We start from the raw sequence: 72089 nt of genomic DNA on the forward strand, positions 1-72089 counted from the left end.
TTAAATCAATAAAAGATTTACTATTCACACATCAGGACTGTTTTCCTGGCAGGGTGGTGAAAGCTTTGAAAGAGCATTTTGATCTTCATGTCAGGATATAAAACATGGAGAAAATATAATTGCAAGGGAGTTATTTTACTGGTTTTAATGAGGTAACTGATTTTTTTTGTGGAAAAAATATTGGATATTAAACACAAATTATTATTAATAGCAGCTACAAGGGCAGAATCATCAGTAATAGTAAATAAAAAAGGTGCTAAAATCATTTCCTTTGGTACCTCTGTCTTAGTAAAAAAAATATGTCAGAAACTCTAATACATTCAAGTAGTTTTGGAGCTGTGAAGGTTAAAATTCATCAATTGAGAGGCCAAAAAGTAATATTATTTACAGTCGTGTACTGATCTGTGATGTAGTTGGAACTATGATCCACAGTTGCTTATCTGAGTAAGATAAACATCCAGAAATGCAAAAATAAATAAATAAATAAAAATCATTTATATTTATGTTTTTTGCCACAGGAAAGGTGAGAAAATAGGTGTTAGATCATTTACCTTCCCCCCACATCTCTGCTTACACTTCCACACTGCAGAGCCCTCTTTAAATATTTAAATGTAAACCCATCTCGGCAACAAAAGATAAATTCTCTTCACTCTACATCTCTACTCTTGCCTGGATAACAACCCACCTCTTTTACCTGTGGCCATGCTCTGCTCTGTTGTGAAAAAGTGAGAAACTCCCATCAGGATGTTTACAGAGATGACTTCCACCTCTGTGACTTCCCTCCTCCTCCTCCCCTTTCTGTCTGTTTTGGCCAAGAAGTGTCTCCTGTGAGCACACAGACAGCACTTTGATTATTCTCCTCTCATGGCTCCATCTCGCTCACCGAAATGCATTCAGTGGGACTCATATGTCTGATAAACTAACTTCCTCTGCTAGAGCTGACACCAGGGTTAATATGAGGTGGCACAGCCTGCCTGTTACTGTAGGCCTCTGTGGTGGGGGCTGGATCAGTGAGTGTTGGAGGTGAAGGAGGAGCTCACATTAAACTCAAAGTGACAGGCTCACTGCTGTACAGGCCACTTTAAAGTCTCTTCACTTACTCCTTATTTCCCTCACAAGACTCTGTTCTCTTTATGTCAGCTATTGGAATTTCATTAGCAAGTCTGAAATTCCAACAGGTTAGAATACTGATACATATCTCAAGGCATCCCATTCTCACTCCCAACTCGTCACATACCGAGGCTTGGTCAGGACCCCATGGTGTCACTTTTTAATGCACTGGGTACCCCTTTAACGTCATTTTTCGACGTGCAGGGTAGTCTGATAGACTTCTGTTGAACTCCGACAACGTCTGAAATAGACGCCATGAGACCGATGACGTCTATATAAGGTGATAAATTTCAGCCTGCTCGCCAGAATAAAATGTTGGCATTGTACATTTCTGCAAACCACAGATACGTTGAATATTGTAATGAAAAAACCACACTTTGTATTCTCTACACCATTTTAGACTTTGCACTTTGGAAAAACTCATATTGTATAACCTTGAACATGTAACCATTTAGTTTATGCTCATCTTTGGTTTTGTTCACAGTCTGGATCCAAATAGGGAGTAGTTTCGTCTCGGACATGCTACAGTGTTTGACAGCTTTGATGAGATCCGGCACTGAACCCCACACACATCCTGATACTGTTTCCTACACTCCTCGACTATAAAAAGTATGTACACTTTGTAACTGACATCAGACTGCAATTACACTCTGTTGTGACTGTATGCTGATCCCTTGCAAGGTTTTTCATTAAAGACAGAAAGACAACTTGGTCTTTGTCAGTTTTATTTTCAGATTTCCACCACGATATCTACATTTCAACACCTGTAATACATAGTATATTAAGTACATTTCAACAATTCATATCATATTAACATTTCTGAAGTGACCTACTTCACATGACATCTATATAAGCTGACTTACTTTCTTATTAGGAGGTGGAGAGGTTGGTGGATGGCTTGCAACGTTGTTGGCAGAAAGTTGGAAATCAGCACAGAGCACAATTCCAGACCACCTTGCCGTTTTTATTTTATTTTTTATTTTAACCCAAACCATGATCTTTCCCTAACCAAGTGGTTTTTGTGCCTAAACCTAACCAGACCTTAACCACCGCGTTGTCACAACCATAAAATATAATCATTTTTTAACAGTGACTGCCGTGATACTGCATGTTTAAAAATGACACTAAAGTTGTATCCAGTGCGTTAAAAAGTGACGCCGCGGGGTCCTGACCAAGCTTCGGTATATGACGAGTTGGGAGTGTGAACGTGTTGCTCAAGGACAGAGTTACTCTCCATCTGTAGTCCCTGAGCAGGTAGACAGTTAGTGGTGGAAGTGGAGAGTAAATATTGCAAGTACACTATCAAACAGTATAAAATTTATCGTTATTTCTGCTTCTCAAGGACTTTCAGCACTGTAGAATGCTCCCTTTTAATTTTTTTGTCTTTATTACACTACATTTTGAGAAAGAACAACGTTCAAACCTTAATTGACTATTTTTTGTAAAGGGAGCATTCTATTGTGTTGCAAGTCCTTGAGAAGCAGAAATCAGCCACAGTGCATTTCTTTTGGGCTTTGTTATCTATTAATGTAACATTCATTAAAGCTTAACTGATATCAGTTACCAAAGTAAAACTTTGAATGCAGATTTAAATACTTTTTCTGCCACTGGTGGACACAAATACTGCAGCTTTCTACAGAGTACAATAAACACAAATACAAAATAACTAAATTAATGAAATACTAACTGCAATGTATAATGTGTCATAGTCACTCAATATATCCAACCTAAGGCAATATAAACCTCTATCCCACTCACACTCCTTAACACTGTATAAACAAGCACACACCTACATTTACATACCCACACACTCACACACAATTTCATGTACATAGAAACAGAACAAAACATGAAAATGTGTGAAATGGGTGTTCTGGATTTGCATATGTATGTGGCATTTAAGTCTGTGTGAATAATATATATATTTAAAGTGGAAACATAGAACTTTTCAACTCACAATACTCTCCCCCTCCCTCACCCAACCAACCCCCCCCAACCCCTGACAACTGGATTGCTTTCCATTTTCCTCCAAGCCCAGCTCCATGAAGAAATGATCAACACCACTTTGGAATAAGAGAGAGGAAAGAAGCATGTTCACTGAAGAGGTAAATTGAAATTGTCACAATTTTATATTGAATTTGGGAACAGGCAAAAGCTATTGTAATGATGTGCACTGCATAGTAATAACAGTTTGAGTAACGTTATTGTTATTGCTTTGCACAAACAAGTAACTACAGCAGGGGTTTGCGTCGAGATAGAGGGGGAAGAAGAAAACGGGAGAAAAAGCCTGAGTTTGTTCATTCATTTAGTCTATAATGGACACATGAAAGAAGATTCTCTTGAATGTGTTGAGAAAAGCAAACTAGGTTGGTAGCATGTTTATGTTTTTACAAAATGAAAGAAACTGCACAGTGGAGATGGTAATAACATTTCCTGTCTGTTGATTTTCATATGAACAAGCAGATCAGCCCGACAGCCAGCCTGACTGGATGCTGATCCACTGTTCTCATTAGCTATGGTAGCTAACGGGAAGAAAGCGCTCTAGAAATCAAAAGACAAGTTTATTCAGGTAGTAGCCTTTACTCAATGCAACTAAAATATAGCGTACACACAGATATAAGTAGTGTGTCATCAGATTTGCTTGTGCAATATTCCACATTTATCACATAGCAATAAGACAATAGAAAGAGGTTGGCCACCTAACAAATTATTATCAGATACAGCTACTGATAGGAACAGGGGAAAACAAAAGCGCTATCCTCGTCCTATTTTGGTTGCACAATGGTTGACGCACTTTGTGCTTTGAATCGAGCCTTCATTTTCCCGGGAGATCATACTCTGTGTCAGATAGAATTGCATAGTGAAAGCGAGGCTTATAGGAAACCAATCTAGATGGCAATGGCATTATTATTCTATAACCAATTCACTGTGCAATCAACATTTACTTCATAATGATAAGTTAAAGCAAAAAAGTTGCCTTTTTCTAATTTAAGTGAGTGTGTGTTATATTTGCATTTTGATATGTAAATGGGTGCATGTGTGTATGGGTATATGTGTGTATGTATATGTGGTTGATATGTGTTTATATTCATGTACAGTATACATGTGTTACACAGGTGCATTGATGTGTCTTTTTGTACATTTATCTGCTTGCACAGATTCATAATGAATGCATACAATTTAACTGACAAATGCAATGTGCAGGAATGAAAGGTGACAGGAGGACAATTAAGGCAAACAATTAAAGGACAGAGTCATGTTTTCTGTTAAAACATTACTCACATGCTCATATGTACATTAAAAAGAGTTACTGATCACTGTAATAAAGAGATCCTTTCTGTTATTTGTCTAACTCAGACTGCTCAATCCTCATATTAGCTTCTAAATGTGATACCTATCCCTTAAATACATTAAAGGAGTGAGTATCTTTGAAAGCTTCAGCTGTTCAGCTAAACTGTGTACAAGTACATCAGGTAGAGAAACGTATTTTAATATACAGTACTGAACTCACTCTTGCTGAACTCACTGAACTATAAATTAAATATCCCTCTCTCTGGAAAAGCTTGAAATTCACCTTTAAATTCTTCAGCACCATCAAATGTCTTCAAGGTCCATTTGATAAAAATGAATCGTACTGCCAATGTCATATAATATTATTAATTTATTAATAGTTTCCCCTCCCTTTTTCATTATTAATTACATGTTATTGTTATTTAATGTTAATTGATGCTCATAGTGTGTTAAAATACAAGCCAAAGATGGTAAATGTACTGCATTTATATAGCGCCTTTCTAGTCTCCCGACCACTCAAAGTGCTTTACACTACATGCCACATTCACCCATTCACACACATTCACACACTGATGGCAGGGGCTGCCACGCAAGGTGCCAACCTGCTCATCAGGAGGAGTTTCTAATCATTCACACACACACTCACACACGGATGGCACGGCCTTTGGGAGCAATTTGGGGTTCAGTGTCTTGCCCAAGGACACTCACTTCGACATTCGGACCGGAGGAGCCAGGGATTGAACCACCAACTTTCTGATTAGTGGACGACCCATCCTGCACAGAAGACTGCACACACATTTCTTTTCAGTTTTTTGAACACTATGCAGGATACACGGTACATATATCTATAATAGTACATGTGATAAACCATTGCCGTATGTACTTGGCTGTTATTTATGTCCCTTTTATTCTTTTATTTTCTGCTTTAAAACAATGGCAGGTTATAGCTTATTGTGTACATTTTGTGATTGTGCTGTAATACCTTTTCAATATTTAGATGACAAATTGCCTGGTGTCAGCTGTAACAAATCATCAACAGGGGGGGGGGCTGTGGCTCAGGAGGTAGAGCAGGTCATCCATTCATTCATTCATCGGAAGATCAGCGGTTTAATCCCCAGCTCCTCTAGTCCACATGTCGAAGTGTCCTTGCGTCCCCAGATACTGCTCCCGATGGCTGCACCAGCTGAGTGTGTGTGTGAATGTGCATTAGATTAGATCCTGATGAGCAGGTTGGCACCTTGCATGACAGCCTCTGCCATCGGCGTATGAATGGGTTAATGTGGTATGTAGTGTAAAGCACTTTGAGTAGTCAGAAGACTAGAAAGGCGGTATACAGGTGCAGTCCATTTACCATTAAGGAAAGTAGAGAGTCAGCTCTCATGTTGAACTGCAGAAATTTTTCTTGTTTCACAGTGACTTAAAGGTCCCTGTGGAAAGACTAATGCCTCTTCTTTCTGCTTACCTTTTGGTGGGCATCATGTTCCACTAGCTTCTGTATATCATTATTATTATTATTATTACTATTACTACTACTACTACTACTAGTAGTAGTAGAAGCAGCAGTGGCAGCAGCAGTAGTAGTAGTAGTAGTAGAGGTGGTGGTGGTGGTGGTGGTAGCAGTACATTAAAATATGACCAAAGTGTATCAACAATGTCTAAATGTTATTTTCACCTTTCAAAATAGGACTTTTACTCAGAGGCTTATTTCCGCTGTAGTTCTTGATGTAACAGTAAAGATACAAGACTCTAGCTTACATCATACCATGAACAATGGGGCAGCGCAGGGTGCTATGAAGCTAGCTGCATGCAGAAAAGTTGAGCTTAGAAGCCTGCCAACAAACTATCCTCTTAAACAGGCTCACGTCAAAGAAAAACTGTTGGAATAACACCAAGATCTAAGTAAAAATCTTGGATATAAACTCCTGGCCTGGGAGGCAAGCCCAGGAATTGGCTGGAGTCAAAGATTTTATTTTTATTATGCAGTCAATGTTGTAAATCTTTAGTTTTGTACATTAAATCTTCGTCTGGGCTTGATTTGTATTAAATGTTTCATCATGACTTAATTGGTGCTGCGGTGGATGTCCAGGGTAGAACATGTACAGGCATTATATTATGAGTAAAGGCCAGCTCTGTAGATACAACACCATTGATAATGTATATGGAGTGATTAGACTAGTTATAGTGTAACATCCAAATATTTCTTATACATTTTGAATAAATAAACTTTGAATGTAAGACATTACATTTAATGGAATATGATGTATTTAAGTGTTCTACTCCTATGCTCAGCTCCACACAGCTGAAAGTTGTTGTGAAAACAGAAACTGTTTTTCATTGCATCAGCAGTGTCCGTGTCTGTCAGAGGCAGCAGGATCCTGACATTATTTCCCAGACAGAGAGATGAAACAAATCTGGAGTTAAGATAGGAAATTGACTAGGGGTCAAGCAGCTAATTGCACAAACGCATTTGTAATTGGAAAGGAGATTTAATATCATCACACATGATGTGACTTATGTGCTGTGTGCTTTGAATAACAATGAGTGTAATCAAATTTAGATAGAGCTGTACTGAGGGTCAATGGAGGACGTTTCTCTGTGTCTTCACAGATACTGAGCACATGCAGACAAAATGTTAGAACCTTTTTTGTTGTTTTTCTTTTCATGATCTCTGAAAGAAAAGGGCAGCAGAGAGTAAGGCAAGGCCGAGCAAGTTTATTTATACAGCACATTTCAGCAGCAAAGCAATTCAGGGTGTTTTACATAAAACCATAAAAGCATTGAGACAAAGTGCAAAAGAAACACATCATAAAAGGACACTTAAATACAATTAAAAACAGTCATTAAAGAGCTAAGAGAATAGAAAATAAAACATGCTAAAATAGAGTAAGACAGGCAAAATACAAGAACAAAAGTTACAAGTGCAGTGTAAAAAATGAATAATTATTTGATTTAATAAAAGGTAGCGGCAAACAAAAAAGTCTTCAACCTTGATTTAAAAACTGAAAGTTGCAGCTTTCTGTGAGTTTGTTCCAGATATGTGGAGCATAAAAACTGAACTGCTTCTCCATGTTTAGTTTTGATTCTGGGGACAGAAAACAGACCTGCTCCCAGACGACTTGAGAGGTCTGGATGGTTCATAATGTAGCAGCAGTATTTTGGCTCTAAACCATTCAGTGCTTTATAAACCCACACATAACCCTTTGACAAACAGGAAGCCAAGTGTAAAGAATTGGAATGATGTGATCCACGTTCTTGGAATTAGTGAGGACTTGAGCAGCAGCGTTCTGAATCAGCTGCAGCTGTCTGATCGTTTTTTTAGGGAGACCTGTAAAGACACTGTTACAGTAGTCGAGTCTACTGAAGATAAATGCATGTTTTTTTTAAATTCTTGATATATTCTTCAGGTGCTAGTAGGCTGACTTTGTAATTGTCTTAATGTGGCTGTGGAAATTAAGGTCTAAGTGCATGACTACACCAAGATTTCTGGCTTGGTTTGTGGTTTTTAACTTTACCATTTAAAGCTGAGCACTGACTGTTAATCGTTCTTCCTTGGCTCCAAAACAATTACTTCAGTTTTGTCTTTGTTTAATCGAAGAACATTCTGGCACATCCAATCATTGATTTGTTCAGTGCACTTACTCAGTGCTTGTATTGGACCATAGTCCCCTGGTGATATAGTTATGTAAATTTGTGTGTCATCTGCATAATTATGGTAACATATTTTGTTGTTTCTCATAATCTGAGCCAGTGGGAGCATGTAGATGTTGAACAGAAGAGGCCCCAGAATGGAACCTTAGGGAGCTGCACAGGTCATTTTTGTCTGCTCAGATGTGTAATTACCTATAGACACAAAATAGTCCCTGTCCTTTAAGTAGGATTCTAACCAGTTTAGTACTGTGCCAGAAAGTCCCACCCAGTTTTCCAGTCTGTCTGAAGACCTTAACAAGAGCAGTCTCAGTGCTGTGGTGTGGTCAAAATCCTGACTGGGAGACATCAAAACAGTTGTTTAGCACCAAAAAATTGTTCCACTGTTGAAGGGTTAGGGTTAGGGCTGAACAGCTTTTTCAATTATTTTACTTAAAAACAGGTTTGATATGGGCCTATAGTTGTTCATTAGTGAAGCGTCTAGATTGTTCTTTTTTAAGATTGGCTTGATGACGGCAGTTTTCAGGGCCTGTGTAAAAGAGATGTGTTGACAATATGAAGAGATGTGTTGACAATCTGTAGAAGATCTGAGGCCATACAATTTGAAACATTTTTGAAAAAGCCTGTAGGCAGACTATCAAGGCAACAGGAGGAGGATTTTAGATGTCATATAATGCCCAATTTTTTGGGGACAAACTGGCTGACGAGGAATGGATGCAAAATTTGATACATTTGCAGAACTGGTTGACTGCTTCCTGTTTCTTAGCAGATTCACCATTCTTTTTCTATTACCTATCAAGTCAGGAATTGAGCAAGCTACCAGCACACTGGGCCCTGGCTTTTCCTGGGAAGAGTCATAAGTGCCATCAGCCTTGTAACCTGGACCCAGCACATATCAGATAAAGCTTGCTGTATTTTATACACAGACAGCTGGACATGCTGTGCTTTTATCACAGCCGTTGTGGAGGGGGGGCAGGTGTTGTAGATATGACAATTGTGTAAAAACTGGTGGAGGTGGATGCCAAGGGGGGTATAGGGGAGAGAAAATGGGAGTGGGGCGGGGGGTTAGTTTGGTCCAAGCAGTGACCAGCTCTTTCATTTGGTCAGTGAATGCCAAGAGGGGGAGGAGGGGGAAAGGGTGACTGGAGAGGAGGGTAACCTGGATGGGGTTTGGGTGGGTGAAGGGGGTGAATTCTCACAGGAGGTTGTTGGTGAGGGGGGTGGAGACCCCTCCTCTTCTTGGCTCCAATAACTCTCATGTTTAAAGCTCTCTTCAGGTGGAGGCTGAGGTGGCTCTCCTTCAAGGTTTCTGCCACGCTTTGTTATGTCTTCCTTCTGTTTTGATTCCTCTTGTCTCTTGTCCTTGGCAGAGGGAACAGATGGGTGATTCAGGAAGTAAAATAAGTTAGAGATGGACAATTTTACTCCTGATTTGTTAAGGTAAAGTCCATCTGCCTAAAAAGATGTCTGCGGTCCAGAAAAAGTTGAAATAGTCAATAAAGTGCAGTGAATGGACGATACATGCAGTTGAGAGCCATGTGTTCAATGCCAACAATCTGCTGAATCTCTCAACTCCTCTTCTGACTGGCGGTAGAGGGCCACTGATAAACACCTCAGCATTTAGAGAGCTGACTGTATTCAACAGATCAATAAAGTCTTGTTTCAGCACTTCAGACTGTTGTTTCACAACATCATTGGTCCCTTTGTGCACTATGATGTTTTTCACAGTTGGATGTGCAGTCACAATGTGCAGGATTCTCTCAGTCATGTTAGAGACCATATCCTCAGGAAAACAGAGCTGTTTTGGTATTTTTACTGCACATGCTTCTTACATCTTTACAGCAAAGTCACCCACAATCAGAGTTTGAGACCCAGGCGTTAGCTTTCCCTGTAGCCTTTTACTTTCTGATTTACTCTCAGTTCCAGCTTCCCTGCTGTGTGAAGACGAGAGGTTATCCAGGTCATCAGACAGATATCCAGGGCCCTGCAGCAGTAGAGCAAATCTGGTCTCCAGTTGAAAACTTGGTTGGTGTGGAGGTTTGTTGCTAGCTTTCCCTTTCTTTTGCAGCTGTCCATGACTGTGTCCTACTAAGAACAAGGGTAGAAGAGGCGCTCTGCCTGGATGATAATGCAGGCCAGCCAGTCACATCACAAATCTCACGGTGCTGGGCTCCTCCTGTTACTCGTCCTCCCATTTCCCAGAGAAATAATTTACTCTTAGGCTTAACACCAAGAGTTCCTGGGAGGACTAACACTGGTAGATTTATTACCCGGTACACAGCCCTCCTATTTCTTGGTAGTCTTGTTGGTGCTAATTAGCTGTGTGTTAGCATGATATTGTCCACTGTTTTAAGTCCATGGTAAAGTAGTTGTGTTCCCATATAGTCCATTCACTTCTATGTTCACATCTAACCAGTGGATTTTGGTTTCCAGCACTGCAATCTTAAACTTCCATAGAAGTTTGTGGTAGTCATCTGTGGAGAAGGGAGGCACCTTGCTGCTAATTAGCTCTAGCTAAGTACCACATTTCCAGTCACTGCAGTACAGGCTTTTGCTGTTGGTAGACTACACTCACATAGTACTGAGATCATAAAAATGTAGAAAAATGGAATTAATCTACTATATCTACAAAAAAGTATAGTCCCAGTGATATATAGGTACCCTGGAGCTGCTGCTCATAGTTTCTCACTGAAGAAAAACAAGAATATCAGCAAAAAATACAAGCAGACAAATGCAAGCAGAGGTGAGAACAAGCAGCAAAGCGTCTGCACTGTAAGAAAGCAGGAAGCAAAGTCTAGAATAAATTCAGTCATTAGGACTGACCTTGTTGGTTTGTCATAACTGACCATTTAAGAAGGCAAACTAAACTTTCAGCTAGAGGATCAGACTCTGTATCACCAGTACAAATATCTCTTTCATTTAAAGTAAAGATGATCAAATTACGAACAAGGGAAAAAAACAGCTTTCTGTACAGTATTCCAGCATCATGGCTCTGTCCATGGTGCTGATTCTGCCCTGAGAACTTAGCTTTTAACTTGGTGCTTTTGTGTGTGTGACTCTCTGCTCATGATATACTCTAGGTCCTGCTTCATAGCTTCCGACGTGTTGAGCCTTCTGTGATGAGTATTGCGCAATCATGAGACAGATGAGGTAAATGCTGACTTTCTATGTTTGCTTGTATGATGCATTTGTGATGCAGGTGTTCAATTTATTTAATCTGTTTTCTTGTAGACACTGACTGCCACTGCTGCTTTGTTTCTGCTTTGGTCTCACTTTGTTTTGTTTTGTTGCTTTGTTTTTGCTTTATTTCTGTTTTGTTTTTGTCTGTCTTATTTAGCCTTTAGTTCCACTAGGTTGTTTCAGTTAAGCCATTTAATGTTAGTGGTGAGTGTGGCTGTGCAGATGGTGGGGGGTTCTTGTGATTAAGTTTCCTCACCTGTGCTGGTCGTAATTTTTGCACGTCCTTCAAAACCTGCACTTTTTTTCCCTTTTTGCTTTAGTGTATGTGTGTGTGTGTGTGTGTGTGTGTGCGTGTGTGTGTGTGTGTGTGTATGTGTAGGGTATGTGGGCATATTTTGTTAATTTTCTCCCCTCACTGTTCACAGCTATGGCCAGTCATCCTTTAGCGCTCCTTTTCTGATTGTAATTGTTGGAAGTATTTTTATGTTTTGAGCTGTATAAAAAATAGATTTAATACTTTCCTATTCTTTATACCTTGTTTAATTATATTTACATAATACATTTTGTAATCTTGGGGGAATTCCTTGTCTCTGTCCATCATTTATTGCCACATGTATCATTATAATCATTATAAGGATCTGAGGGCTTTTAGCTGGCTTGAAGTGAGTATTAAAGGGTCAGTGTAACCTGAATTCAAAAACAAATCCAGGCCTTGCCACAGCCCGGCCACACAAAGGAGCCCAAACCCAACCTTTACTCATACCTGCAAACCAAAACTACATGGACAGCCTGTGGTGTGGTTGTTAAGTGATATATATTGTTTTTATTCAGCAGAAGTGCTATGATTACAGTTAATGCTGACAATAACAACAATGTGGTTACTTGCTCTCAGTTGGGCAGAGTGGTGGTGGCAGCCTACTGTAAGTGCTATAAATTGTTTAAAATGCTGCTGTTAGGAAAATGAATTCTCAAGATATTGATAGTAAAGCATGTGTATTTATATGCTTATGAATTAGAATGAAAGCCTCAGTCACCATGGAAACCCATTTGCAATATTTCAATACCACAGTTCAGCCTTGGTCTCAAAGTAATGATTTGACTCAGTGGTTTGTGATTGTGGTCAAGAGTAATGTTGGTGTCACACAGACCTTAAGAGAAATCCCACAGAGAAATAACACTGCAGAAGTGATGCAGAATCATATTTTCACACTTGCATGGCACACTTCTCTGCGTGTTAAGAACATATGAACAACTGTTACTGTAAATGTGTCACTGGCTTTCTCCTTTAAACATCCACTTTACCCTCACACATTTTATTCAGCTGGAATCCAGATTGTATTGTATTGAGACAGACCTTATTTCAATACAGCAAATCAAATCTAGCATAAATCAGTGACATCAGCTTTCCATCATAGACAGAGTGGATGTCACACTGAGCCTGATAGCATCCTGCTACACAACACAAGAGCCACAGACTCTGACCAACAACCCACATTAGCTTTCCTGCTAAAGTCTCCTTCAAACTTACAAACATGAAAACACATCTCATCCTGGGTGAGCGTGTAAGGGCTATTGTTAAGATGAATGGTCAGCTGTTCAGCAATACATTTCTCTAAGATTTTGAAGATGATGGATAAAATGCTGATAGGCCTGTAATTGCTCACATCGGTCGGGTCTCCTGATTTATGAACTGGCACAACGATGGCTGACTTCCAGTCCTTTGGAAACTTCTCTTCTTTAATAGAAGCATTAATTTTTACTAATCAGGAGCTACAGTGTGTGATTCCACAGATGCTGCAGCTCAAGACTTTGCATTACAACAGTCATTGGTTCTTTTGTCCATTCATCCATAACAGTTTTGTTGTTTTTGTTGAACACTGCATCAGTGGAGCTGAGGTGGATTGGGTGAAAGGCATCGGGTTCCTGGGAACGAATGAGAACCTGTAATGAACATTGCACATGTTCACCCTTGATATAACTCAGTGTCACTCAGGAAAGGAAAGTCAGTTTTACATTATGATGAGAACAGTTACTGTAAACCAGACAATTGGAAAAAAGCTCATAAATGAAAGCGCAAAGACCTAATGGTGAAAACCTACCATGAGCTACTGTTGATGGATTGAGTTGAGAAACTGTGTGTGGTGTTATAAAACAAAATTATGTACAGGAACAAGGGGGTGTGAACACGTGATTGGTTGCTGCTGACGGATGTCCATGAAAAGTGGACAGTGGTGTTGGGAGACCTTTTATTAGAAGGATAATTACTAGGATAATTAGCAGGGTAATTAGCCTATGCATGGTCCATTATTCTTCCATAACTGCACTGCTCACTGCACTGCATTATTCTTCACACACAATCATGAGATTTTTCCTCACATTATTCATAACTTGTTTGCTTCCTCTTTGTTAATGCTCATTGCCATAACAAGTGAATAATGTTTTTTAATCATCCCTTTTCCACACTTAAATATTCACCTGTTCACCCAGGTTTCCAAAAAGACAGATTTTCTGTGTCATCTCTAATATGGCAGCTAACTTCTGTAAAGTGCAGCATCATATGCTGTTTCTAGACTTATGTGAAGACAGCCCTCATATTCACCTTATCCACATTATGATAATATATTCTGTTCTCTGATGATGACACCCTGGCAGCCCAGAGTTAAAGTGAACTGGCTAATGGTGTGTAACCTTTGCCATTTCAGTAATGGGCATAGACTGGGTCAAAACTAAAGGAAAATGGTGTGTCGAGCATTTCAACACACCAGCCAACCTGTCCTCCTGATCCAGAGCCTGTCTGCTCATCTAAAACCAACTCACCCAGAGGTGGCACAGCAGGAAAGCTCATGGAGTGTCCAAAATAAAAAGATGTTTGAGACAGAAGAGAGGTCAAGGTGTCATCAAAATCTTGATCATCTGCTGACCATTAATATTCAAAGAAAATGCCATGGCAATCTGGCCTGTATTTTATATGATACTATGTTGTTAAAGTAAAGTGTTGGACAGATGGACAAACCAACATCAGCATCCTTAAGGGTCCTCTGTGCATATTTCCTCTGCAACCATTAATGTGTACACACTGCTGTGCTCTCTTCCTTACAGGAGCTGCAGTGTGACACCATGGTTTCTGCTGTGCACAAATCTATTTCCAAGGTCGAGAATGAACCTTCAAGCTCAACAAACAGTTTGCTACAGTGTGCAGTATGCAAGAAGCTTTTCATATTCTTATCTTAGACATCATTTAACTTTTTTCTGTGACGCTTGCAGCATGAGAGTCTAACTCAGTAAACATGTAAATTGCTCATCTCATCTGATCAATCTTCTGTTCTTTTTATTATTTACACCTGTGCTTTTCCTACTGTAACATGTCAAAATATCTTCTGTGAAAAAGGTCTATTAGCATAATTGAGGCCCCTAAATAACAATAAAGGACTATTTTTTGAGTAACATTTATTCACAAAAATGTCACCAAAGAGGAAAAAGAGGAACTTAAAAGAATTTAACAGAGAATGTAAACTAGCTGGCCATGACACCCATCACACTGATATGGTCAACAGACCATTAATTTAGCTTTTTTTTCTTTCCATTTTTATTTTAGTTCTTTAAACTTTAAACTACAACCAGCCTGAATAATTTTGTTGGTGCCTAGGACAAAATGCAACAAATTCTCTTAAAAATGTTTTCAGTTTTACTGATTGTCACTTAAGAATATAATTTTTTAAATAGCCGATAAGTTAAACTGGTTGTTACCTAAAGTTTATGTGAAGTTTCTACAGCAAAATGGATTAATGTAATACAAATGATTCCATGTATCCATTCCATTTGATAGTCACAGTAGAGATGCAGACAGGAAATGTATGGCGAGAGAGAGAGAGAGAGAGAGACATGCAGCAAAGATCCCAGGCTACAATCAAACTGGAGATGTTGTCATGTTTCATGCAACACAAACCCACAGGCTTTGAGAAAGCCCCAAATGGTATTTGTGATGTGGATTTATCTCATTATTCAGACTCATAGATAATATGGGTTTAGATTAAATTCAACAAACACATGTTCAGAGTTGCATCAGTGTGTTGTGAACTGTTTGTATTCCAGGCTGCTTTTCATTTTGGCAAAGCAGTTTGAGCAGAGCTTTGTAGCGCGTTACTCTGCACACAGTGAGTCAGCTAAACAGCTGAATGCAAATGTAAGGCCTGTGCTCATTTCTCTTGTGTGTTTCATGCAGCTGAAACTTCAGGGACACACAGTATAAATTAAAGTACATCTGTTTGGCTGTCAAGGCCTTGGGGGGACTCATGCTAAGCCTCTGCACAACTGTGAATTCTGTAATGATATTTGAATACAGCCTCCGGAGCACCTTTAGCATGAGTCAGCAGAAAAGTTCCCTCCTGCCTCCCTACTCCAGGATGCTTAAGTTGCTGACTTTATTTAACTGAGGTGTCCATGGCAACTGCATTCTCCTTTTTTATACTTTCCATCCTTCTAATGAATATTCAGCATGTTTATGCCAGAAGCACAGTGAGGACATTTTCATTTTCTATATAGGAATATTGCTCATTTAAAGCTGTCTGTGTTTGAGAGAGGGGCCTATGGGGCGCTTTAGGGGAATGGGAGAGCCTGAAAAATGTATTAAGTGAAAACAACATCTACCTGTGTGTATGCGTGGACAGCAGTAATGAAATTAAAATCTAGTGATGAAACCTTTTATGAGATATGTAAAGTAAAAGAAAGGTCCCAAGGTTTTACAGAGACTGTGGGTGAAATGATTTGGTTTCCTAAAATCTGTTTGTCTTTTCATGCAAATGAGATTTATTTCAAAGTATTGCTGAAAAAGCACATTTGTTCATCCTGTCCCTGCCACAGTAAGTCAATTTCAAGAACCCTGTCTCTACAAATTGAGTTTATATACAAGTAATTTGAATGGGGAAATCCCTTGTGGAAGTATTATAATTGCTGTCTGGGGGGAGTTTGGGATGGATGCATTTCAGCTGCAAATTATAGTTGTCCACCTCATGTGCATCTGACGGAACAGATTACGCTTCAGTTTTAATCAACACAGCTGTATATGCCAGCTGAGTGACTGTTGTTTATGCGCATATTTGACTCTTAAATTGTACTTTCTCTCAACTCTGGCAATGCTTCTCTGTACTGCATGTTGGCAATGGTGCACAAGGACTGTTATGCTTGCATGGCATTTAAGTATAACATTTACATGTTTCTTCTTACAAAACCACCTACTCTGTCAGTAGGTGGTTTTGTGAGCATGATCAACCAATCAGCTTTCTTGACGCTCAGATCTGCATAGCATATTGTTGAGATTTGGGAGATGTGTCAACTCCTCTGCGAGCCTTAGCAACATATATGTTCAGAAAACCATGTTTCTTAATTTTGTAATAGTGCTGCCAAAATACTGCCAGTGTACAGCAGAACAGTGGTGGATCAGATACAGTGTGATTGCAGCTGCTGCTTATGTATGATATAGTCATGTAGACATGTGTTACGACCCAGCCTAGGGGAAACCCTGGCACAACATGAAAAGAGTGAGACTCCCCTCTTCCCAGCTCCCAAGAACCACCAGAAACAAGGAATTTGCAGCCCTTCAAATGTTTTATTCAGAATTTTTTAGGCTTCAGGGGTGGGCTAACAGCAAAATAACAAACAGAAGTGAACTAAAGTTAAGCAACCTAAACTTCCCTACTCAAACAAAACAAGAACAAAAAGACAAGCCACTAACCTAACTCCTAATTTGACAAAAACAGAGGAAAATAGGATTAAACAAAATTGCTGCCCACCCCTATAAAACCTGGGCTGGTATTTTGCATAGGCAAAACTACATACAACACTGAAACATGTTGGCTGGCAGGTTGGTTGGAAGTGGAGAGAGATGAGCTGGCAGGAGCTAGAGGAAGCTGTCCTTAAAACTGCACACTGGCTTGGAGGCTGGAACCAATCAGCTCCCTGGAACAACCCACACACCCACACAGTCACAATCATTCAATTAACCCCAGCCTATCACATGCAGACACCACAGCAGGGACCCTAGAGGGAGAGAGAGATCCACAATACAAACACAAAATTAAAGCACATACAAGTTACACAGCAGAAACATGTTCAAACAACCACTGGGTTGTAACAACATGTAAAGTAGTTAAGTCCCAAAACACAAAGACTCAGTCTGCTGAGTCTCAGCTGATTAAACCTCAGTTCAGTCCCCTCCTGTTCTCTGTGATCACCTATACTGTGTTTTAATGCAGCTGAATTCATGATATAGTGTTCTCTTTTACATATTACAGATTAATGACAACATGTACCATACTGTAATACTGTACTGACATTGAGTCAGAGTCCTGCTCCGGTTTGGGTACCCACAAAAACTGTGTAATGGGTTAAAAATAATATTTATATTAATTAAAGGGTACGGGCTCAGGTAAAAATTAACAAAATGCAGGTGAAGTTGAGGGGAGATGGAAAAAAATAAAATAACTAAATTAAGCAGCATTTTTAAAAAACATCTAAACCAGCTGAATCTTATCAAGCCCAATTAGTCACCATAAATTGTTTACAGAGACTGTGAAAATAACATTGTCAGTGGTTTTGCTGCTTGTAAAAAGTGCCAAAAAGTATTAGCTAAGAAAACACAGCTGCAGGACCACAGGTGCTGCATCAAGATACACACAATGCTGTCAAAAAAAACTCTACACTATATAAGTGATGTGGCTGCTGAAGAATAGTCGCTCCATTTTGGAAACATATTCACTGGAGGAACCAGAAACAACACAAAAGGATCTGGTGAACATTTGAAGTGACGATGTGCCCATCTCTGCAATGATGCAAGAACTATAGTAAGAGTGGAATTACAGTAGAAAGTGATCTCAATAGTAAAGTGTATTAACACAATGATTTGTGTAAGTTGAGCCAGGTTAATCCTTTTTTTTTTCTCTTGAAACCCTGTGTGCTGGCCCTCTGCCAATACAGTGTCCTCATTGAAATGAACAGATTGTGTTTTTTTATTCAGGCCTAATGGTCATTTGTATTTGAATTTGAATTGCTCAACTTGAAAAAATGCATTAAAAAACTGAATTTGAACCACATAATTTGATTTTGTATTGTTTGATTTGAATAACTGCATTGAAAAACTGAATCTGAATAGCATAATTAGGGGTCTAAGCAGGGAAGCTCACTGCTGGAGCCCTACTGTATTTGTTCTCATTATTCTTTCTTCTTTCTTCTTTTTCTTCGCTAAAAGTATTCGTGTAGAAAAAACCATGAGACCAAAAGTCACCAAAATTGTTGCAAATTCCACTCAGCCATCTAAAATGGCACTCATTGACCTCAAAGTGGCACTGTAACAATCGAGTTTACTTTTTCACAATTATTTTGAAAACGCCCTGGCCTGTGGTCAAAATTCTTTCGACATTTTAATCTCTCAATTCAGCCTCCTCTTTGCTCCAGTGGTCTGCCCTAAAAAATGTCAAATTTTGCAACTTTTTCTCAATTTTCTGAAAAGCCTGTTATCAAGAAATTGTCAGAGACCATTGAGCCAGTCGTCCAAAACTTAGCCAGGCTCATCTACTAACTTCACTGATCTTAAGATATTAAGAAAATTTCAATACTTCAATCCCTTTTTAAATTATACATTTTTAGATTTGTGTAAGTTCAATTTTACATTAACGTTCATAAATCAAAATTGGCTTAAGTTATTGTAACCAAACTTGGTGCACATGTTCAAATGCCAAGTCCGAGCGCTACGCAGTCCTGGGATACTCTGCCACTAGGGGGCACCACAAATGTGAAAAATTTATATCTCGTATGAATGAAATTTGGTTCGCACGATCTAGGGTGATGACTTGGTTGATGTATGGTAATGATTAAAATGGGCATGGCTTATTACATCTCTAAATTTCTAGACATTTCACATTCCAAACTTCAAAAAATCTAAATAAATCAGTGTCATACAGAGCTCAATTTTTTTCAGCATATCCACTGAATTGTGACAAAGTCTGTCACTCTATATTTTTCAAAATATGCAAAATCAATTAACATCTACATCTCCACAAGTCTTCATTCATATGCTACCAAAATTGACACTGACATTCACTGGATACTAGATATCAAATGTTTCAAATGGTGTTCAGATCAGTCGAATGGTGAGTTGATAGTGATATTCAATATCTTGCTGTAATGTGTACTCTATACACAACATTTTCTATTTCATCTAATTTTTTAACAATTTTCATCAAAATATTTGACAAAAAAATAGGTTGATTGTAGGTGTGATTTGTTTCAGAATTGTATCAACAGTTAAATTGATGTGAATTTTTTAAGTTTTGTGATGTCTCTCTCTCTGCCTTCAGCTTGTGAGGTTGGTTTGGCTTCCTGGCTCAGGAGCCTGTGGGCAGGGTTGGAGAGGGTGTCAGGAAACTACCTGCACCTGGGTAGTTATGGCTTTCTTGATAACCTCTTTCTCTTCTCTTCTTCCCAGGTCTCCACTAGGGATGTGCAGAGAGCCCAGTATTTGTAATTCTATCTATATTTAGTGAGGTAGCAAAATTGTTTATATTTGTATTTGTATTCAAATTCAATTGGATATAGGTGTAAAAATCCAGTTTTTATCACGCTTTTAATTTTATGATATTAAAGTGTTAAAGTGTTTATGAATAAACTATCTTGCGAAAGAGGTCCCCACACCGGGTCTTAAACTCCAGTCTCCCAAATCATAGACAACTGTGCTCACTATTGAACTAAAACTAAGCGCATCGCAAATGCGCAGACAGACTACAGAGACAGCACAGTGTGTAACATGTAGAGAGAGAACTTCAATGGCGATTCTTGCTTTGCAATTTTCATGTATTTCCTATTTTTTACAACCTATATTTGTGGAAAGGAGAAGGGGAACAACAGATTATGGAGAGTCCCTTTAAAGCGCTTGTGTCAGTAGCTCAGCTTTATCTCTGGGGAACAACCCCAACTCAAGGAGTGATGTCCAAGTAAGGAAATGTGTGTCATATAGCAGGTTGATGTGACTCTCCTCGTTGAGACCTGCTGATAGATGTAAGAGCGGAGCAGAGGAGAGAGACTGAGATAGTGATGTAACTGACCTGCGCGCTGGTATTTGACATGTTTTTTTTTCTTCCCATAAACAAATATTTTTTTCATATTTGTATGAAATAAATGTTTGTAAAAAACCCACTATTTGTGCTTTGCCGAATAACGTATTTGGATTCGGGCACACCCCTAGTCTCCACTAGCTAGATGGGTTGGGGTTTTGTGTTTTGTTTGCACGCATCGCACACACTTCATTCATCCAAGTTATTCACTCTCATTCACTTCGATGCAGTAATTTACTAATTGTTCGCAGAAATAAGTTAATGTGTAGTGTCAACTGCTGTCAGAGGTAGCTATGTTGTCCTGATCGTCTAGTGGTCTAAATATATGCCTTGTAACTGTAAAGTCACCTGGTCAAAGCAGGCCTGGCACCAAGGAGTGTGTATCCTCTGGTTTCTGCCCATCTGTTGTGAACTCTTGTGGTTTTAAAGTTGTACAATCCATTTATGTCAAATGTGATGTTGTCATGTGATATTCAATATCTAGCTGTAATTTGTCCTGTAAGCACATTTTCTATTTCATCCAATTTTTGAACAAATGTCACCAAAATATTTGATAATATACCTGAAACCAGCAGAATGTGTGATTTTTTTTCAGAATTTTAAGACCAACATTTTTATTGTTATAACGTTTAATAACATTGTAAGTTTAAACAGACAAAAACACCCTGGTTTTGCACATGTGACATCATTGCCTCAAGTTGTGAGAAGATGTGTGGAAACCATATCTCCCCAGTGGTGCAGTCAGTAAGTCACCTTCTCTAGGGATACATAAGTCCAGGGTTTGAATCCCCAGGTGGGCAAGTTGTGCTTTATAATAATGTATCAATTCATGCATGTGGTATGTTTTCAAGTGCTTATTGAGGTCATATTAAGTTGAGGGTTGCCTTTTGGGACCCTGTGAAAATTTATTTTTACTATTATTTTTCTCTGCTGAAAGTGTTTGTGCAGCAAATCGTAAGATCTAGAAACACCAAAAATTGGCAGGTGGGTTACAAATTCCACCCGCTACTGAGGCACAAATAACAACACTCACTGATGCCAAAGTGACGCTGTAATAATCAAGTTTACATTTTCGCAATTATCTCCAAAACAGCTTGGCTTAGAGTCAAAATTCTTTCATCATTTAATCTCTCAAGTACTCTGCATCTGGTCTTCTGCTCTAAAAATGTAAAATTTTGTGATTTTTCGCAATCTGCTTGACCCCAGTTATTGCCACTCGCAGCTATATTTTGAAGTTGAATTTATTAGTTTGGAACTGAATACCAATAAACTTTAAACTGAATGAAATTTAATTCAATTACTCTGAAACTGCATTTGATCCTCACTGAAAATTCAACTCTATAAACACTTCCACATTCAGCTCTCACAATCCAAAGTCAGTTTTCAGTTCCAAACTAATAAATTCAATTTCAAATTATGCTATTAAGATTCAGTTTTCAATGCAATTATTCAAGTTAAACAATACAAATTCAAATTATGTGATTCAAATTCATTGGGCGTATAAGCATGACTAAAAAAACCTGGAGCCTTAGATTCAATAATAACATAAGGAAACTTAGCTGCAGTTTTAACAGACCTATAGACTTAGTTGTAACTTAAAAAACAATATCATTCCTCTTCTGCTCTGTGTTATAAAACACGGTCTGACAGCATTACACTGAGAGTTACTAGTGCTGTACTCTATACTATACTTCTATACTGCATCTTTTGCACCCGGATTACATCACACTGATGGAGTTGTTATTGTTTCTGTGATGCTGTCTTTTTTTTGTTTGTTTGTTTGCTGTCCAACACTATTTCACCAAGATGCTTAATTCTATCAGATCACATGACTCTGGTTAGACAACTCTCAGTGCAGCATGAAATTAATGGTGCCGATCATAACAAACAAATAGCAATTACTTTTTAATTGAAACAGGGACTGCACAGCCTCGGGGCTGCTGTGGATCAAAATGAATTGTCCATCCCTGTCTCTAAAGAAATTGGGTATTAACTAAGGTCCATTCCTGTTATGTGACTCATTCCCACAGTCTCAGGGGAGAAGTGGACTGAGTTTGTGTGCTGTGTTTAGGCATCCGATAAGAGAGGATCTTCTAAATAAATGAAAGGAGTACTGGAAATTGTTCTTATATTTAAGCCCTGATTCCAGTCTAGTCGCAAGAAGCTAACACATGCTCCTGATCATTTTACCTGTTCAGGTATGTAAATTCTCTTTCTTTGTATGTATTGTTGATTAGCATTTATTGTTGAGGCAAAAGGTAAATCAATCCATGGACAGGAAAATTCCCACGACAGACAGACTGGACAACTGGAGAAAAACGACTTTTACTGTTGCTTTGTTGTCATGTTGGCTGGTGGTCTGACATGTTTTGCCATGACAGGTGCAATGGCATCAAATGACATTACAATTTCTGGAATTTAAGTTTCAAAATAAATCATTAGCAGATGTCGGAGAGTTAGAGACCTACAGGTAACCTGCATAAATAGTGCTGTAATATTTTTCTTAATAGTTTTTGACCCACTAGCAGCAGCCCTAAGGATGACAATGTCAGTGTTATCAGTCTGTCCATCAAAGACTTTGGTGCAGAGCAAAAAGTCTTGACAACTGCAGTTTATCACAAAGACCCTGAAGTGAAAATCACAAAATGTCAGAAAAAGTTAATAAAAGGAAAAATAGCCTAAACACATCAAAACACTATGTGGCAGACTTATATCCTACTTTGGTGCCAGCTTCTCGTGGTGAACCACACAGCCTGGCTGAGAGGAGGGTTCCACAAAGCAGTCCTGGGCCTCTCCTCTTCTCCCTCTACACAAACACTCTTACAGCATCTTGACAAAGGATGCATTTCAGAAGCGCATTTTTATGCTTCAAGTCTATTTTTCTTCCATTTTACGTGCGTAACTACAGTGATTGTATGTTGTGCTCTGAGTGCTGCCAAAGCATGGGTGACACATCCTGTGTAGACACAGACAGAGGACTAAAGCTACTTCTCATGCTATGCCTCCTGTGTAGACATAGTGTTAGTGCTGTCATGCACTCACATGGCTTCTAACACTGCTATGCTGATGACACCAAGCTATTCTTCTCAATTCCCCCATCTGACAAAGTGGAGGCATATATCACTACTTACCTGCTTACTTACCTCAGAGTGGATGTCCTTGGATGATGAACTGTCATTCTTAGCAAACATGGCAGCAGATGCTCCTGAAGATTCTTTCAGTTCAACATCAGGAGGATTTGCCTCTTGTGAACCCCAGTGTCTGCCAGCAGACTTGTTCAACTAGTCCACAATACGGCTGCCTATGTGGTGTACAACCTCTCCGAGTTTTCCCACACCACTCCTCTTCTCTGTTTAGTACACTGGCTCCCTGTTGTAGCTTGCATCAATTTCAAGACTATGACACTAGCCAACAGGGCAGTGAAGGAAACTACTACTCCCAAGCTATGGTCTAACCCTACACTCCTCTTCTGTCTTTGGACAATTTGCTATGTCCTTACCCTGAGGGCTGAAAACCCACCACATCAGACTACACTTTGGTACCCCATTCTACCAAGTACTTGAACCTCGAAAATGTCATGTCATGTCATGGTAGTATCAGGAATAGCACTGTGTCAAACAGCAATGCATGCTTTATACCGCTACCTCTGTGTGCTTCTACTACAGACAATTGTGCTGCTTTTGCTGCAGTAACCTGTTTCATAGGATTTACAGTAATTAACTAATTCTTTAACTCATTTTTACAACAGAGTGCTCCTCATTTTAACATCTCCAAATCTCATATAGCATGCAAAATGGAAACAACTGTATCAAATGAGGTAATACATCATGCTTAAAAGTTTACCATGCCCAGTGCTTTAGGAATTATGTTAACTTTGGATGATTCTATAATGTATGATTTACATGCAACACCAACATTCGGTTACACTGCAGAAATTTACAGTGTCTCTACAGTACAGCTGTTTCAAACGCTTGTTTCACTGTTACATCTCGCTGCAGTTTCGCTGCTGATGGCTTCCCGACACATTTTAAAAAAAGACAACAGAAAGAGAGAGCGCACCCAAGCAAGCTAAAAGAGAGAGAGAGAGAAGCAGTGGTCGATGGAGGAGATGGTGGATGAGGAGAGTGAACAGTGGCAGTGAAAAAGCCGGTGAATGAGAGGAAGAAAATGTTATTTTCTGATTGTTTCATGGCGGTTACAAATAAACTTACCAACACCCCTCACCTCTGCACAAACCTGCAGAGGTACACCGCAACGCCTGATAATGGCATTACAGCCTCTAATTACATACCATATGTGTGTCATGGGAGTAAGGTTTAAAAAAAATAGAATTACCGTAATTATACATTTTTTTCCATGTTTTCATGTATGAAAAGACCCAAATTGAACACTTTAAGCAGGCTACATGACTACTATAAGCAAATTATTTAAACAGCATTTGTATAGGAATGATTCTGTCTGGAGCTTTTTGATCCATATAAGCAGTTGATCACTGTAATAGTGATCACTGTAAGTGGTTTACACTGTATTTTAAATTTTGCTGTCAAACAGTAAAGTGTTTCCATCAAATCAGAGTATGCAGTGGGCATTTCCTCATATTTACTGTAAAGATTAGTTGTGACAGTGTGATATACAGTATCTTATTCCATCAATGCATATTTCCAGTGGTCCTGGAGGAAATGGTTGCAATGAAAATGATGCAACTAAAACCTCTATAGGGAAATAAAATACACAAAAGAATTCTTCCCTCTTTTCCACTTCCAAAGGGAGGTTAGAGGTTCAGGTCGACTTCAGAACTAAGCCCTAGGGATTCAGTTTGTTTCTTCAGGGCAGTTCAGTAAGACAGTTACTTGCCAACACAGAGACTTTAACCCCTGGTTGAAGGACGGTCTTTCTAACCAATTAGACCACCCTGCCTCCCAGCCCACTGAGACTGCTCTTAGATCTCATACTCTGCTCCCCTCTGTGGTTTGTTTTAATGGCTGCAATCCGAGTCACTTCATGATCCACAGAGAGATCCTGAGCTGTCTGACATGTACTTAATAGAGAACTTCATCATCCTTCAAAGCTTTTGCCTTTCCTCCAATATGATAGAATGATAGAACTGACAACAGGGATGAAAGCCTCTTCCTCTAATGATATAGAAATTTGATATGTTTTCTACTGATTCACAGGTTTCCTGCAAATGAATGATGCTGTAATTACTGTAATTAGGAGATTACACATCTCAGAGTGGTGATGAAATACCTGCTGGAAAAGCTATTTTTGTCTGCAGTCTGCCTTTGACAGTGATAGAGGAAATGGAAAATATACTTTATTTTGCTTACCATAACATTTGCAGTTTTCCTGTATGAATGTTTTGAGTTGACCTTTTCGTGAAGTACTTTTCATAGCTTTTTGCATATATGCTGCCCTACAAGGTTATATGCACTAACTACTTAAACAAGCCTGTACCTCATCAGTTGAGGCAACACTGACTGCAGTTCTGTCATCACCAGATGAACCAGTACTGACTGCTGGTCTGTCATTGGAATAACTGGTGGAAGCTTTTTCAGCTAAACCAGTGGCATTCATAGCTCTGACATCAGAGCAAATACTGCCTTAAGGTTGAGTAAGAGGAGCAAGGTGCCACAGATTTTTATTTCCTTGCAGGGCTTCTCTGCTTGGTTGGAGGTAAAAGCTGAAAAGACCAACCCGTTCTCTTTCCCAGGTCGTCATATACCAATACATGCATAGTCTACTAGTTACACAACCTCTTATTTCTATCATTCTTTGTTTTGGATTTTATGTCAGCATGACATATAGCCCATTCAATCAGAATCTGTTTTATTTTTTAGTTGGAGTGCTTCATTGGATGATATTGCTCAATATTAATTGAGGAAGACTCTATGTTTTAAGAGAGATTTAATATTTAATATCCTCAGCCACATATTCTTGGAAATATAATATCAACTTCACGTTTTACAATCATAGGCTATAAAACGCCTTTTCTTAACAGAGATAGAGATGCTTGGATTGGGGTTACAGCCAACTGGTGGGCTAAGGCACACCTTAATACATTGGAAGAAGAAACTGAATGAGTGGTCTTCTTTTCCAAATTTAAAGGTTTATTACTGATTTTCTCTAATCCTATCACTAAAAATATTATTGTACTCATCAGGTTAACTACTGAGATCTAAGAACACAGGGACATTGATAAAATCCAGTCCAGTGGGTCCAGAAATACAAACAATCAGATGATCAAACAGATTGGAAACAAATCCCCAGGTTAGCCAAATGTAAGGAGTAAGTTTACCTCAGATTAATACTAGGTTGCACCATGTGTTCCCTGACCATTTCTAAAAGGGTGTTCATACCTGTTCTGAATTGTCATACTTGGAAAGCAGGGCTAAAAGCCATCCAAGAAAAGGGAGCAGACTAAATGAATTGTTCAAATGTCGATAGCGGCACATTTATGGATAGTCCCTCTTTGAAGGCATTCAGGGTGTTGCACTCGGATGTAGAAGTGACTGAAGTGGTGTGTGTAAAATGAAAAAAGAGAGCTTGAGATATGAGTTCAAATGCTGCCTACTTTTATACTTCCAGACACCTTGCAGATCACTGCATAAAGTAGGCATGATTGTCACATTGTCTGTTGTCAAATGCAGCTCCCCCCATTCCACTTTCAGATGGAGTTTTAGAAGCATACATAGGCCTTTATTTCAAAAAGAAATGAACACTTTAAACACCCATCACAGCTAACAGAACACTAACATTATCAGTAACATTTCAGCTGTTCTCACTTTCAGTTTGACCTCCGAATAAAGTAGATTAGATCGTCTGGATAAACTGTTGGTTTGTTTCCAACCTGTCTGGTCGTCTCACTGCTCATGTTTCTTTCCCCATTGGACCTCGTTGTAGGATGCCACCATGTTTCTCAGCAAAATAGTGGAGAGTCTCTGACCTCTCATGAGTTATGTGTATGTGTTGCATTGAGAACATAATTTACATACTCTGTTCCGACTGGACAGTTGTTTTCTGATGTAGCCGCTGTTCTAATAAACCAACAATGTTGGCAATTGGTGAAGTTCTGGTTGCTCATTAAAGACATGTTGTTGAGAATTACGGTGCTGGAGATCACAGTGATAGGCTTTTCCTTCATTTAGTTTAAAGCTATTTCATGCATTGTAGTGGAGTGGAGTAGTAAACAACTCTGTTTCCCTTTCTACAGGAATCAAAATGAGCATGATTTGCTCTTGCCTGGTTGTTGCATCGGAGGACATTTACATAAAGTTGAGCCATTCTCAACCTTCCCCTATAGTGTAGCTGGGTGCCTTTTGAGTCTCTCTATCACATCGAGTGCAGCTGGACTGCTAAGCCATGTCTCATTCATAATGAATAGCAGCCTATTACTGTCCCAGCTTTTCAGTCTGTATGTGTGAATGGCCCATAAGCCATGGCCCCCATAGTGACTGTCAAACATATGCAGTTTTCAACATTGATGGTAGCAGATTTAACACTTAAAATTGAAATTGAAATTGAAATTAATTATTGAAACAATGGGTCCTTGTTTTCACACAGAAGTAGACAAAAGCAGCTTCTTATTTCTAGTCTAGTGTAGGAAGATGGCGGTGCGCACAGACACAGCGGCTTTGGTCTACCTGAAGTGGTGTTATGTTATGTTATGTTTGTTATGTTTGTACTAAATTTTGTTGTACAGCTGTGCAATGACAATAAAGGCATTCTATTCTATCCAGGCAGTGGCCACTGATTTTGCTGGCTGTGACAATTGTTGCAAGCAGATTTTTTCAGCTGTAGCTAGCTTACTAATTAAGTTAATGTTAACTTCATGGGTTAGATCAAAACTGTCTCTTGCTGACCAATTTTAATATGAGGTAACATGTAATGAGTTTGGCTTTGAGTTTGGGTTGCTAGATTGTAAAGTGTGTAGTGTGCCATTTATGTTGCAAAAAGTAAGTGGATGGATGCATAACGCATTCCAGCCCATTATACTGGTGACCACAGGTAGCATCCGGACACAATTTAACAGTTCACAATGTTTCCTTAAGCTTAAGTAAAAATGTTGCTGCTGTATGAAATGGAATTAATGAAAGAAACATTGTCATTGAATTTAATTGAGGGTTTTGAAGAATCATCCCCTATCAATGTTCTATTGCTGCTTGTGTAGAAAGTATGTAATGAGGACTGGTAGGCTTTTCCTTGTGCAACAAGGTTCAGCTTGTCCTTTGCCACAAGCTCCTGCTGCTGCCTCAGACTCCAAATGACCTCTAACTCCTCTCAGTTCATTTGAGATAACATAAGCTATGAAACTGATTAATCAGGTTCATTTGTCACCAAACAGACATTAAAGGGCATCACAAGATCAGACGTAAATTCAGTCATCAACTGCATGGAACCCTGACAGACTGCACGCTGGGTTGAGTCAATTCTCCAGTCAAGCAGTGTCATTGCCTGTTTCAATGTGTCAAAGACATTTATTAATAATGTGTCTGAGTGTGAGCTAGAATGTTTTATACATTTAGTTCTCGGTGGGTTGGTGGCATAATGTCAAGAGACATATCTCTCTCCTAGAAATACATTTTGCCTTCATGAATTTCAGTTGAAGTGTTTGCATTCTGCTATTAAATAACCTGCATTTGATACCTCAAAGACATGGATGTTAAAAGCTCAACTTCAAATGGGTCACCAGGGAGACAGCTTAATTAGCTTAACATACTAAATCCTGAGATGAAACCCAAGGCAAAGTGATACCTGCGGAAGTAATAATAAGGCAGGATTATGGAAATATTTTCACAGCTGGGTGCTGAGAGCCTGATATGGAAATGAGAGACAGACTGTGAAATATAAAATTGAAGGAAAACAATGAAAGTTGCCCAAGTCTAAGCAAGAGGCCCGTTGGGTTAGCAACCGAGAGCATTGCCATTGAATGATTCGGTCATGCATAACAACTATAAGGAGCGAAGCAAACCATTTGCAAGCATTCTAATTCCCTCTCTGCTAGAAGCCATGCTGGAAGACAAAGACAAGAGTGGAGAGTGGAACTGGAGAGAAGGCAAAAAAAAGTTTTTACTTCATCACCATTAATTTCCATAGGTTAAACTTCATTATTGCTTGAGTTCGATTGCATTAATGCTTTTGACTTCTGGTGTCATGGCAGCAGCATAGACAATCTCAGCATCCACCCTCCAACCCATCCACCCAATTTCACAAAGAGCTTAATGAGGAGAATACAGCCTTGGCAAAAGTCATGGAGGAGGTAATGGCAAGATACTTCAAGGAGGCTGATGAGAAATCTGAAGCTTGTATCAACAAACTTGAGAGACAAATTGAAAATATGCACTCTATTTTGTCATGGCACACTGAAGAGATAAGATCTATTAATTTCAAAACAGTAAACCTCCAGGAGAGTGTCTCTAAAGTAGAAAAGTCCACCGCTTTGTGCCAAACTCATTGAAATGGAGAACAGGGCATGCAGGGATAACCTACTGATATTCAGTCTCAAAGATGGAGCTGAAAGCTCAAATGCCCTTGCTTACTTGACGGAGAATATTCCAAAATGGTTCCTGATCCTTGTGTCCACTCTGCCAGAATTGATGAGATGCCACTGTTTGGACATCTACAAAAGCCTGGTCCTGGCAAGGTACAATGCTCACACCCACTAATCATAAATTGGCTTTGCTATACTGATAAAGATCGCTTAGTAAAAGAACCACAGAAGGTAGCTGACATCCAGCTTAAGTTCACTGCGAGTCAGAAACCCTGCTACAAAGTGATGCACAAGGCTTTCCTTCTTTACTCCATTACGATCAAGCTCTCCTGGGGGAGCAACACCTACACCTTTCAGGAGCCAAGTGAGGCCTAGCAGGTCATTGCTTCCCTTGACAAGGAATAAAGGTGTCAGTGAATAAAATGATAAGACTTGACTAAGACTGAACTAATTTTTTCTCTCTCCATGAATCCTCCAAACAGATTAACAGGAACTATAAACCACAATTTGAACTCCTTTTTTTTCTCTTTCTTTAAATCGAACATGAATAATATGCTGTTGTTTAAACAGTATATGTTGGCAATGGAAGCTCTCCTTCTTAGTTTACTCAATCTTTTACTGGCTGCTGTCTTTGTTTGTTTTGTTTTGTTTTCCAAGGTTTAGTGATTTTAGGACACAAGACGTTATGGTCCTCCATTATTATATTTGTTTTTTGGGTGGGGCACACTGGCCCAGAGGCCTGTACTATGAAGCAGGATTTGGGGTTAGTGAGGTAACTTCAGGTTTACTTCTGGGTTTTCAGTCCTACGACAGTGGTTCACTTCTTACTGGGGTACATCACCATGGTAACTTATGCTGAACAGCTAACCTACTCCAGAGCAGGTTAACTTCAGAGGATCAGATCACAACCTGTCAATACTCCAACCACTGACCAATCAGATCACTGGAGTCATCCTATAAGATCCCGACATGGACAAAAGTCCTGAGTTACAATAAAGTGAAAGAGCAATATATATTATCATAGGTCAGTAGAAACATGTTATTGTTCCAGGCTTTCTATTTCCACTCTGGTTTTAAAACAGAGCCTCTAAAAAATTAAGAGATCGTGTACAACACTAAAAACATAATGATGATTTTAGCTGCATTTTAATTGTGCAAAGTTTATTTTATACCCGGAGTAATAACTGACAGTGTGGATGATTTTAACCTCTGATTCCATCACTGCAGCTCAGAATAACATGAGACAACTATGTGATGATAGTTGGAAATAAAAACGAAAGCTTGTCTTTTATTAAAAGAAATAATCAACACTGTTAATTGGCTCCCATGATTATAAATGCAACATGTGGGTCAGTTAGACCTCATTAGTTATGAACTATTCCACTCTTTGCTTCGGTAGCAGAAACAGTCTGACATTACTTTTAATTTTTTTATGTGACATATTCAGAATGGTTTCTTCATCATCCAACTGAACAGCAAAAAAATACTCACTCTATCCTCAAGTCATATATAATAATTCCTACATGTATTTTAAGCCATAGCCTACTTTTAATATGTGGAAATTATTTCTAGTGATTCTACATTTTCTTATTCTGTTGTATGATTACAGGCTCGTTTACATTTCACTTTGTTGAATATGACCTTTTGCTGTTCGTAAAACAGACGTTTTCTGCAGGTACTTGGTATCACAGTTTCATCTCATATCATGAAGTACTTCATTCATGGTTCTGATGATGTCGCTCGTAATTAACTACCTCTTTCACATGAACACACTCGTAGCTGGACAGGAAAATCACGGGTTGACTGAGCTAGTTGATAACCAGCTTCGTAGTATTGGTTATCTGGATGGCCAGTGTTAGGTTCAGTGAAGCCAGGTAACAAAAAGATATCCTGGGTATGCTGAACTTGTTTCGTAGTACAGGCCTCAGGTATCACTTATATCTCAATCTTACCAAGTTGTTTTTCCTGTGCATTTCCTTTTGGCCCCAGCTTGGCCCTCTTCTGTTGAATATGCCTATTTTTTCCATCAGTAGAGGTTCCTTTTCCACTAGCTCAAATATTGCTATTATTTCTCTTTTGCTAAAGTAGGACAAGCCTCCAATTGACTGCTCCTCTTACGGGGCTTTAAGTCACCTGAACTGTGAAGTTAAACTCTACACTAAGTTCTTGGCAACCCGGTTCAAGTGCTATATGCCTCATCTGGTCCACCATGACCAAATTGGGTTTATAAAATCCAGACTAGCCTCTGATAATGTCCGTCACTTGCTTCATGTTAGAAGATTTAGATTCAGGGTTAGAAAACCACATTGGCATTCTTTCATTAGATGTCGAGGAGGCATTTGACCAGCTGGAATGGCACTATCTATGATCTGTACTCCAACACATGGGTTTCAGTGAAGGCTTTATTTCTATGATAAAGCTATTGTATGCTAACCCTTATTGTATGCTAACCCTTCCGCGGCAGTGATAACAGGCAACATTTGCTCATCTACGTTCTCAGTTTCCAGATTTTCTCATGAGGGCTGCCCCTTATCTCCACTTTTATTTTCTCTTTCTTTGGAGCCTGTTGCTCAAGCAATAGGACAGTCGGAGGTCCTTAAGCCAATCATCACGACACACTGCATCACATTTCCTTGTATGCGGACAATATTTTGGTTTTTACCAAAAAATCCCTCTAAATCATTCTCACATCTCTTTAAAATCTTTGAGGTTTTTGGTAATATCTCTGGATATAGCATTAATTGGGCAAAATCAGCATTCATGCCATGAATTAATTGGGCAGACACCTTTTTTTAGTATTCTTGTTGTTCGCAATTTCAAATACTTAGGGGTCTCTATATATCCTTCCATTTGACACATTAACCACTAACAACTATAATAAATTCCTAAACAATATTGATGGTGATTTAAAGAGATGGGGTATGCTCCCTACTGCCTTTCACTCATTAAGATGAATAAATTGCCTCATATCAATTTTATCAGCTCAATGATACCTCTAGCCCAACTGTGTGGTTACTGGAAGAAGTTGCATTCTGTTTTCTTTTCACTTTTTGTGGAACAAAAATAAAAGAACTCCAGAATCAAAGCTTCCTTTCAAGGACATAAATTATCAGGAGGCGTTAATTTTGGATGGTACTCATGGTGTTTTGCTCTGTGTCCATTTACTACCTGGTTGAACCCAGAGACTCATGAATCATTAACATATCCACATAATCTACCAAATTTGCTATATTCCAACATACCCCATAAGATAGTGAAACAGGACTTTGGGCCAATTGTATCATACCTTTTCACTGTGTGGCATAAAGTCCAGCAATTTACCAAAATTTGCAACAAATTCTTTTGTCAATCTCCAATTTTTCTTAACTATTCTCTTTTGATAGATGGGAAGCCAATTGAAGTCAATGAATTCCAAGATTTATAAAAGTCCTATAACCTCCTGGGCACTTCTTTCCTTTTTTATCTACAGTTGCGTGCAGCAATGCATGCTCACCCTCTTCATCTGATACTTGGCACCAAAGGTAAAAACAGTGGTATTGTCTGACCTCTATAAATGTATAATTCAGGCCTAATATAAACCTTTGCCACTTAACATACTCTGGAAGAGAGATATTAATACTTCCTCAGATATGAGTTGGCACACTGTATGGTCAAATATATCCCTGTCATCCAGAAATCCAAACCATCAAATGATACATTATAAATTTATTGTTTTTTTTATTTTATACAGGTCTTATCTCACACCTCAAAGATTACAACAAATGAAACACAGAGCTAATCTATATTGCAACTTTTTTCCAGACAATACCATTGGCACTTTTCTTCATATGGTTTGGCAGTGTCCAGAGGTTAATAGATTTTAGGAAAGTGTCTCAAGTATTACAGTGTTTCCCCTATAATTGTACAGGCCTGGTGGGCCACCAGGCCAATGAGAGGCCCCACCGGGCCAAAAAAATCTTTTCTTTAATGCCAAAAATAATGGCAAATATCCATTCATTCAGAAATCAATAATCATTTACGTTTGGGAGCCTCTGTGCAGCACTGTTCTGAAATGTGAGTCAACCTCTGTGTCGTTGCCTGGGAACCTCTTGACATGATGTGAGGGCCTTGTCTCTTTAGAGTTTTTTCGGTGCGTACCACCAGGCCTTAAAAAAAAAGTCTAGGGGAAACACTGCATTATGTCTAATATTATTGAGAGAGCCATCCCTCACTCACTGTGTCTGCTATTACTTAATGACTCCTCCTCTTTGGAGCTAACTACAGATGATAGGCTCCTCTTGTTTGCTGATCTCACAGCTGCTAAAAGAATGGTAGCTTGTTGCTGGAAACCACCACATGCACTGTTGGTGAGCGAATGGCTCTCTTCTTACCAGGATATTGCACAGCTGGAGCCTTTTACAACATGATTACATTGTGCCAAACACAAAATATTATTTGCTGGTCAAAGCTAACTTAAAAAAGTGTTTTATTATAAATATTTGTGGTCAACTGTCTTTTCAGTTATTTTTTCATGTATTTGTTTGCTTGTTTACTTTTGGTTATTGCTGTATATTATACATATACTATACTATATGTACATGTAATATACATATGTATGCTGACTTATTTTTCCCTGAATATGCCACAAGTGCAATATATATAGTTATCTCGGCCAACTCACATGGAATTGAGGGCTGCATAAACACAGTTGAGCTGACATTTGGCATCTAGGCTCTGATGTCATCTAGGGCTGTAACAGTATGAGATTTTCACTACATGATTATCTATAAGAAATTATCTACAAAAAACAAAAAACGCTATCAGTCAAATCATCTTTAACTTTGTTTATTGTTTGTTTTGTCTCTTTTCTGGCAAATGAATTACACTGAAAATACGAGTGTAGGGAGGTGGAGAGAGTGTCTGTTAGCATAACTGTACAAAAGCATACAAAAAGAATGATTACACTTAATGGATAGTGAAAAGGCAACCAGATGAAGTGATAAACAAAAGATCCATTAAGTGTGTGTGTGTGTGTGTGTGTGTGTGTGTGTGTGTGTGTGTGTGTGTGTGTGTGTGTATGTATGTTACGGAAGACGGAGACTGGAAAGAAATGGAAATTGGAAATTATTTAAGAGGCTCTGGATTATTTACACAATATTATCATATGTGTATTCTTAACATGACATCAATATTTCATTTTTAAAATATCACGGTTATTATAACACTGGTATATTGCGACACCCCTGATGTCTTCACCATGCTCCAACAGAATGATTATTTTTTGCCACTTTTAGCTGTGGGGGGGGGGGTTCTGGTTGGAGGCAAGGGGGGCAGTGTCCCTGTAGCGACAAGTCTGGACGCCCTTTGTGGCTCCCCAAAATCTCATTAGAGATTTCTCTGAATAACCAAGGAAAGCCACTGTACATAGTAGCTATCACTGTCATTTTAAAGATGTGAATAACAGACTTATTTTGCCATATCTTCCCATTTTTCATTATGTTTACTCAAATGAGTGAAACAGAGCGCTTCTGGGTTGTAACGGCTGGTTAGTTTAAGCCAGCATGTGTGGTCAAACATGGTGTTGCAGCCTTAACGGAGTCTACTGCAGGGAAGACAAGTGAAGTATGTCAAATGTTCAGAAGCAGTCACTTTCATGTCACTGTGAAACAGTAAACAGTAAATAGGCTTGTGAATTCTCCTGCTGTTCCTGCTGTTGCTGCTGTTTGTTGTTGCTAGTCATGTATCTGTTGTTATTGTTGTTGTTGCTGCTGTTGTTGTTCTGCTTCTCTGTGTCCCCACCCCCCAACCCCTCTCAACCCAACCGGTCAAAGCAGATGGCCGCCCACCTAGAGCCGGGTTCTGCTTCAGGTTTCTTCCCGTTAAAGGGGAGTTTTTCCTTTCCACTGTCGCCAAGTGCTTGCTCATGGGGGAATTGTTGGGTCTCTCCCTCTGTAAATTAAAGAGTATGGTCTAGACTTGTTCTATGTGAAAAGTGCCCTGAGACTGACTTTTGTTGTGATTTAGTGCTATATAAATAAAATGGAATTGAATTGAATTGTGAAGCCAGTCACACTCTGGCCTCACAAGAAACAATATAGTTATAAGTTTACATGATTTAAACGAAACAAGTGGGACAGTTAGCTTGTTTTGCTAATGGTCTCAGCTCCAATGTCTCAGATCTACTGGTGACTTTTGGCCAAATGTGTCGTGGTTGCTCGTAGTGATGGCAACTGTTGAAAAAATCAAAAGAACACGCTGCTGTCCTTGTGAGTGTGATCAAATTTCTTATTTGTTATGATTCAATGTTACACTGGCAATGCAAACTGTGAACAGCTCCCACAGCATTTCTATCAAAGTGGGTTAGTGGTCTACTGACAGTAATGGTGTTGAATCCTTCAAAAAACTCTAGTTGCATTGCTCATCTATATTTTACCCCTCACTCAAGCTAACTTTGAGAAAAGGTGAATGCTTCTTGCTGGTAACACCATTTCATTTGCAAAGTGAGTAAGATAAAAAGATAAAAGATAAGAATAGACTTGGATGTCAAGTAATGTGAGTTAGATACACCTCTTTTCCTCTCTTTTGTCTATATATCTCTGTCATTCCAGCTGGTTTTCTTTCCTGATGGTTAAATGTTTCTCTGTGGCTGTCTGTGTGTATTTACCTGCTTAACAAGAACACAGCAAGGCTTTTGTATTATTCAGGTAGTGTGTTGTACACAGACTTGGTCACAGGGACAGAGCCTGCAGGGCTTTGAATCATTTGGAATTCTTCCAGTTTCTTATGCAGTGGTTGTTCAGTCACCTGTTGACTGTGTGTGATTTGCGAATGAGTCTGTGCAGGAGGTCTGCTGCTATTTGCTTGTTTGTTTTAAAGCTGTGCTGTATAATGAGTAATGAGCTTAAAGTAACTAGAATACTTAGGCTATATTTTGTATGTCATGCAAATAGAAGAGTGTAAGTCATGTCTTTGATGCATTGATACTTTCTGATATGAACATAAACTTTAGATCTGTGAATGTTTTTACTGATCAGTGTTTTTAGTATTCAGTACTGATCTGTACCTGCATCAGAGGATACGCTTTGTAGTACTGTCTATATTTTCATACTGTAGGAAATGTGAAAGTCAAGTATCTATGATGTATGTTTATTAAATTGCACCAAAATATAATGATACCACACATTTGAAGTTGTTGACTTTGTTGGTAAAATTACACATTATCCTACTTTATACTTTATAATTTCTTTAGATGACCTGTCTGATTTCCTCTGGTTCTTCTGAACCTCTCCAGTGTTAGAATGAATGCTTAGTTTCAGAGTTAATTTAACTGGCCCCAGATTGATGTAAATGGGATAGAACCACCACATTTTTTCCCCCTGAATTGTATCCAATCTTCACCTCGGACATGGTTAAGCAACATAAGGATGCATTTTTTAATACTTTATCAGGGACTTTATATATATTTTGGATAGCCCACGCTTGCCACACCCCTCTGATAAAGTCTCTCAATTTAATTTTAAACCAGAAATCAAGTTTGCATGATGGAACAGCCTACCACTCAATTATGTATACTTATCAAAGAGAACAAACACAATGTGCTGCTAATATAATAACATTCTACATCAATTACAGGAAAGATATCAATATAAGTTTTGTTTTACTTCTGTAATTGGTGTGGAATATTATAATATTAGCAGCACATTGTGTTTATTTTAGTCCTTTCAGGGACAGAAATGGAATCTCCTATTTTTGCCTGTCAGCAACCTCAGTGAGATCAGGACTAGATTTAGTTCCCTGGAGACTGTGGCTGGATTAACCGAAAATTTGCTGTTGTTCTTATCAAGAACAGTGTACACAGCACACTATAGATGGCAGTTTTATTATATTTTGAGACCCAGTAACCAGACGGTACTCCTGTACTGGACTACTACCTGGCCCCATGTTTTCTGCATGTCAGTTAGTTTGTGGTACTTTGATGAACTTTATTTGGAGAAATGCATGATGTGAGCACAATACAATCTAAAGTGATAATAGTCCCAGAATAAGACTTTGACACAGAGCCCCTCTACAAGACAGGGCCACAGGATAACATAATAATGCAGGATCCATGGAATTCCCAAAAATTCTAATTCCCAAAAAACAACTCACACACAGTGACCTTGGGGCTTTTGGGGCCTCTGGAGGCCTGGGGCCCTGAAAAACCCACTCTGAGCAGTTGGTAATTTAGTCTTGTAACCCATCGTTCACATGGACTGCATGGCTTCACTCATGACTTCAATAAAAGAGAAACTGAAAACAACAGACTAAAAAAAAAACAAAAAACAGCAGACATTATTTCCATATTCTGAAAATTTACAATTACATTAAATCATTTGTATGGTAGAGGATGAATAATTGTTACATTCATGCTGTACTGTTAGGAACACACACATCATTTATTGCAGACCATCTGGCTGACACAAAGACTAACACAGGAAGTGGACCATGTCTCAGCGATGCTTTCTCATGGTCCAAATTGATCAGTGGGTAGACAAGTCCTCATTGACCCGCTGAGTGTATTTTTACATGGGCCATGGAAATACTGCTTGCCTTAAGACTTAAAATTAGTATAAAGGAAAAAAGATCATAACTCAAGGTCAAATAACTAGCTTTTTCCTGAGTCTGCAGTTCCATGGTCTTCCTATGCAGATAGAGTTTGCTCAGTTGTCTTGAAGTCAGCTTAGGTGTCACCATGTGACCTCAGCATGGGACTTGAGTCATGTGATAACAGGTGGTCGTATATGGAGGGAGATGGTCACCCCTGTATATCTTTAAAGATGGTCTCTGGTCTCAGATGTGAATGTCTCTCTTGATGAGTCATCCTCTAACTCCTGGTCGACCTTTGACCTCTTCTCGGTGGATGCTGTGAGTAGTTTTGGTCTGGTGCTCATTCAGTCTCTTTCCCAGTCTCCTTTCCTTGTCTCCTTGGTGTATGACATAATGATGATGATGATGATGTCATACACCAAGGAGACAAGGCACCACCAGTCTTCCTGTCAGTGGGGTTCCTATCTTTAAAATATACTAGCAGAGTGCAGTCCGACAAACCAAAAGTTGTTGACATCACAGGGCAAAGGAGAGCAGCAAATATAGTACAGTGCATCCTATCAGTATGCATGGCAGCACTTATAAACACAAAGACAAATAAAACAAAATGCAGCGATCTGTGGAGAAGATTTAGCATTGATTCACATAACTGAATTGACCTCAAGGTCACCTATGAGACAATTAGAGGGCTCTGACTTCATTAGGATTCCAACTTTACAGTTTCAGAACACAGCTAGAAGTTCGAAGCCCTCAGTGGTTGGGCGACGTGCTAATGAGATAAAGTTTGACAGTTTTCCCTGTTGACTACACCAATTACACAGCTCATAGAGGGTTTTGTGGACATCCAGCAGCACATCACTATACACAGGTGTTTAACATTCACTGCTTATTCTCCTTGTTTCCATTATTTCCTCCACTGCTCCGAGCAGTATGAAACCATGTGGATTCTGGAGATGGACAAAAACATACATGCCCAGCAAGAGTCTTACCTCAGTTGTGCATCAGCATCTGTGTGATTGGCTATTGAACAGCTGTAACAGAGCCAGTGGACATAAAGCTGTAGCCAGTTCACTCCATTCACAGCCAGTGGCCATTACTGTGAGCTGGGCTTTACTTGAACCACCGCCAAATGGCATTAAAGAGTGCTGCTTTTGGACCGGGGCCTGCTCTGTATAATCACAAGGTCTTCAGTCTTTTTAAAACCATGTTTCTAGATATGTTAAATAGGGTGGCTCAAGTGAAAACAGAATTAAACAGAGATCTTAAACATGGATAAACAATGACATTCTAAAGGCCATCAGACCACAAAATGCTATTATGTAGAGTTCAAGCAGAGCAAAGACCAATCAAGTTTTCAAAAGTTTAAGAGTTTGAGAAATGAGGTAAACAGAATCATCACTAAGGCTAAGAAAGATTCTTTCAGTGAAAAAATCTTAGAATGTAGAAAAGAGGCAAGGAACCTTTGAAAGTGCCTTAAGTAATTGGAGTACAGTAAAAGTTTAAAATCTAAAGCAAGCATTATCAGTCTGGATATAGATGGAAATATCACATCAGACAAAAAGAAAGTGGTTGAGCACTTTGATTGAAACTCTGATAGCTTTCAGGTATATATGGTGAAAAACACATAATAGATGTTTATACACAGGAGTGAATCAAGCCTTCATCTCTTGTTTTCTCCAAGGTTTCTGATATTGTTGTGTTTAGACTGTTTAGTGAATCGAATCCTACTAAAGGCACTGGTTTAGATGACTCACTGGAGATGCTGCAGGAGTGTTGACACCTTCTATCTATTAATATGTTTATTCGGTCAAGTAAAGTTCCAGATGAGCTAAAAATGGCATAAAAAGGAAGCAAATGTTACCCAAGCAACTACAGACCAGTATTCATTCTAAGTGCTCTTTCAAAGATAATCGAATGAATTATACAGGAACAGATAAATGAGTATATTTCAAACAGTAACCATTAATATGAGCTGAAATCCATTCTACTGAAACATGCTTGCTGTATATAACAGACCTTATTAGAAGAGAAGTGGATTGAGGGAAATTTTGTGGTATGGTCATGCTGGATTTGCAGAAAGCATTTGATACAGTAGATCATAGCATTTTATTAATGAAATTAAGAGCCATGGGTTTCAGTGGGATGGCTCTAAATTGGGTCCTATCAAATCACACTCAAATGGTTGATGTTGATGGGACACCTTTCAGAGTCAAGAATCATGGGATGTGTGGTGCCACAGGGTAGTATCCTGGGCCCTCTATTTTTTTAAATTATATATAAATGACTTAAAAGCAGCTGCCCCATGCAATCTTTTTTTTTATATGCTGATGATTCCATTTTATTGTAAACATAAAAAGATAAAATAGTGGTTTAGATCACTCTCAGTGAGGAATTTCAAAATGTAAGTAGATGGCTATCAGATAATAGATTTTTTTTAGAAAATTGGAGAGTTCCATATAACTGCTAAAGGCAATGTAAATTATCTTGGCTACATTTTAGACAGGTTTTTATCAGGTGAAAATAAGGCTTTAAAAGTTCTCGCCAAGATAAATCAAAGAATTACGTTTTTAGCTAGAAAAGGTACCTTTCTGGACAGCTCGATTCTTCACACACTATCTGGAGCTCTAGTTCAAAGTCATTTTGGTTATGCTGCCATCTCCTGGTACTCCAGATTGTCACAACAGCTCAAAAACAAACTTCAAAAGGCTCAAAATAAATTGATGAGGGTTGTATTAAAAGTCCATCATCCATGTACACATCTTGATCCTGCACATTTGAAAAAGGTTAATTGGTTGACGGTGGAGAAAAGAACCATTTGTTTTAAGATGCTGCTCACCTACAAAATTTATTAAAAATTTAGTAACAAAACACTTAATTATTTTTCACTACTAAGAAACAATCATAGCTACTTTGAAGAGGCAGCTTGACAGACTTCATACCTTTTCGATTCAATAGGCTAATGGGCAAAAACACATTTCTCAACAGTGCAGTGGTACAGTGGAATAATCTGCCCACTAATCTGAATTGAGTGTTACACAGAATTTGTTTAAATAAATGGTAAAGTACCATGTAGCATATTCAATTTTAATTCTGAACTCCGAATTAACTTTTTATGACCAAGAAAACATGAGCACCGCAATGGAAATAAGCCTTCGGGCTTTATTGTGTTTCCATCCTCAGTGATTTTTAGTGTATGTGTTTTTTTAATCATCAAATAAATTCATTCCTTTGTTCATTCACATTAGAAGACAGCTGCAGCTCTCAGAAATGTACTCCCTTGAAATAAACAGACTTGTGGAGTTATCCACTGAAGCTAAGATTATACCTTTACTGTATCACTGTAGACACTGTAGTCTGCAGTCTCAAAAGATAGATCAGATCCGTTTAAGTATACTGAATGTGTTTTCATGTGTTTAACAATATTTGCATTTGGACATGTACAGGAATAGTTACTCTCAGGTGCATATAGTATTTGGGTCATTCTTCATTCTTCATCAGGTAGGAGTGAAAAGGAAACAGACCAATTTGTTAAAAGTTTTCATCATATCACACTCCATATTTGATACTATTTATGGTTGGTATTTTCCAGCAATGACAATTTAATGTAATTATGTTTCTCTAATTACAATTACATATAATTGTTTTCATTGTCATTGTTAGAATCCACCATTCCAACACTTTCAGTCTCATAGCTTTGATGCAACATTGTGCAAAACAATGCACAACATGATACAGCTAAACCAGGAAAACTACCAGTGTTGACAGTAAGTTAAAGGGGCCATATTATACCCCTTTTCCACAAGTTAACACAGTTCCCTGGGGTCTTAATAAAATGTATCTGACATGCGTTGGTCAAAATATCACAGAGATCAAGCACCACAACAGCCTTCTCATCCTGTCTAAACGGCCCTGTTCAGAACAGACCCAAATACATACTCACAAGCACTGAATAAGTGAGTTCTTCATAAAATGGCCCCATTAATCCATGCAGCCCATGTGAGGCATCACACAGATCAAATGAAATAGGGCCTATATTATGACATTCACTGTATTTTATATTATTGTTAGCTGTGCTGAGTCATATTTTCCTTTGTTACACATGCTATATGTCAGTGACAAATCCGTCAGCCATGAGTTGTAGCAGAGCTAGCAACTCTTCAATAAGAGGCTCTTGTGCTGTGTGGGGGAGTGGCAGTACATAACGTTAGTAGTAGCCCTGCTGTTACCATACTGTAAATGTTCATCAGGTCTGAATATCTAGCTGGGTATAGCACAGTTATCTGCAGGTCCATGTGTTGTATTTTCTACCATGGAGTAGAAAGTAACCTCTTGTTCATGTTTGATAGCATCTCTCTGCCAGTGTCTATGAAAGCGACATGGGTAAAATAGCTTAGAAAACGAGGTATCCAGTTCAGAGCAGCAGTTCTGACAAAGGATGATTACAAGAGCCACTCAAACTGATAATGAATAGAAAATGCCAATTATTAAAGCTATAGACTATAACTCTTTTTATTAACTCTCCTGTCTTATCTCTCCTGTCTTGTTTTAGGACCATAGTTGTATACACAAGCATTTCAAAATTAGCAGCTTTTTTTTACGTAAATGCATCTACATCCACATATGTGATTAACTGTTGACAAAATTAGTAGTGTTGTTTTATTCTATATGGGACAAGCAATAAACAGACCACCAGTGTATGGAAATCTACCTGATAACTATAAGATTGTTTTCACAACTACAGTATATAAGTCATAATCTAGCCTGAGTGCTGGTGGAAAGGGACCTACTCAAGATAGAGGGGCCCACAGGTTTGTGTTATGGAGCGCTATGTGACCAGAAAATCCCTGCTGCTGACCACACAAACATCTGTACCAACAGCAGTCTTAAACACATACCTGACAAGCTCCCATAGACACAAGGAGGTAACAGAGGGCAGCTTAATATTTTCAATACAAATTCCTCAAAAATCATGAGAGAAAATATACATTTTGATTAAAAACATCAAGAACTTAGAGACATAAAAGATTAAGTTGTTGCTCTCTGTCTTACAGCACACCTCAGTTTCTTTGCTGTGATACCTGCCAATTTTCTCATTACAAAAATAACAAAGTGAGTGAATATTGTACATTCAAATCAAGTTCAGTCCAACCTTGTCATTCACTGTGTGATGATAAATCCCTGCTAAAAACTCAATTCAATGGCCCAGTGAACATGAATGATTTTCACTTCTTTATATCAGGCACAGATAAGCAGACAGCCGAGCTGTGCAGTCAGCATGTGATGTTACTGGAGAATGAGCATTAGGTACATCTGAGTACTACTGAGCTAAAGGCTCTGCAGCATTATTCCATAATGAACGGTTCAGCGCACATTTACCATCCTTTGTTTGTCAGACAGCAGTAGAGATACACTCCCTCCACTTCTGCATCACTTACTGTTGAAATACGGGACAGTTTGAGTATAAATTCTTATTAACCCTACATTTATGCAGCACTAAAATATTGCAAATGCAAAAGTTAACCCATAAAACTTATACTACGTTCCAACTGTCTTTATAAAGTAACATAAATTATTGTGCCACTTTTGCCAACTTGTTGTAAAACGAAGTCTTTGTTCACAAGCAAAGAGAATAGGATTCATGTGTATGCATACTTGCCATCATTTAAGTTTAAAAAATACGGGAAGTTGTTTTGGTGGAGGGTGGAAGGGAGTGGTTGCCATGTATCTTAAAATTTGGCAAATTCTTGTAGACTTAGCTGTTGGCTGAGACAAAGGAGACCTTCCTCTCTACCAGCAGTACCTGCAGGCAGTGAATCACATCAGCATCATGGGGAGGATGGAGGACAGGAGGAAGGACTGCATGCGTGGAGAACAGCTGTGCACATATACCTTGACTCCGGTTGTGTTGACAGATGGGTTGAAATTGTATGTTGTGTGTGGATTGTGTGTGTAGATTGTATTTCACAGACGATCTGTCAACTTGGGTAACGTCAGAAAAACATACAAATGTTATATGATCCATGTGTATGATGACTATTCATAAAAAAGGTTGAGGGCCATGCAAAATACAGGAGTTTTCCAGGGGAAACAACAAAACGGGAGCACAGCGTGAAAGGGTGTACAAATATGGGAGAAACCTGAAAAAAACTGGAGTGTTTGCAGGTTTGTGTATATATGAGAACAGCCTTCAAGTGTCAAACTCTGCACATACATCATTCTGTACAGTGGAGCCCAAACACAGGAACAAGAAGAAAAACATGTTTTTGAGTGGAGGGGGACTTTAAAGATGCCAATTGGCACTGACAGTATCAGCATACAGTGTGGCAGGAAGCAACATTGATGAACTGGCAGGCAATGAATGACAGGACCAGTATATATAGTACTAGGACAGATGGGGTATTGAGCAGCAGGTGACAACAACTGGAGAGTGGTAACAGGTGAGCAGGTGGGTGTGGGAACCAGACAGGAAAGTCCAGCGGCATCTGGTGGACAGATGCAAAGCCAAGCCAAGAGAAGAGATTGTAGGGCTGAAGGCAGGGACAGAGGGAAACGATAAAAACAGGATGGAGGCAGGAATCGTGACTGGCTGCATTGTGCTTTCTCAACATGGGTGGTTCCATAGGGTTTCAGTTTTGTACCACTCAACCTTAGATTTGGTCCCTCAAGTTTTAAGTTGAAGTTCAAACAAGAAAGAGGCCAATAATTTAGGCTATAGGCTTGATATATCCAAACAAAATGTTGAATAAAAAAAAGTTGGAACAAAATCAAAAGTGCAAGAAGAATGAACTTTTCCTTAGGCTTTCTTAAAATGTTCTCAGATAATTCAAAGAATCTTTTAATGTTGTCTTGGATGGCCTGAAAGCATGCCTCTTTTGCTGCTTCTTTCTAGAGGAAATTCATCAGTACACCCTTTGATATCCTCCTCCTTTTGGGGTATGGGGAACAGAGAGAGGTGGATGGCTCATGTGTAGACCCACTTGTCCCAGCCACACATAGCCACACACACTTGCACTTGCACTGCAGATGAAGAGTGTGAGCCAATCGAGGCCACACAAGTCACTGGGTCTGGATTTTCCTGACACACAGTCCATCAGGACAGGAGGCTCAATGGATGGTCTTCCCTCGGTGGCTTCATGCATTGGAGTAGACAATGGCTGCTGTGGCCTCTCCTCTGTCTGTCAATGTTGGGGGGTTGTTGAGTAAAAAAGCAAGGCTGACAGGGTGGTGTATGAACTGAAAGTTGTACAAATTTATACATATCAAACAATAAAATGTATAATATTTGCACACAATAAGCATGCTGAGGATGGGCTCAGTCTGAAATGCATTAAATAATATTTTCTGCATAAGTCATGGTGTGCAGACTTTTCAATTTGTCTAACGTTTTCATACAAGACTTTTCACCTGATGTGTTCCTCAAAGATGTAGGTAGCTTATACACATATACCCTAACCCTGATTCACACAGTCTCCTCTGAACAGTTGATGGTGAGATGTGCCTGCTACTTGAACTCTGGGAAGTATTGATGTGGGCTCTAACGTGAGGTGCTGTTAATTGGTGGTAACTCTAATGAACTTCTCTGCAGCAGAGGTAACTCTTGTGACTGCACTTGAAGAAACTTTCAGAGTTCTTGAAAATTGATTGACTGACCTTTATGTCTTGAAGTAATGATGAACTGTCTCTTTACTTAGCTGAGTGGTTCTTGCCACAATATTGATTACTACAGTAGTGGAATAGGGTTATTTGTTGTATACCAACACTACCTTGGCGCAACACAACTGATGGTCTCAAACACATTAAGAAGGCAAGAAATCCCACCAGTTAACTTTAGACAAGACACACCTGTTAATTGAAAATCATTCCAGGAGACTACCTCATGAAGCTGGTTAAGATATTGCCAATCTGCAAAACTGTCATCAAGGCAAACAGTGGCTACTTTGAGGTATCTAAAACAAAAAAGACATTTGGGTTTGTTTAACATTTTTTTTGTTTACTACATAATTCCATTGGTGTTATTTCATAGTTTTGATGTCTTCAGTATTGTTCTACAATGTAGAAAATAGTAAAAATTAAAGAATTAAATTGAGGAAAAAACGTTGATTAAGTAGGTGTGTCCAAACTTTTGACTGGTACTGTAGATAGATGCATGGGTAGATGTAGATAGGTACAAAAAAATTGCACTGCACACACACACACACACACACACACACATATATCAAGTTTCACAGGTGGAAACACATTAGTCACTTGAACTGTGTCAGTGTTATTTTCATGACTCATCATCATGGCACACCTGTGGTGGTGGGAATCCCAGTGATAATTGTACATCTCAGTACCTGTGTCAGATGACTGTGGCAGTTTGCCCACAGCAGCCGCTCAATTCTCTGTAACTAAGCATGGCCTTGTTTTTGCTCTGCTGGTGGCGGGTCTGCAGTGATGTTCAGCAGATGTCTGTCTGTAGGAACACGACAGATGAGAGAGCAGGACAGGTGAGGAGGACACCTTGTAATCTGTATCTTGTCAATGACCTTGGTAGACTAATGTATTGCAGCTGTTTTTGTGATTCCTTGTGTTTAGAGGGGGTTGTGTGAAGAAAGTGTCACTGCTCCAATTAAATTTGATTCAATTTGAATCAGTCCCAATTCAGTCTGATTTGATTACATCAGATGAATACCAATATTGCTTAAAGCACATGTCAGAATTTCCTGTGTCCTGTGAATTCAAATTTCTTCAACATTCCACAAGTAAGCAACACAGTTTTTTGAATATGAAATTGCATTAAAGGATAAGTTCACAGTTTTTCAAGTCATCAAGTCAGGTGTCCATATGAACAGTCAAAGAGGTTTTCCTGGCTGTAATCATTCCTCCTGTTCATACTGGCTATTAAAGACCCCCTTCAAATGTGCTTTCAGTGTAAGTGATGGAGGCCAAAATCCACAGTGTGTCCACACAGTTTTTTAAAAGATGATATGAAGCTTATGTGAGGCTTCAGCAGTCTGAGTTAGTCATATCAAGTGGATATCCGTCACATTTACAGTCTTTTTAGCATCAAATTCCCTCTTTGTGTTTCCTCAGACATTGTTTCCCTGTTGAGCTGTGGTGGAAGTATAGTAACAAAAAGAGGGACTTTGGCACTAAAAAGACTGTAACGTTGAAAGATATCTACTTGATTTGACTCATTTGGACGCTTCAGTTTATCTGAAGCTTCATATTAGCTTCAGATAAACTTTTAAATACATTTTTGCACAGAAGGAAGATTGTGGATTTTGTCCCCCATCACTTACATTGTAAGTGCATCATGAAGGGATCTTCTAATGGTCAGTATGAACAGGAGGAATGATTACAGCAAGAAAAACATGTTCCAATGTTCATTTGAGCTCCTGACTGTTGTTTGAAGACAGACTTGAAAAATTGTGAACCCTTTAATTGTGAATTATAAACTCGAGAGTGAACACATTTCCAGGTAATAAATGTGGACAAAAATGGACAAACAATGAAAATCAAACTGTCTAGGGCGGAGTGATTGGCTTTGTAGACAATTCTTTACGCAACTTTCTTGTGCACCACTTGCAAAGGATGATGACTTGCGTATTTTAGAAAATAAAAGGCTACATATGGACTATCACTGTCAGGTTGTCCCAGTAAGTATAAAAACTTAATATCACTGAATAATCACTTTGAGCAAAGACAGGGTAAAAGCTGAAACTCCACTCACTGATTCATCATAATGTGACTCTGATGTTTGCAGACCACTGGCTAGCTAGTGTTAGCTATCCTGCACGTTTGGACAGACTGAATAAATTAGAATCCACACAGTGTTCAGTCATCTCCCATGACTTCACCTCTCATGGTTTGAGATTTATTTGGTCAACAAACACAAACCGAGAGAACAGATCAGTGTGTCTTTTTTCAGTCCGTCCCTCTCATAGATGTACACCTATCACCTGAGAAAATGATATATGATATGATGTTATATAACGCTGGTGTTCAGACCAACAAGAAGAATGCAGCTCATAGGAGGTACAGATCAATGTCAAATTTTAGACTTAGCACTACCTAGACTAAGAGTGCTGGGGTAAAAGTAGCAATTGCACAATGTACAGTAAAAATACTGTTACAAGTATAGAAGTCTTACATTCAAAAAAGTTCAAAGTGGTGCTATATTAGTATACATATCATTTTATCATGTCATTTTTAATGATGCATCAAGTATAAGTGTAAGTAGCTGGATGAGATGGATCAACTGTAATTATAATTACGGTATATACAGTTGGATTGGTTAATTTTTAACAATGTGTGATATGTTATGAACTGATATGATTTATAGGTAAAATCCAAATTTGCAAAGTAAGTATAGCTGTCAGATAAATGTAGAGTAAAAGAACAATATTTGCTTCTTAAAGTAGTGGAGTATATGAGGTAGCATAAAATGGAAATTCTCATGTAAAATACATGTACCTAAAAATAGTACTTGAGTAAATATATTTAGTTCCGTTGCACCACTGAGCTGCAGCTTGTTACTCACCTGTCAGTCTACAGAGAAACATCACATCACACCATTCACATTTATTTAGATTAGTTTTGACTGCAGCTCATTGATGCTGAGTCTCAGCAGTGGACCGACTAATTTCTGTGTTTTAGAAAGTGCTTTTCACATGTTATTGTTTCATGGTGCAGGCATAAACCTCCAAATGGCTCATATTGACCTGTGTCTGTGAGAGGAGCCTCCAGTAAAAATGTCCCTGATCTGCAGATCAATACTCACAAAAACTCAAAAAAGCAAGTGGATTAGGTGTGCTGAGGAAAAGGAAAAGTAACAAGTTGGAAACAGACATGAGACAATTCATTATGTATTCAATTAGTATTTGTACTTTCTGCTGCAAAATCCTTGCTTTTGGTGCCCAGAATTTTATTTTCTGCAGTAGTAAGGTAAAAAGCAGGCAGAGAAGTATTGATTTCTTTGTTTTCCTCCCATATCCAACAATAAGCGTTCCACTTGGCTAGCTTTAAAAACACAGGATTAGCAAGAAAATGCTCCCAGAAGCCTCTGGGGTTTTGACCTCTCACTGGAATCAGAACACACTAACTTTCAAACTTTCAAACCAAAATTGGACAGGGGACCATTTCAACATGAAAGTCACAAAATGTTCATGTACATTTTTAATACAGTACATCTTAATCTCAGTCTCTGACTTTATTAGATGATGGGATGCTGAAGACCTACTTTATCATCATTATAGCTAATAGCTTTCATCACCTGCTTATCAAGTCTCAAGGCAGCAGTGAATAAATGGAAAGGAGTTTGACTTTTCCCTCAGTGCAAAATCCTCCGTATCCCCGTGTGTTTCAGCCAATTTAACAGAACCGTATCAATTAGCTGTGTGAGGTTGGACAAGACATGATTTTATAGCTTCAACATATGTGTGTCTGGTGGGGGCAGTTCCAGCCTGGATACTGTCACTGTACCTCTAATTGCAATATTTACTGTCTGGCTTTCAATGCAACAGTCATAATATCCAGTAATAAGTTCCAAAGCAATGGGAGTAACAATTAATCTACATACTAGATTAATGTGATGCACTATCCAACAAGTCCTCACACTTAAACATGAAAACTGGTTGTTTTTCATTGCCTTCCAAAGCTGGAGTGTTTTCTGATTTGGTGCCAGTATTGTTGGGATGGCAATGACATCTCTATGGTTAAGGTTTGGTTAAATACAATTCTCACATACCATATGTTGAAAGTTGGTCCCTTTTATCATTCCTTCTCTCCATACTGCCTTGAAGCGGTTCCTTCATTGCATGATTATACTGTATGTAACTGTAACAGCACGGATTGCAATAAATATGTTATGTTATGTTATGTTCCATTAAAAAACAACTGTCCTCAAGAATCGTGGGAGAAAATTGTGATCTCAGTTCTGAGTGTAAAAAATTGTTTCTCATTTTGACCATTGGGTAGCCCTACTTCACAGCCAGTTAGAAAAAGAGAGATGATCACAGCAACCCATAACTCTCGCGACATACATGATGAACACATGGCACATGATGTTAAGATACACTTGAAACTATCCTTTAGGGTTGGGAAAATTTTGTGGTCACGGTTAAAGGAAACCAACACTAACTGTGGGCAAGAGACAGAATGTGAACCACAGTCTCGAGTTACACTCGGGCACTTTCTTCACCTACGTTTGATTTTGGACACATTTGCAATTTCTTTTGAGCATGAGACACTTAACCTCTGTAGACTTCAAAGGTGGGTGTAAAAAGTTTTTACTTTCTTTCTTTCCTGAGAACAGAGCCTATGTTCAGCTTGGATTTATGTCAGGTACAATAGTTTCCAAAACTGACAAGTTTTCACTGTGGAAGACAAAAAAGTATCAAACTCTATGTGGAAGCTTGTCCTGCAGCCGAATACACTTCTCTGTTGTCCGTCCATATGCCCTTATCCTGCTCTTCCATTGGTCACAACTCTTCTGTATATGATGTAACACAAGGCAAGCTGTGTCTGTATGCCTGCGGGTCGTCATCAATGCTATGATCAAACAGATCTCATTCTTGGTTGGCTGTCTGAGCATACTGTGAGAAGTGTTACAACGATGTGTTGGAGCTCAAGGTCATCTTAAACATGATGAATGAATGCCCACTGAATGGCAGAGTTTACAGCCATGGTGAGATCAGTAGAAATTATGTGGAGCAGTGTGATTAGACCAGTGTTGACAAATCTCAAGTGTTGCAGCAAGTGGATTAACCAAAGGACTCATTTAGACCTGGTATTAACCTGCCATCCATGAATAATGACCTCTTATCATGGGCCTTTGTATTTACATCTGGTATTAATGCGTTTACATTTGGTATTAATAAGCACTCTAGTTATATTAATTCCTGCCTGCTTTGTGATTACATCCAATATGCTAATTAGGAAGGCAGAACTGGAGGACTTGTCAACATTTCTGGGTGCCCAGGTCAAGCGCTAGCAACAAAATAATGTTTCTCATTGCCTTTAAAAACAACAATATCAGTATGCTTTTCCTATCAGCAAGACATTTTTCAGTAGCTTCCAAAACATATCACCAAAAATGATTCATGACAGTATTCTTATCTGTCCTGTTTACTTCCCCTTGGTATTTTGTTCAGCACTGCACACTATTTTGTTCAAACAAAATGGATGAAAAAGGGAACTAACAAGCTTGCTAATGGTCAATAAGCAAACTCGCTCTTCTGGAAAAATCCTTGCAGATGAATCCAGAGTGGAGCCACTGATCATGACATATTCAACTAATTACAATGGAATTGTTCCATTTTAAATACAGGTGTGACCATGCTTTAAGGGATAAAATTTCCTCAAAACAATAAAAAGTAAATAAATAACTACTTGGTTAAGGTTAGGAAACCAAGGTGGACTATTAGTAGGAAATAGGAGACAAAGTACATTGACACTAAAAATGTGTTTTGCTGTATTTTTTATTTTTTTTGTTGAGAATTTGTTTATATGTTTATGTTTTATATGTTTATGTTTTAAGGATAGTTGTGCAGTGTGCTTCTTACAGAGCAACTTTTACAGTAAAAGTAACCTAGTTTGCAAGGCTACATACCAAGTAGCTTACTGATATCTGCCTCTGTCTGTCTGCTTTTGTCATGTGACCCTCACCTCACATGTAGCATGTAGTGACTAATCCTTTGGCTGATTTCTGTGTTGTGCTCTCTAGTGATGCCTCCATTATTTCTGTGGAAGAATGGAAAGGAATGTTTTTTCATTTTCATGACAGTAGTCAGTGTGAAAGTTCTTCAGTATCTGAACACTAATGTGGCATTAGTTGTGTCACAGACTTTGAAACACCATTCTAAATGTGAAAGCCCTGTGTAACCCTAGCCAGATTACTTGTTAGTTTATGATTAAAATCAAAATCATCCATGATTTCTTGCATTAAAATCAGATGAAATACATAACTTAATAAACTTATAAACTAGGGATGTGCAGAGGGCCCAGTATTTGTATTTGTCGAGACAGCAATTATTATTATTATTTGTATTTGTATTTGAATAAAAGTGGAAAGAGCCTAAAAAATCTTGTTTTTGTTATTATTGTGCTTTTAATTTTACAAATATTTGTAAAAAAACAACAACAACAACAAAAAAAACCACTATTTGTGCTTTGCCGAATAATGTATTTGTATTTGGGCACACTCCTAATATAGACTTATAAAAGTGGAATTTTGGTCTGGAAACATATGCAGCTTTCCCAGTCCAGCTAGCAAGAGATCATCAGTATGTCACAGGCAGGCCCCTGGTCTGATTTTTTTAATGAAATCTTTATTTCAATGGCATTTTGATGGCTATATTTTTGACATGTAATATTGAAATAAATACAATAAAATCAGGGGCATTGTAGCAACCAAACATATATCATATGGAACTGTTACTTATGCAGATGGTAAAATTGTAATGCTGGTGTGCGTGTTGTAAATACAGAGACAGTTGTAACACCATCCAGTTGTGCAGTGTTTTTCAGGCCTATGTACTGAAAGCAGAGTAATGGCAGTGAGGATCGGCCTGTTCCTCTCCAGCTGTGCTGCAGCTCTCTGGAGCCAAACTGACTTTGACTTCCTGCCCTCCTCTCACTGTCAGCCCTCCTGTTTACCTCTGAGTCACCTAGATTTACTCACAGTAGTGACTGCTTCCTCCTCTACTCTAACTCTGTTTCCTGCCCTCCACACACTCTCATTTCCCACCTTACCTCTGGATTACCTCACCTGTCTCTTTGACACACAGAAACAAATGCTACAATGTGATTTCCTACTTTCTTTTAACGTAAAGACATGTGACAACAGAATGTAACGGTCATGAGTTCCACTAAATCACATTAATGTGATGTAAATCCTGTGTCAGTGGGCGTATTTTACTGTAGCAACAAACTTCAGTGAAAAAAAACACAAGTAATCTAGCATTATCAGCTTTTTCATTAGAAATGTAGGCATCTTAAACACATGCAGACCAGCTCCTTCCATATGTCTGAACTCCCCACCCTATCTCTAAGGCTGAGCCCAAACACCCTGTGATGGAAACTCATTTCAGCTGTATGTATGTTTGACGTCATTCTTTTGGTCAATGCCCACAGCTCATGAGCACAGGTGAGGGCTGAAATCTTCAGTTTTGGGTGAGCCTTCAGGCTTAGCTCCCTCTGTACCCCAACACCTCTGCACCACCTGTTGATCTCACAGTCCTTTTCACTCTCACCTCTGAACAAGACCCTGAGAGGGAATTTGGTGCTAAAAAGACTGTAAATGTAGCAGATATCCACTTGAAAAACTGTGAACCTATCTTTTAAGACACTCTCCATGTCTGCTCTGGTTTAACCCTCCTGCTTAACCTCTGTCAAAATTCGGTATTTCAAATTATGATGTCAAAGCACCAGTGAAATGTTCTTCTGACAAGTCTTAAATGCTGATGCCTCTTGTAACTCAAATACTTCTCAGAAGGGGCTCTGGCAGGCTGAAACCACTTTGTTACTGCATGTCTAGCATCTGTTTGTTCATCTCTAACGTTCACAAATAGGAGGGGAAGTTTGTTTAACACTGTTTAAGTGTAGATTATTCTTTTAGATGGCTGTCCGTCTTTAAATTATCAGTGTTAGAGAAAGCTGATTTGTTGGCATCCTGCTTCCAGCTCCATGCCTCTCATCCATACTCCACTCTGTTAAGATGTCAGATATGCAAACAGAGCGCATAATTAAATGGCTTCAGCTCAGGCACATAGAGTGAAGAGTGTTCCCAGAGAGAAACTTAAAATTAAAGCTCAGACTATAAACATATCCTCACCCTTTATAGGACCCTTTATATTTGCATTGTGTGTACAGTATGTCCCAGTCCCTTAAGGACTCTGATACATTACATTTGCATATAAATCCAAGGCAGAAAAGAAGGTTGTAGCTGTAATTCTTTTCCCTCAGTTAGTACCTTGGATTAATGGTGTAGAATTTACCCTGTGATGACTGTCTAATTTGAAGTATTTTCCAGTCTTTTATTCTCCTTTTTTGAATGGTCTTCTGCATAGGCGCTTCAAAACCAACACAGGAAATGACAAATCTGCACACTATGACTTGATCAAAATACTTAACATTCATGGATGTTTAGGGTAGGGCTGCAACTAACGTTTATTGTCATTATCAGTAAATCTACAGATTATTTTCCCAGTTAATCCACTAATTGTTTAGTCTATAAAATGTTGAAAATATTGAAAACTTCCCAAGTTGACAAATTCCTTCCCTTTTTCAGACCAACAGTCTAAAACCAACAATATTTGTATTAATATCATATATGACAGAAAAGCAGCAAATCCTCACATTTACAGAGCTGAAACTAAAGAATGTTTGCCTTTTTTGCTTGAAAAGTGACAAACCATCAATTGATTATCAAAATAGTTGCTGATTAATTTTATCCTGATCAACTAATTGATTAATTGATTAATCATTGTAGCTCTATTTTAGGAGCATGCTTAATGTCAGACACTAACTGTATAATAACTATAAATTACTATAATTATTACCATGGATAGGCTGGATTCTCTGAATCAATTAGTGGGATAATTGGTCCTTAGGGTCTTGGTCACATAAGACATTTTAGTTGATTAGTTAGTTTTATGGTCTTTTTATAGGGAATGCGCTATTAGCCTGACAGAGCTTAAAGCAATTAGTCACAATTATAACACGGCCCAAACCAGTCTTTCTCCTGGATGCACAGAGATGAAATTGCTATAAATCCCCATCTCCCAGCCACCGAGCAAACAAGCCCACATCAAAAAGGTTGAAGTAACACAGCTTTACAAGGATTTTTGACTTTAATGTCCTTCTGAATTTCAGAATGTAGGCTACATTCCTACATAACTTGTTACTGAAAATCACATTAGTGTACAAAACAACATTGATTATTATAAATATATAACATGTATATCATAAATATGGCACTACATTTCAAGAAATAGCAGTATGTAATGGTTATGAGGCAGAGGGCTCATAATGTAAAGCACATGTGAGTCAGTGGCAATAAAGAGTGCCGAAATTAACATTTACAGTATTTATATCACAGTGTTTTTAATAATTGCTTCAATATGTAGTAAGTCACTGTAAAAACATGTAGGTCAGGACTTATTGGCTTGTTGCTTTAAGAAGCATCTGAAAATCTTCTCCAGTCTTATTCATTTTTACATGTTAAATATTTGTCACAAGTATGTCTACATGCAAACATACAATTCAACATATATGGATACTAAAGTTTAGAACGGTCTTCCAGTTAACCTAGTAATCTATTTTTTTTTTTAAATGATCAAAACTTTTATTCAGGAATTTTCTGTTACAGACTCCTGGTGTTTTTTTAACCCCACAGGCAGGGAATTTTCCCCTGTCCATCATACTTACACCTGCATTGACTACTTCTTCCTAGACAATAGATTCATACCCTGTGTTTGTTCATGTTCTCACAATCCATTGTTATATCAGACCTCACTCCTCTGACTTTAGATTTCCACATTTTCTGTAGTGGTGCCTTCAAGGACAGTATAAAATGCTGTCCTTGAAGGCACCACTCCCAAAACACTCCCATCCCATGCTACACTAGCAATAAGGAAAAGCAGACATTAAAATATAATATTACTAAATACTCTAAAATGTCAACATATTTGGAAGAAAACTGGTTTCATGATACAAGGCCGAATATCGCGCTGTTGAATCAGACACAACAGAGTGTGGACTGGAGGAGAAAGTAACCACCGCAGCTACATGACAGCCATAGCCTGACACACAGCATTCAGCTGCTGAGTTTCACCATGATAACACTAACACAAACAAACAACTAGCTTTACAATATAATGTCAGAGCAGAGATGTGGGGCACCACTATTACATCTTATGAGGCCGATTATAGTGCTGTGAAATGAGACAAAACAGAGTGTGGAGGAGAAGGCAACCACTGGAGCTGTAACAGCCGAGAGACGCGCCTGCAACCAGGGGAGGCTGCTGCAGCATGACCGCTGGGGCCCAGTGATGATCGCCATGGAGACAGACAGAAAACTCTGTGCTGCAACAAACATTGTGATGCTTTGGTGAATGTGACTTTGTTTTCTGACAGAATATTGTATCAGACTTTGCCAACTCTGAATGCAGAACAACAGTGGACAGCAACTGTGTTACCTGTACTTGCAGCTATTGTACATCCAGTGGCACTGTGTAGTACTTGGTAAGTTGATAACATAACTGAGTTCAGCATACTGTTTTTTTTAATGATCCTTTTATCCAGACTTGATGAGGAAAAATGCTTTGTAAATGAAAATTAGCCTCAGTAAACAGATAAAGCCTAACGCTGCTTTGTCTCTGCTAACTTTGTCTTTGGTGCTACACTGGCCATGAACATACCATCGAGTCAGTCAGTAGCTGATTGGATGAGACACACGCAATGCATTCTGGTTGTTGTAGGATTCCCCCTTAAGAACCATATGGGGAATCTGCAGCCTTCTTCTGCAGTTTTCTATTGTCATAGGGCATCAATTTAAAAATAATTGCACATTTCCACTACATAGGTGACCTATTTTAAAGAAATCATCATATTCACAGCAATGAATTTTTCCTTTAACATGGACTATGAAATATTAGCCAAGCAAATGGCTATGCATTAGGAACTGGCAATTTCCCCTTAATCTTTAATTTCCCATGACCAGACAGGTTATATTAAAAATATACACTTTTTCAAATGTTAGAAGCTTGTTTAATGTTACGTACAATCCTGAAAAGGACCCTGAACTTATAATCTTTTTAGATGCCTAAAAGGCTTTTGACAGAGTGGAGTGGGGTTATCTTTTCCATACTTTGGAGAAATACAGCTTTGGCGAGAGGTTCATTGCTTGGGTTAACTTACTGTACACCACCCCACTTGCATCTGTCAGAACGAACAACAATCACTCATACTACTTCCCTCTCTTTAGGGGCATGAGACAGGGATGTCTGATGTCCCTTATGCTCTTTGCCCTTGCCATTGAGCCCCTTGCTATTGCAAATCCAACCCTCACATCACAGGTGTGACCAGGGATAGCGTTGAGTAGAAGGTATCACTTTATGTGGATGACTTGCTTCTCTATGTTTCCAGGCCTGATATATCTACACCTGTTGAGCCTCTTTTCTTAAATCGTTTGGTGTCATCTCTGGCTACAAGCTAAATTTTCATTTTAAGAGTGAACTCTTCCCTCTAAATGCTGCAGCCTGCAAATACCCACTTCACACAGTACCATTTAGAATAGTTCAGGACAATTTCACATACTTAGTCCAAATCACTGACAAATTCAAGAATCTTTTCAAGTATAATTTTACCCCTCTCCTCACTTGAATACAGCAGGACTTTGAGAGATGGTCATTACTCCCTTTATCTTTAGCTGGTCGAATTAATTCAGTTAAAATTAATATCTTGCCATTATTTTCCTTACTATTTCAATGCATTCCTATCTTAATCACAACATCTTTTCAAAAACCTGATGGGATTATCTCAGGGTTCATTTGGGATAAAAATAATCCAAGAATCCGCAAAGTATACCTGCAGAGACCAAATAGGTTGATGGGCATGGCCCAAATATTAACTTCTATTATTGGGTGGTCAATTTCCACATGCTTCAGTATTGTTTGCCTGCAGATAGCTTGTATAATTTCCCAGCTTGGTCGAGGTTGGAAGCATCTTCCCATATGCCGTCTTCAATGGCTGCTTTGGTTTAAACCTCTAATGGTTCAGCCTGATCAGAATACTACAAGACTACTACAACAAGACAACTCTCAAAATCTGGAATCAATTTAGACAACATTTTAGATTGCAAACCATTTCACTACGTGTTCCTATTTTTTAAAAATCACAAATTCAATCCCTCTCCAGCAGATGGAGATTTTTCCATGTGGTCTTATCTTGGCATAAAGTAATTTCACGATTTATATATTGAGGGCATCTTTTTTATCCTTCCAACAGATTTCAGCTAAATTTAATGTCCCAAAAAGTCTTCTTTTTTAATATATCTACAGGTTCGTAGCTTTGTCCAGGACACAAGCTCCCAACTTTCTTCTCAACCTGTAAGCCCCTCCATCGAAGCTTTTTTATTAACACCTACCTTTATTAATCCTACGTCAAAAGGTATCATCTCATGTGGATATGAGAGAATTTTTCTCTCTTCAGAGTTCATCATTTTTACCTGTCAAAACATCATGGGAGCAGGATATAGACGAAGAAACGATAACAATAACGATGATCTATGGTATGATATTGCTCTCAAGGTCCTTTCTTAATCTATATGTGCAAACATGATCTAATCCAACGTAAAAATCATACACCACACTCACTGGACAAAACTCAAGACTTTTTCAAATGTATCAGAGATGTTCTTCATTTTTACTAAATTGGAAAAGATTAAATACACACTGCATGGGTCCATGGTTAAATTTTTCAAAATATGGCAACCTGTCTTTGACCATATAGAGACATTGCAGTTCCAGAGCGTACCTCATTGAAGCTGGCTGTTGGCTGTTGGTTGTTTATTACTTTTCCTTCTAATCTTGCTCCTTGATTACTCAATACTTATCTGTAGCGCTAACAGTGATTATTTTGCAATTTACCAAGAAGACTGTGTTTTGTGTTTGTTAGTTTTTACGAGGGGTTCTTACAATTTGTGAAACTACTGTTTACAATGTGGAAAAACACCACTGAAAAGAGTTTTGAAAAAAGAAAAAGAAAAAAAGCATCTGAGTTTAAAGGGAGCAGTTACTTCAGGGAAATTCTTCTGAAAATCGATAGCTGCTGAAATTAATAACATTAATGATTACTTCTAATAACTTTTTGTAGTTCTAGGGTTTGTGGTGGAAACATGTCTTTATGAAGGGGTTGGGGTGACAACTCTCTCTGTGCAGGATGCCTTGAACTCTCCCTGCAGGACTGGTGGGCAGAGTAAGGTTGTCAGGGAGATTCAGCTCACCTGGACTGACTGGGAGTCATACACTGCCTCTCTTCACTTGCTTCAACCCTTTTTGGTTTTGTTGTGTTTAGATGGTATTTAGTTTCTCATTTAGTTATGTAAAATAAACCTATTTTTAGTTACAACTCATGTGTGGTCTCTCCTTTTTTGTCCAGCCTTGAGCTGGGTTGTGACAAGGGATGTCAGTGATTAAGTGATTATAAATTAATTGTATCAATAATTTAATCAATTAATACAGAAGACTAGGGAGCGCTGTAACTGTCAGAAAAGTTTTGTAGATTTTCGGCAGTACCTGGTTGTGCCTCTAGTCTCTTACTGTTTAATGAGGTGGAGTTAGAGGTGTGTTTGCTAACTGCCAATGCCACACAAATTGTAAAAGAATGAATCTTCCTGACATCCAAGGAAGAAATAAGTCTTGCTCTACTAACTGTGGCAGTCGTGTTGATGAACACTGCAGCATAAAGTGTTGTCTGGTGGCTGACAGGTTTAGCTAGCTAACCGAGACTCATGCTAATGAGTGTCAGACAGCAGAGAGCATCACTGTAGCTGTGGTGCTAATGGTTTGGACAAGCAGAACTCAAATTACATAATGCTTCCAACAAAATCAAATTTAGTGGTGAACTGTTTAAGTGACACTTCCTGCTGTGAGTATAAATACATTATAGCGTTGCAGTTGTTAAAAGATTCCCTTCCCCTGGACATCTGGATGTTAGCTATAGTGAAAAACGCACATCACTCCACCATGTAGATCAGGTATGCATATATAGCCAGACTGAAGTGCAATGTGGGGAGATTGGGTAACCTATTGCATATTTATTTGATAACATTACAGTTTATCTACTGTTGAAGGCTACAGCATTTTTGATTAAGGAATAATGGGTCATATTTGTTTGAATTGTTGGATATGTCAAACACATCTAGTCTGACTTAATTTATGTCCTCTAATGAAGCTGGAAGTTGTGCAGCTGTTTGCTGTTGTCAGGACAATAGTTGAATAGCAACAGACAGGTGCTCTGCAATTTGAAATGAAGTCATTATTTTGTTTTATTACATTTATAATTCAACTGACTTGGTGTTTATTTGGCACCTGTAAGGACATATTATTTTGTAATACCTGCTTGAATCATTGTTTATTTCTTGTTTAAAAGTTAAGTTTCATTTACCACGCTCATCTGCAGGTGGCAGAGTAAGCTGTTTGTGGTACATTACTGCAGGCTATATAGAAGCAGAGTAGCATCAGAACATTCTCCTACACCACTAATGTCGTCCCTATCTCGATGGTGTAACAATTATTTAATCTGTTCTTTAAATTCCTAATGTACCCTGATTTTGCAGCAAATGTCAGTGTCATGTCAGTGGTTAAAAAACTGTTTTGTTAGGTCCATTATATGTCATGAATTGTTAATGATTAATCGTCTACTGATTAACGCCGCTCACTATCAATTAAGGAAATTGCTTAAAATTTGCATCCCTAGTTGTGACAATACTCACAAAAAAATCCAGCTGATTGGATAATGAGATAACATAGGTCATAAAAGCTTTATTCAGTATATAATATGATTTGCTTTGATAGTATATGTTTAACACAGCCATATTTCACTTGGAATTTCTTGTTTTAGCAAACAAATACGTAAAAGTGTAAACTACTGAATATGGTAAATAAATATCCAGATCATCCAGGTGCTTATTTTCAGTACAGATAACTGTAAGGACAGATAATCTTGCACACAGATGAATGTGACAATGAGTTGTGACACTAATTCCAGATGATACAGTAAATGGGCTGCATTTATATAGCACCTTTCTAGTCTTCTGACCACTCAAAGCGCTTTACACAATATGCCACATTCACCCATTCACACACACATTCATACACTCATGGCAGAGGATGCCATGCGAGGTGCCAACCTGCTCATCAGGAATAATGTGGGGTTCAGTATCTTGCCCAAGGACACTTGACATGCGGACTGGAGGAGCTGGGGATCAAACCGCCAATCTTCCAACTGGTGGAAGACCCGCTCTACCTCCTGAGCCACAGCCACCCACTCAGCACTGTCAGGTTATAGTGGCCTCACAGTAAACCTGCATGAATATGAATGGATGTTACTAGTCAGCTGGAAACCAAGCAGCTGATGAATAAACCACTGAAGTTGAAGCATGAATAAAGCAGCTGATGTAGGGGATAATCAGGTTAAAACCAATATTATATGGCAGTAATACATACAAAAACTTATGCATACAAGAACTATACTTTTCCAAACCGTATAAAGCCATCTGTATAATTTGGATTAATTAGCAGGGTAAGCACATTTTCCACTGAGCGAGTCTGCAACATTGGCAGTAAAGAGCTCCACACTCAATCAGATGCAATTTTATTCAAGCTGTAGGCCACACTCAGTTAAAACTGAGGCAACCGATTGTATTTGCTAAAAATTATAAACTTCAAAATTCCAGAGATACCATGTGTGCAGCCTGCTGGCAGCAATAATTCAAGCATTTACACCCACATAAACCCACCTCCGCATAAACCAAGAGTGTATGCTTGCGAGCATGAATGCATGTCTAACACATTCATAAGGTTTGACTTCATATTCCATTCAGGTTTAAATTAAAAATGAATAATTGCATAATATCAAGACTAGCTTTAGTTGTAATTCACATTTATATTTACTTTACCATTTACCATTGGAAAGAACCATGATGGATTTTTCCTTAGATTGATAGAAAATTTTACCTTTGTTCTGTTGTTAAAAAATACACTCCATGATTATCACAAACTCTCCTGAGACAGCCCCTCTGCACCTGATAAGCAACATTAGGAGATAATTCAAGGAGATTAAGTCTTCAGCTCCCTGTGGTAAAATGCTATCAGCTCTAATGGAGATTGCAGACAACGGGGAAAACAAAATACAGAGGCTGTCTCTACACCACTTGAATGCTAATACTTCATTGTTAATATTGAGAGTATGTGGTATCAATTTAAATGTGGACTATGGAGACCAACACTGCTCTGTGTGGAAATGTACACAGAATTAGCTGAAAATCCACTCCAATCTCTGACTCCTTCCCAGTGGATGCTGTGAGTGGTTTTGGTGTGATGTCTTTATGGTGTTCATTTAGTCTTTTGTCCTTGCTGTTTCAATGATGTAGTGTTCACCACATCTGACACATGTGATGTCATACACCAGTATTCCTCTCAGGAGGGGTCCTGTCTTTAGGGTGTACCAGCAGAGATCTTACGGTGTTGAATGGTTTGTGATAAGTGCTGACTCCTTGTGACTGAAGGCTGGCTGGATGCTCTGACAGTGCAGCCACGTAAGGGGGTCCCACTGTGAGGCTTCTGATGGTCCCCTTTGATTTAGCGGTGACTGACCTGGCTGCAGTTCCTGTCTGAAGCTCTCCTCTCATATCAAATAAAGGCAAAATGAATGGCAAAAAAGAAACCTTAAAAAAAAAGAAAAACTTGTCTGAGGATGGCACACCTGTGAAGGGCTGTACAAGCCTAATTGTGGAAGAGTATGAGCATATAACAATCCATCTTAGTTCATCTCATTTCTGCAAAGTTCTCTTTTCTTCTTTGCTTTTTTTTCCTATGGATGATTTTGAATAGTTTGGCAGAGGTTCAGTGTACTAAACAGTGTAGCCTGAAGGTTGGTAATTATGTTCAGTCAAGGGCAAGTTTTTGTCTCAAACAAATTGAGACAAGTGGTAAAACAGGTAATTGGGCAAGCAGCAAGTTATACACAGATATACGAGGGTTCAGGCAGCAAGAGGGAGAAGGACAAAACAATGACTGGAAGTCATGGCAACAATGGCAGATTAGCAGATAGGGAACAGGTATAGGTACTGCTTAGAAGCTGTGGAGATGACCGGACCCCCAATCATACACTGCTAATTCTAAGCAGGTTTTGAGTGTATAAATGGCTGCATTTATTTAGTGCTTTTATCCAAAGCACAGTCCCTCATTCACCCATTCACACTCACACTCACACACTGAGCATGCAGCAAGCTGCCATGCAAAGGGATGGCCTGACCTTCTGAAGCAATTTGGGGTTCAGTGTCTTGCCCAAGGACACCTAGGACTCACTTTTTGGGAAGCTTTCTGATTTAGAAAAGTTAACTACATTAATTTGGAAGCATCTTCCAGTTTTTTGCCTGTATGAGAAGAAAAAAATCAGACTGTGGATCCACTTATTTTCGACAGTTGTTCTTGTCCGCTCTGCTAATGGTAGTTTTTGATGGCCTATGAAGCATTAACAAAATACTTTACCTTTGTCTTGCAAAGCTAATGAGTATGTTATTAAATCCAAAATGCACCCAAACACTTACCTTTTTCAAAGCTGAACTACAAGATAACTTTAACTTGTGCATGCTGTACACTGTTCAGGTGTTGCAATAACCTCACAGTTTAATTCTGCCCTTTTCGTTTCGTCCACATAACATTATGTTATGGTTCTGTTTGCTTGTCTGACTCTGTGTCCCTAGTTGCCATACTACACCGGTCCTCCAGAGGCCCTCAGACTTTTCTCCCTTTTTGTTTGGACTGGACTGAGTGGGAGAAAGCTCTTTTGAGTTGTATCTTTAAAGACTTCTGGCATGATATCATTTAAGTTGCCTTTTTTAAGTTAGACTGTATTAATCGTGTTTTTGGTTTTCTGTTTGCCCTATGTTTTTCCTCCTGTGTTCATGTTCTCCTCCTCAGCCTGCCTTTCCTTTCACCCCTGCCCTGTATTCAGTCTCGTTAGCCCTGCCCTGCTCCCTGTGTCTTCCCCAGCCAATCAACTCCCAGCCTGCCCGTGTGTCTTGCCACCTGTTCCTTGTTGTTTCATTAGTGTGTATTTAACCCCTCGTTTTCAGTTCAGTTTTGGATCCTTTGTTCTGTATTGCTCAGTCTGCTCTGCTCTCAGTGTTGTTTAGTTTTGCTCTATTCAGTTCAGTTTAGCTCAGCCTGCACTTGAGCCTATATAAAGATATTCTTCAGTTTCTGTGCCTGATGTCTCCTGTATTTGGGTCCACCTGAGGCCTGTATTATGAAGCAGGATTTGGGGTTAGCGAGGTAACTTCAGGTTTAACCCTGGGTTTTCAGTCCCACGACGGTGGTTCACTTCTTACCGGGGTACATCACCATGGTAACTTATGCTGAACAGTTAACCTGTTCCAGAGAAGGTTAACTTCAGAGGATCAGATCACAACCTGTCAACACTGCGACCACTTACCTATCATCACTGAAAATAAAGAGTCATCATTCCTATAGGATCCCGACATGGCCAAAAGTCCTGAGTTACAACAAAGTGATAAGTAAAAAAGAGCAATATATATTTTTATAGGTCAGTAGAAACATGTTATTGTTCCAGGCTTTCTATTTCCACTCTGGTTTTAAAACAGAGCTTCTAACAAAAGAGAGATTGTTTACATCACTGAACACATAATGATGATTTTAGCTGCATTTTAATAGTATAAAGTTTACTTTATCCCCGGAGTGAAGCTGACAATGTGGATGATTTTACACTCTGACCTTGTGATGATAACTGGAAATAAAAATGAAAGATTGTCTTTTATAAGAAAAATAATTCACACTGTTAATTGGCTCCCATGATTATAAAAGCAACATTTCGGTCAGATAGACTCATCAGTCATGAACTACTTTTACACTCTTTGCTTTGGTAGCAGAAACAGTCTGACATTACTTAAGTTTCTGTTCAGTTTTCTTTTTTGAATAGAATCAGAATAGTTTCAAAAATACTCACTCTATAATTAGTCATATATAATAATTCCTACATGCATTTTAAGCCTTATCCCACTTTTAATATGTGGAAATTACTTCTAGTGTTTCCACATCTTTTTCTATTGTATGATTACAGACTATCTACTACAGTTCACTTCAATAAATATGACTTTTTTTCTGTCCCTAAAACAGAAGTTTCCTGCAGGTACTTTATTGTGACACTGTTTCATCTCGTATCACATGAAGTACTTCATTAATGGTTCTCACGATGTCGCTCGTAATTAGCAACCCCGCCTCTTTCACACGAATGCGCTTGTAGCTGGAAAACCCAGAGTTCACTGAGCAGGGTGATAACCAGCTTCGTAGTACTGTTATCTGGATGGCCAATGTTATGCTCAGTGAAGCCAGATAACGAAAAGATATCCTGGATATGTTGAACTTGTTTCGTATTACAGGCCTCTGCTCTACTCCACCTAACACATTATTAAGTAACATTGTTAGTTAGTATAATTGATTTTTCCCACCAGGATTTCTGCCAAACCTCCTGGTTACTACTACACCACTGATAGACACTATTGTCCCACAATGCAATGCGCAAAGAAAACAGAGGAGCTACTCACAGCTGCAAAAAAGGAATTGTTGAGTAATTGACAATAGCAGTGGTGAGGCAGCTTGAACAATCATAGTATAACAAAACAAAATAATGTTTTTATTGGGAAAACATTTTATTTTCTCTATATGAAGTTGAGTTGGCAGTTGTATTCCAAATCAGTGTGCATATTGCATCATTTACTGTTAAGTACAACATTGTGAAATACATTAGTTTCTTGGATACTAACTACAGAAGCAGTGTACTATAATGATGATCAAACTAATGCTGTATTTACTGAGAAAATAGAGACAGTGTGAGGTTAAAGGGGAGGATGGGGGTTATAAGGCAGGAGCCACTTTGTCAAATGGACAGAGAAATATGTGTCGAGGTATTTAAGTTTATTGCCATGTTTCAGCACTTTCCACTGCACGTCTGTTATTTGAAATTAAATAAGATTTAAATCTACTGTCATATCTATAGAGAATTTCTGAAAAAATACCTTAACATTTTGATGGAGCTCAAGGGGAAATTTCTGATTTCACTGGGTGACAAAAGGCAATTTAATTTAGGCTAGGGCCACTATTTGCCAGTCTCTAGTGTGGATTCTATCCTTGCTCCAAACCCTGAGAGGGCAGAAGGCACCATGCTACTTTATTATCCTCTCTCTATCTTAACACTATCCACATTCCCAGCAAAGTGCCTTTAATTAAGTGCTACATATTACTCTCAGGAATCCAGACAGTGATGTATGGAGTGGGCAGGAAACAGCTGATGACTCTGGAGGACTGTACTTTTGTGGTAAACGTGTTTTGATTCTCAGTGAAAAATGACTCCCCATTTCTTTTCCCAAGCCCCAATGGAACAGTGTGTGTATAAGGACTGTGTGTGAGTGTGACATCTCCATTTTTCAACTCGGACATGAGGAGGTGTGTTTTTCTGTTGGGTCAGCATTAGTTGAGACTTTGGCTTGCAATGCAATAATGTCACTCTGAGGCAAAACTGTGAGGATCAGAATATACTGGTGACTGGTGATCATCAACTACAGTATAATTGTAGGATGACTTTTTAAAAAAAAAAAACTTATGCAGATATCTATTTCACTTTAATGTAACTGTAAATGACAGTCTCAAACCTTGATCGATACCACTCTCTGTGCAGAAAATGCAGAGCTGAAGCCAGGAGGTGATTAGCTTAGCTTAGCATAAACACTGCGAGTAGGGGGTAACTAGCTAGCTGGACTCCAAAACAAACCTAAGCAACACCTCTAAAACTCACTAATTAACATGTTGCATTGTGTTTGTTTGGTGTATATATCCGGTTTTTACAGGGAATTGCATGGTGCAGCTATTTCTTGGTAAATTTTGTGCAAGGTTGGCATGGTGACCACATCTGGTATTGCAAGACACATGACGTACAGCAGGCCAAAGAAACTTTTTGCCTTATATATGTAGTGTATTACAAAAGCAACGGTTGTAAAATGATGATTACATTTTCCTGAGCATTACAAACATCCCAAAATAGCACTTTGATAAAATCTGAAAAGTCTCAAAGAGTCGTATCAGTAAATGATTTCATAGTCAGAGAAGGACTTTAGTGTGCATGCTCTATGGATCCAAAAATGAGGCAGCCTGAAGAAGCCTGAAAAAACATTGTTGGTGCTTGCCACGATGGGCAACTTTTGAAATGACTGATGAAATAAAATGAAAGGGGCACCATCTTGGAACATGATATCCGGTTCTCCTAATACATTTATTAAAGACCCTGCTTGTTGTGTGCCAGCAGAAAAGAGGGAAAACTGTGCTAGTTCGTAATACTCCTCAAAGTATCATGCCATGCCATGTTACTATAACTTACTATTTGAGTATTAACATTCACTGGTATACATTTTCAATAAATCTCAGACATACTAAACTAATGACCAGTGAGATGTGGCAGCATTTATTTGGCGTGTATTTCAGTTAACAATGTCAACAATGTGTGCTTGCCATACCTCTAAAATCATGTTAGTGCTTTTCATCCATTCTTCTGCAAGTCATTTCAGAAACATGTCAAACAAACTAGAAAATGTACGTTTTAATATCTGCTCTGGTTACTGTATGTTCCATTTATGCTGCTGCTGCTGCTGTATTATCAAGTCTAAAACCTCCTGGAGTCATTAAAGAGTGAAAAAATGTGTGACCTCTGCTTATAGCTTTACTTAATAATCATATAATTTTAAAATAATGTAAATGGTCTCTTTTCAGGGAGTGAATGTGCTGAGCAAATGTCATGACGATTGATTTTTGTATGCCCAAGAGGTCATCAAAATCAATAGGGTTCATCAATTGACAAATTTTATGACAGTTGTGTCTGTATCTAACAATCTAACTTAAGGGTGGCACCAGAAAAATGGTCATGGAAGGCCCAGGAATCATCCTTATTGCATCCAAGGAGAAATTATGGCCTGATTTTTGAAGCCAAACAGTAGATCAAGACTGACTGAAAATTCTGAGGACCACACCAGGTGCAGCCATTAGTTTTTGAGATACTGTACATTCATCCTCAGTGCACCTTGGATATCTTTACCAAATTGTATGGCAATCCATTTCATAGTTCTTGAGACATTTCACTCAAACTCATGAATGTGAACCTCAGGAAGTTAAGGGTTCACCACAATCTTTTTGTGCCAGTCCATTGAGTAGACTGAGATATTTCACAAGTGAAAACTTTGAGCTGCTTGTGGTGCCAGAGGAAAAGTCAGGAGATTGGAGAAGACAATAAGATTAATCCTCTTGGGACCATTAATATCTGTACATAATTTCAATGCAATCCACCCAGTTATAGATAAATATTTGAGTCTGGACCATAGTGATGGACCAACCAGCTGACAGACTGACATTGCCATTTTTGGAGCTAGCATGGCCAAAAAATCCATGAATGCCCAAAATATATTATTTATATATTATTTGAAACAAATACACAGTCATTTTGCCTAAAGAAGGATGTTATTTTATCCTACTACTTTACTACTTTATCCCCCTATGTATCTTAACAAAAATATACTGTATGTTTCAGAAGGCGTGTCGTGAGTTAAGGCTGACAGAAAAGTGGTTGTTTTTCATCAGTGTTTTGTTGTCCCATTTTTTTCATCAGTATGTTGATAAATGGAGATGATCAGTGAGTCCAAGGCGACTGATGCAACATCTGATTTTTCAGCATGGATGTGACACTGGAATAATGTGAAAGCCATCAGAGTAATGAGGTGACACTGAGACCCGACCCTTCCTCATCTGTCTCTATTTGTCTGTTTTGTCCTCTGCAGCCACCAACCACCACCTTTCATTTAATTTGCCTAAATCTTCTTGAACAACAGATGAGAGCAAGGTCATCCAATCATTGGATGATAAATATGATAGATTCTCTATACTGGTTGTGTATGAGTTCAGCCCAGACATCCTGTATATCATCACTGATAATTAGACTTTTCTGATAATACATTCATTTAAGCATCCCCCTAGAAGGCTAGGGTATAGGTACAGGTTGCATCCCCTTGAGGCTGCAATATATATTACACCACACAATACAAAGTGACATAAGAATCAAGACCACAGCGGTGAATATGCTATTCTTACCAGTGGAGGAGTGGAGAGGTTCGTCCTCTAAGGAATCTAACTGTGTGAGACAGTCCTCATAGTAAAACAACATGGAGACTGCTGCTTTAATGTATGAAACAATACTGAAGGAATATTATTTCTTTTAACAATATTGTTAATAGAAACCAACAATACTGGTTTCTTTTTCATGACCTAAATCGATCCCTAGTAGGCTTTTAATCATGATGAGGAAGGTTCCCTAACCTCTGCAAAGTAGTTGTTGGCCCTATTTGAACTTGTCATTTCAAGTGTCTCATACCTTGATTAAATCCAGATGAGCCTAAATAACCTCTTTTATTTATACTTAACCACATACGCGTCTCTGTTGACCTAACACAAACCTGATTGCATCTGTCTTTGTTTTCCCACTACATGCAAAACAGGGTCAGCTCTACCCCAATCCAAAGGTTGGTGGTAATGCACCTGAAGCTTTTTGGTAACTGACTGACAAAAATGTCAGTTGAAGAATAACTTGTGCACAACAGTTTACTAACAGTTTAGTTATAGCTAGCTAACAATTATTCATAAACTTAACACAAAAGCATACAGTAGATGACTCACATGGGAGAGCATTTATAATCAGATAAATACTATACTAATGTTGAAATCCCTGAAGCAATGTTCTTCCTGTCATTGTAATGGGACAGTTGGAAAAACAGATCATTTCAGTGTAATCTCATTGTCTCTTCATCTGCCACTATACTATATATACACTAAATACTGAGCTTGGAAAGTCAGTTTTCAGATATGCTGTGCCATTGGTGGAATAATTTACAACACTTCCTAAAGCTCAATACTCTGATGCCCCTGAGTACTTTCACAGAACTCATTAAGGGCACAATTAATATTAATTGTATATGCTTTAGCAGTGTTGCTCTTGATATATTGATGTTTCAATTAATACTTAAATCTGATGTATCTGATGGTTTTTTTCCCCCTTGTTCTTCTTTTTTTAATATTGTTTGTTTTTATGATGTCTCACTTATAAAAGAGGGCTCCCTATACCTCAATGTGTTCTTCCTAAGTGTTAATCTGGCATGCAGCTTGCAGACCATATCCTGGAAAATGATGAGGCATTTTTCCCACTGAGTGATGTGCTGAAGAAGCTACCTCAACCTCAAAAGGCTGGAGGAACTACAAGGACGGAGCAACAATTCATATTTCCCTGCATCCTTGATGAATGGGACATCGAATAGTCATTTTTGATTGTTCAATGGTCTTGATACCCTAACTGGTGGTTTGTTCTCACAAGTTCGAAACTGTGAAACAGTTTAACAAAATTATGCCCAGGTTTAAACTTAAAAAGTGAAATGGTCAGTTTACCTCAAGCAGCAACCACAACTTGAAATTGAAGCCAATGCAGAAGTCCCTTAAAGTGCAATACCACTGACACTCGCTAGATGTTGGCCCCAAAAGATTCCCATTCAAAAAGCGTCAACTTCTCATGAAATACTAACTCAATAATTATTTCAACGAGTCATTATGGTCTCAATTGCTAAATTTGGGCCTTCTAATAAGTGTACTGCTGGTCATTTTGGAAATTATTGCTCCATTATAAGATATAAAGATGAATAGTAGCTCTGAAGTCTGCCGTGTGGGCTTTGATTAACAGTTGGCTCACCTGCTGCTCTGCCCAGCTCCGGGACTTGTACTGAGTCGGACTATTGTTGCATATTTCAGTAAGTTTAATATTACTTAATTACGATACCTGTCGTGTTAGCTAGCTAATGTAAGCATAAGTCTGCAGCGCTTAGTATTCCCGGTAAGACTATAAGCTGCAACTCTGGGCTTCAAACCAGCTCCAATGCAGTGGGTGACATCACACCTCGCTACATCCATCTTTATATAAAGTCTATGGTTTACCCCCAGATGTCTCAACTTACCCACTGACTCAGATCAACTTACCCCTAACCTAGGACAAGTTTAGCCACAGGAACTAAAGTTTTTTGAAAAGTCATATTTTCAGACCCCTTTGTCATATATGCATTCTTATTAATTTCATTTGAAAAGCAACATCCTGACATAAAGATAGATGTTTCCATTATACTTCTGTCTCCTCTGTCCTTACCATGAGGACAACATACATAAAAATTGGCTCAACTTACCCCACTCTCCCTACAAGTGGACATTTTGGCCTGGTGGTAGTGCTAGTAGAAAGTGTAGGAGTCATGAAAAACATTATTCTTGATAGATTTTGACCTGATGGTGGCACTGAGGCAGGGGTGGCCAACAGTTATTTGCATGAGAAATATTACAACGTAATTGACAGACTTTTATGAAATTTATGGAGCACTCTAATGTTCTGCAGAGGATGAACACACTGGTCTCTCAAAGAGATATTTGTGTTTATCCCAGTGTGTTTAAGCTATTAAAACCACCAAGAACTCCCAGATTGAACTTGCATATTTAATAACAAATTAATTCAACTGTGATTAAATAAATCATTGTCTTTCCTGCTGAGCTGACCTATTTAACTGATATTTCCTTCTGCATAGCTCTCGGCAGTACAATGAGTGCTTAATTGCAAATCTGAAGTGTCTATTGGTTACTGCAAGCATTATTTCCAAACTCAGTAGCAGAGTACTTTCCGTTGTGCTCCACGTACTTCCAGACACAAAACACATCTTAAACAGCTCAGTATGTGGTCCTAATTAGCATCCACGCAACCAAATCACCTCAGATTGCAGCTGTTTCAATGTACATCATTAGTCTCAGTAAATATTAAAAACTCCCAGTGGTGACTTTCTGGTAGACCAACTAAAATCAGCT

At 38.6% G+C, this 72089-nt stretch overlaps 1 long non-coding RNA gene across 1 annotated transcript; it reads left to right on the forward strand.

The window, feature by feature from the left end:
- Positions 1-3138: 3138 nt before the first annotated feature.
- Positions 3139-14609, forward strand: LOC121890964. The gene is made up of 4 exons (XR_006093993.1): positions 3139-3215; positions 9967-10083; positions 11127-11196; positions 14326-14609. It is a non-coding gene; the product is annotated as an uncharacterized LOC121890964 (long non-coding RNA).
- The last annotated feature ends 57480 nt before the right edge of the window (positions 14610-72089 follow it).

This window comes from Thunnus maccoyii, chromosome 23 (genome assembly GCF_910596095.1).
Source record: "Thunnus maccoyii chromosome 23, fThuMac1.1, whole genome shotgun sequence".
Classification (NCBI taxonomy): Eukaryota; Metazoa; Chordata; class Actinopteri; order Scombriformes; family Scombridae; genus Thunnus; species Thunnus maccoyii.